The sequence below is a fragment of the Gallinula chloropus genome (genome assembly GCF_964237585.1).
Source record: "Gallinula chloropus genome assembly, chromosome: 5".
Lineage (NCBI taxonomy): Eukaryota > Metazoa > Chordata > Aves > Gruiformes > Rallidae > Gallinula > Gallinula chloropus.
Window position 1 is genome coordinate 32,949,985 of NC_140090.1, and position 71,480 is coordinate 33,021,464.

General features: G+C 48.1%; 2 protein-coding genes across 4 annotated transcripts; one reads left to right on the plus strand and one right to left on the minus strand.

Moving 5' to 3' along the window:
- Nucleotides 1–3,195: 3,195 nt before the first annotated feature.
- On the plus strand, nucleotides 3,196–39,939 carry LOC311192823 (UDP-glucuronosyltransferase 1A1-like; the record flags this gene model as incomplete). 3 transcript variants are annotated; one of them, XM_084265418.1, is made up of 5 exons in its annotated part: nucleotides 3,196–4,041; nucleotides 37,308–37,439; nucleotides 37,665–37,752; nucleotides 38,534–38,753; nucleotides 39,526–39,939. In XM_084265418.1, 5 exons carry the CDS (start codon nucleotides 3,196–3,198, stop codon nucleotides 39,821–39,823), a joined length of 1,584 nt encoding a protein of 527 aa, XP_084121544.1. In that variant the 3' UTR covers nucleotides 39,824–39,939. The 3 variants fall into 3 exon arrangements, with proteins under 3 accessions (XP_084121544.1, XP_084121543.1, XP_084121545.1); XM_084265417.1 differs by lacking the exon at nucleotides 3,196–4,041 and adding an exon at nucleotides 11,372–12,238; XM_084265419.1 differs by lacking the exon at nucleotides 3,196–4,041 and adding an exon at nucleotides 34,075–34,926.
- A 10,686-nt stretch (nucleotides 39,940–50,625) lies between these two features.
- On the minus strand, nucleotides 50,626–63,647 carry SH3BP4 (SH3 domain binding protein 4; the record flags this gene model as incomplete). Its single annotated transcript, XM_084264490.1, has 4 exons — nucleotides 50,626–51,424; nucleotides 51,666–51,854; nucleotides 58,932–61,294; nucleotides 63,530–63,647. The coding sequence occupies 4 exons, from the start codon at nucleotides 63,645–63,647 to the stop codon at nucleotides 51,200–51,202; spliced, it is 2,895 nt and encodes a 964-aa protein (XP_084120616.1). The 3' UTR covers nucleotides 50,626–51,199.
- Between the last annotated feature and the right edge of the window lie 7,833 nt (nucleotides 63,648–71,480).

Below are 71,480 nucleotides of genomic sequence, written 5' to 3' on the forward strand. Positions count from 1 at the left end.
TCACGGCATGAGAGGGGAGGCCCCAAACCCCCTCCAAGCCCCTGTCCTGTGTTCCTCATCTCAGAGGGGAACCTCTCACGGTGGGCCCCTCATCCCAACCCCAGCACACCGCCACACCTATCAGGCTGCCGTCCCCCCTCTCCTCCCCTCCAGGCCGAACTCACCCGGCTGCCCCCGACTCTCTCCGCCTCCCAATAGGCTCCCGTCCCGGGGCTCGCACAGAGCCGGGCCCAGCCTTCAGGCGCGACCTCACTACTACCCGAGGAAAGGGGCGAGGACCGATGTCCCGGGCCCGCCGCCCGCACCCCGGCCGGCCCGCGGCGCCGGGGCTGTGAGACGACGCACCCCTCCCGCCGCCCAGCCCGACTCACCGCTCGGCGGCAGCGCCCGGAGCCGGGCCGGCACCTACCGCCACGGCCCCGCGGCCGCCGCCATAGTTGTTGTGGCGCCGCGCAAAGCACGCTGGGACCGACAGACCGCACGCGGCACCCGGGCTTCGCGTACCTCGCCAAGCCTCGGAGAGAGAACAGCGGCGCCTCCTCGCTCCACCCGCTCCCCCGGGGCAGGGGCGCCTCCGGACAGCCAGGGAAAAAGCCGCCGCGCCCAGCAGCCGGTGCGAAGGGAAGACCGGCCGCCAACGCGGCCCCGGGGGGCGGGCACGCAAAGCCTGCTGGGCGTCGTAGTGCGGCGCCGCGGCGTCCTGGCGGGGGCGCACTGCCCGCTGGGAAGGGCCGGCTCCTCGCAAGGCGCTCTGGGAGCTGTAGTTCGCGGCCAGAGACGGGGAGGCAGCCCTCCGCCACCTCCCAGGCCGAGCACACTGCATGGAATCATCGAATGACACAATCTTACCTGCAAGGAGGACCGACTGAACTCCTGACTCCACACAGGGCCGGCCAAATCAGAGCGTGGCACTGAGCACATGGTCCAGATGCTTCTTGCCCTCAGCCCAGCTGGGTGCTGTGACCCCTTCCGTGGGGAGCCTGTGCCAGCACCCGACCCCCCCTCTCAGTACAGAACCTCTACCTGACATCCAGCCTGAACATCCCCTGGAACAGATTCATGCTGTTTCCTCGGATTCTGGCATCCCCAAAGCCTTCTAAAGAACATAGAATCACCTGGGTTGGAAGAGACCTTTAAGATCACCAAGTCCAACCACAGCCTAACCCTGCCTAGTCCACCTCTAGACCACGTCCCCAAGCACAACATCTACGCTTCTTTTAAATAGCTCCAGGGATGGTGACTTCACCACCTCCACTGTAGAGTGGCAAAGTATCCCCTCAGCCTCCTTTTCTCAAGATTAAAAAGCCCCAGCTCCCTTAGCTGCTCCTCATACCACTTGTGCTCCAGACCCTTCACCAGGTTCATTACCCTTCTCTCAACGCTCTCCAGCACCTCAACATCCTTCTTGAAGTGAGGTAGCTGGGGATGTGGGGATGGAGCCGGGCCACCCATGCTGGTCTGGTTTCCTCCTAGGACTTGCATGGCCCTGCCTGGTGCAGGCTAGGGCTTATACTGGCAATGGGAAGGCAAACACAGAGGAGCCTGCCTGATACTCAGAGGAGACCAGCTCCATCTCTGACACAAGCTAGGTGTTCACAGCTGCCTTCCACATGCTGCCAAGCCTAGACTGACCCAGCTGCCATCGCATCTGCTGCCAGGGCTGACTCTCATTGCAGTCTGCTCCGATCACGCTCGTCATGCCAAGAAGGCCATAGAGCCACAGGCAGCACTCGTGCTGACACAGGATCCCTCCATCCAGCACAGCCCCTCTCCTCCCTCCCCTGGCCTTTGGGTAAGAGCTTCTTACTTAGCTTCTTACCCAAATTCAAAGTTCTCACTCCTTGTATGGATGACTGTGTGTGAGAGGCAAGAAGCTCCTATCTTGCACTCCCTTGAACTTGGCAAAGTTTAACTCGTCAAGGGAGCCCAGCCAGATAACCAAGCCAATTGAGAGAGCTGCTGGCACACTCACAACCACTGATAAACGCATCTAAAGTACTGATTAACTTCACCCGTCCTGGGCTTGCCTTTGCACTCACTCTGTTAAAGGTGCTGAGAAGTTTGGATGCCAAATTCACCTTCCTGCAGAGGGGAGGGGAAAGCAGGACATTGCCCTACCAGCTCTCTTTTCACCTCTCTTCAGCAAAGGACGGGGTGCCATTGCAAAACATACTGCAAAAATTGGTATGAGCAAATGCTCTTTGTTAAACTGGCTATCTTTCCAATGATAATTTTAAATTGTGTCTTGTATACATCTGGAAATAACAGAGTTTAGTCACTATTTATCTTTTTTTTTTCCTTTTTTCTTTTCCTATAACAACATAGAAGACTCAGACTATTTTTTCCACTTATACCTCAAAGCTTCTCCCCTTACACTGAAGCGGAAATATTTTGTTTTCTGAAAAGTCATCCTCGAAGAAAACTGCCACTTTTCCAGTAGCTTCTCTGCACAGGAAAAAAGCTATAGGCATTGGTAAAATGGGAAAAAGAAATAAAAAGACTGATAGGAAAATGTGAAAAAAACAATATGCAATTAATTTCTTTGCATTGACCACTGTATGGAAGGGGCAGAAAGGAAGTTGTGTGTCTGAGGGACAGAGGCTGCCTGGCTCTCTAACTCAGCTGTCAGGTCAGCCCCTCTCAGCGTCTCCTGTCATTGCAGACTGTGAGATTCCTACTAGCTTGGAGGAATTGCTTCATCTGCCCTTACCCCTTATCTTGAAGGTCTGCTGTGCTGTCCTCGGAGAAGTTATCTGAACATCTGCATCTCCAACCACAATAAAATTCGTTGAAGCTGTTTTAATTTTTAACAGTGATGTTGGAGCTGTTCACAACAGATTTGCCCTCCTCAGTCCTGGCCAAGGCATAAGACAGGGCACATCAATATTATAGAGGGGAGTCCTAAGAAATCTGTTTAGCATGCTGTGAAGCTAGTTCTCCGTTGAACACCAAGGAACTCCAACAGGAACATCAGAGGAAAGGGTGGCTGCATTTGGCTTTATGAGTAAAGAAAAAAAAAAAAAAACCCAAACCAAAATCCAAACAAGTCACAAGTCAAAGCAATGAATCATTAACTAGAAGGTTGTGACAAAGTAACACAACTCAACAGATAAATCGCATTGGCTTCCTTTAAAAACATCTTCAAGCAACTGAAGGAGACAACTATTTCACAGTCCACATCGTGACCGTGGGAAGATGACTTTGAGGTTTTGTTGTGTCTGGATTTTTATCTTACTCCTTCCCAGCCTCACAGATGGAGGGAAACTCCTGGTGGTACCCATGGTGGGAAGCCACTGGCTCAGCATGCAGGCAGTGGTCGAAAAGCTCGCTGAGAGAGGACACGAAGTGGTGGTGCTTACACCAGAAATAAGCTGGCAGATGAAGATGACACAGGCATACACCGTGAAAACATACCCAGTGTCTTACACATTAGAAGAGCTGGATAATGCCTTTCGCGAGTACGTTGCCAGTCACCTGAAGGACCTGCCTTTCCCACTGAACACTCTTACACTGTACAACACCTCGGTGCACGTTTTCAACGCATTCTTCATGCAGTGTAAGGACCTGTTCAACAGCAAGGAGACCCTGCAGTACCTAAATCAAAGCAGATTCGATGCCATCCTAACAGATCCTGTTTTTATGTGCGGAGCGACACTCGCTAATTATTTTTCTCTTCCCTTTGTGTTCTTCATGAGAGGATTTCCTTGCAGCTTACACTACGAAGCACCACAGTGCCCGAACCCTCTCTCTTACATCCCGAGACTATTTACCTTCAACTCTGACCACATGACATTTTTCCAGAGAGTAGAAAATGCACTAGTTGCCCTCCTGGAGCTTGTGTACTGTAATGGCTTCTATGCGGACGCGTTAAAGCTTTCCTCTGAAGTTCTTCAGAGAGATGTATCCCTGCTAGACCTCCTGAACTCTGCTTCCATTTGGCTTCTGAGATTTGATTTTGTGTTTGAGTATGTCAGACCAGTGATGCCCAACATGGTCTTTATAGGCGGTATAAACTGTGCTCAGAGGAAACCACTGTCTAAGGTACGTTCTTTTTCATCCAGATTATACTTTTGCCAGTGAAATGCAACTATATTGTTTCTGGAATTTTAGTGGGTTTTATTTTTCATTTCACTTCTGGGAATGATTTAATTCAACCAGGTTTTGGTGGTTGTTTTTCAACAAGCTGAAATCAAGCAGAGGCAGACAACTTATTTGAATTAATGAGGATTTTCTTACCAGTCCAACAAAAAAATAAGACTTCATCCTCAGTGTGTGGATCCTATTTATCCCCCACACATGGTTTTGATTTAATTTTCAAGGAGCTCAACATCTCTTTCTTTCACCTGACCAAAAAAATTCCAAAGACCATGCTCCCAGAGTAGTCTTTTGCTTTTAACTCCAGGCTCAGCACAGTCAGTTAATTTGCTTTGGTTGCATTTTCCTGACATATGGTTCCCAAACCGGCCATATATAGATATATATAGATATATATATATATATATAAAAATATATTTTTTATATATATATATATAATATATTTTTTCAGTTATTTCTGTTTGTAGATCATGGTGAAGCATAAATATAATGTTGGAATGGGAAGAATTAATCTAAACTCATGTATTTAGACTGGTACAGAACTCAGCTAAGCCTTCACACCTATTTCTTGACATTTGCTGTTACTAGAATTGTTCTGCAGGTTGGGTTTTTTTTTTTAATGCTAATCTAGAAATTCAAAATCTATTTTGACAGTTACTGTATCATCTCTAAAACAATTAATAGCAGTAGACATTTTTTTCCAGGCTCAGAGCAGGACAGAAATCTCTTTCCTATGAAGTTACCCCCTCACTTCTGAATTGTGCTCACATAATATCACTGCACAGTTGCAATACGGTATCTTTCAGGTGAAGGGGTGTGTTTTTTCCTCTCTTCTTTTCAGATTTCTTTTATACTCTTTGACCTGACTATGCAGAGTTCACTGAACATAATAAAGAGTAAGGCAAATAAAGAATAACATTATCAATTAGCATGATATTATAAATAAGGCATTCTCATACATTAGGCTCAGGAGAGTGGTAGTTCCTACCTTGAGATTTAAGAGGCAAATTCTTGCTGGCTGTATGACCTATGCCTTTACTTCCTGCACCTTGAAGGTCTTAGAACTGCAAACAGTTTGTAGCTTGCTACAAGGATAGAGACATCCTGCCCCGATTTTATACACCTGGCCTCTACTGTCTTCATGCTAACATTTGTCATTTGGGGGAAATAACACATTCCAAACTTCATGTGCCTTCAGCCCGCCTTTTCTAACTACATTTTCTACAGAGAGCAGAAGAATTCCTCCTACTCCACTTTGAGCAGCGCCCAGCAACAAGGCAATCACATTGTAGAGTACAAACAAACGTGAAGCGAGTCATAGAGGAGGAAAAAACCCCTACCCTACCTATCCATACACCGTAGTAAACCCTGGGTTGATTATTACTGTTCAGAAATATAATCATCTGATAAGAATAGATAGCTCTGTGAAACCCAGTAGCCCATTACTCAACAGGAAACAAAACACAATAGGATCATTAGGAGAGGGAGAGATAACAAGAGATTCAAAATTATTTTATTTTTTTCACCTCAGATGAGTGTCTTAAGACACAAACCTTTCTGTTCAACCACTTGCCATGTTTTCCACAGGCAGAAAAATCAGCAGCTTCCTGCTGCATCTCGTGTGATGCCGTGAAGCGCCTGATGGCATCAGGGTGCTGAGGGGCTTCTGCAGAACTGGTCATGTGTCTGTGTCTTGTCCAGCACAAGAGCTGGGAATTAAATCCCATGTTCCCTGTCCCTCCTGAGCCGTAAGCATTGTCCACGGTCTGCATTCTTTCCCATGAGACAGCAGGACTGAGCCCGAGGGAACAAAACCCGCACTTATTAAGTAAGATAACTACACAAGCTGCCTCAGGCTGGGTTTCTCCTGTCCCTGCTTTGCACAGGCATCTGCCTCAGAGGCAATTACATATTCATTAACAGACACATAAATCCAGTTGCCAAGTCATAGAATCATTATGGTTGCAAAAGACCTTCAAGATCATCAAGTCCAACCATCAGCACTACACCACCGGAACCTCTAAAGCATCTTCTGAATCACCACATCTACCCACTTCTTGAACAGCTCCAGGGACAGTGACTCCACCACTTCAGTGGGCAGCCTGTTCCAATGCTTCACCACTCTTTTGGTGAAGTCCTGATGTGCCTGGAGATTTAATACAAGGCTCACTAGAAATCAGACCTAGTATCTTGGCTGAGCAGAGGTCCTGTGCCAGCTTGCCAGCTCATCCCCTGATGACACCAGAAGGACTCGAATGCTGGCACAGTAAGTGGTCCTTCATTAAGGGGAACATCCTCAATGAAATCAGACTTTGAGTCCTGATGCCCTTTGACGAACATCTTGTCTTTAGTCAAAGTTAATGCAAAGTTGTTTTTTTGGGCAGCTTGTAAAAACAAAGTTTGTACAATTTGATCAAAGTAAAGTACAGAGATGTAAGCTATAGCAACCGTTCAAAGGTGTTCCTGGTGAGCTTTGGGTGGGTTTTGTCTTGCTTTGGTTTTAACCTAAAACACCCATCACTTGTTTAAACAACTGGTTAACTTATTAACATTTAAGTTAAGTAGGATTTAAGTAGGTAGTTAAGTAAAGAAGTAGTATAACTGAATACAGACCCTATGATTTGTCCCTTCAGAACAAGGATTAAGAAAATAGGTCCTGTTCTGGAACTCTCTTGCCAGAACCAGCAACATCTGGGAGGCTCTGTTAAGGAGACTGTCTAATTGGTCCTTTCAATTCCACTTTAATTGCCTGTTTCAAAGACTTTGGTAAGAAGCCAGAGCATACAATAAGTGGTATCAAAGGGCATATACATACCTGGCACACAGCAACACACTCAGAAAGCCTGCACAATCACTTTGTGTAACCTCAGAAGGGATCCTGTCACATCTACCAGTACTGTTAATTTGCTAACATGGGTAGCTAAGATTAATATGGCTATAGGGGAGCTCATAGCTTTCAGTGCTGAAGCAGTAGTCATCACCATACATGAACCGACTGTTCAGCTGCCTCAAAGTGCAGTGATGAAATACACAACAGCAGGCAAGGAAAAGCAGGGCTGATTTTGGAAAAGAAAGTTGAAACGCCCTGCACTGTGCATCTGTTCATCTCACTGTCCTCTTCAAGTCTGCTCTTGTCCACATCCCTGTGCCTCCCAGATTTAGAAGAGGAAATACTGAAGGAGGCTGCAATACATGGTTCTTTTGACAAAATTTCCCTCAGATCAAATGGAACAGCTGCCTCAGTTTCCCTTTCCATGGGAAGCTTGCCTTCTCTTTAAATTACAACTACTTCTGTAACATGAGTCTGAAGACATTGTATGTGACAGAAGTCTATGCTCAAAAAGGGTGTAAGAGCATAACATTTACAAGTATCAAATATATATTGCCCTGCAAAAGTTTGGAAATGCTCCAATTACAGTTACCTGAGCAGCTCCAAGTGTCATTTCTCTTTCTGTTAGAAAGCAGTCATTAATTTCAGGATCATGTAAGATGATTTTCACATGATTTCTGTTCACTGCTTTGGAAAGAGCTCCCTCAGAAGTCACAGAATCACAAGGTTGGAAAAGACCTTAAAGATCCTTGAGTCCAACCATTCCTGTTCTATGCTAAACCATATCTCTGAGCACCTCATCTACCCATCTGTTAAACACATCCACGGCTAGGGACTCAGCGCCCTCCCTGGGCAGCCTGTGCCAGGCTCTGACAACTCTACCAGGGAAAAGAACCTTTCCTTCACATCTGATCTGACCCTGCCCTGGAGCAGCTTGAGCCCATTTCCCCTTGTCCCATCTCCTGTCCCCTGGCTGAAGACACCATCGCCCACCTCTCTGCACCCTCCTGGCAGGTCAGTGTAGGTCGTGAGAAGGTCTCTCCTCAGCCTCCTCTTCTCCAGGCTGAACACCCCCAGCTCCCTCAGCTGCTCCTCAGAGGATTTGCCCTCTATCCCATTTCCCAGCCTGGCTGCCCTTCTCTGGACGTGCTCCAGGACCTCCATGTCCTTCTTATGGTGAGGGGCCCAGAACTGGACCCAGCACTCGAGGTGCAGCCTCACCAATGCCGAGTACACGGGTACAATCACCTCCCTAGACCTATCGGCTGCCTCTAGCTACTGCAAAGACTCTGAGTGTTACTTTCCAACTTGCAGTCAACATATCATCAGTTTTACATGTTGTTTTTCATCTGAAGTCAGCTAGCCAAACTATCTACTGTCTTATCCTGGGTGGATGAATGCCAGTATGTCTCCATCAGTATGTACAATACATGGGGAGACTCAGGCAAGTTCACGTTGGCAGCTACCAACCTGCATTTTATTGTACGCTTTTTGCCTGACACTGTTTAGCATGAAAAGAGAAGGGGAAAAAAAAGTGGTTTCAGTTACAGAAGGATTCCTTCATGTATAAACCCAATCCATCATCCAAAAACCCAGGAAATCAAATGACATCACTATTCATGCATTTGAGCAACCTGTTTCTGCTTATAAGACCCCAGAGCATAAAGGGGTGAAGAATCTCATCCAACAAGAGGAAATCAAATCCAGGCTGCCTCAAATTTGGTTTTAGTTCTAGTTTTAGTGCTGCTCTTACAAGTAGTTGTGCGGTATTCTTTTGCTACCCTCTTCCGTCAGTGCCACTAAGTGTTTACTGCTCGGGTTAGAAGAAATCCACACATCACAGCAGTCCAACACGGAGATACATTGTTTGAGAGTTGTAGTACTTTTTACAGCTGAAGCAATCATAGGGTGAGGGGTATGGATACCTGCACCCAAACCCCTCAACACAGTCACAGCTCAAGGTCCAAGCAGTCTCAACCCTTCACCGCAGCACCCCTCACCAGCTTAAAGAGATACCCTGGAGTAACCCACACCAGCCTTATGGTGAGAGATACTCCTAGAAGGAAATCTGCAGTCACCCCAGCTTCAGCTTTGTTTAACGTAAAATTTCTGCCCTCTGGTATCAAGTGAGGATGGTTTTCCTCACAGATGCCAGGAGCTGGCATGAGATACTCACTCCTTGAGACCTCTGTTCCTCAAACTGCTCCACAAGGCTTCTCTGCACATGCAGGAGGATTGGTAAAGAGCACCACACCTTTCAAACCTGACAGGGGTCCAGGTGCCCTTTGCTACAGGAAAATGAATGACAAACACTTGCTAATGGGTGCAAGCTGGAGCACAGGAAGTTCCATGTAAATGTCAGGAGAAACTTTTTACCTGTGAGGGTGACGGAGCCTTAGAACAGGCTGTCCAGAGAAGCTGTGGAGTCTCCTTCTCTGGAGACATTCAAACCTGCCTGGATGCGTTCCTGTGTGATTTAGTCTGGGTGACCCTGCTCTGGCAGGGGGGTTGGACTAGATGATCTTTCAAGGTCCCTTCCAACTCCTAACGTTCTGTGATTCTGTAAACATACCACATCATTCTGAAAAATGAGCCAGTTTGTTAATTTTCTGAATAATAATTATCCCGCGGACACCTGACCTCAGCTGATTCTATGCTAACCTAAGAACTTTGACTGTTCTTTGTCTGTTTTCTGTTTACCTCTATTTATTTTGATATATTACATATACTTTTTAAACTCTGTCCTTCCTGTTGCTGCCCCTACTTTTCAACGATTTTTACTCCCATGGTCTGGTACAAAAAGTAGGGAGTCTTTTGAGTCTGGAAGAAAGTGTGGCCATACCAGCAGGAGATTTGTGGTCAAATAGAGACTGAAAGATGAACTTTGTATTGGCTGTTCTCCATGTCTAAAGGTGGTTCCTCCATGTCAGCATGACGGTGTGGAGTTATACAGTGGTGCTACCACATCTTGGGGGTTTGCTGAGGCACACCCCAGTACCTCAGACTGTAAGGGTTTGTTTCTTTGTACTGAAGATGCTGGAAATCGCCCCACTGCTTATAAAGGAAAAGAGCAAGCAAAACTGCTGATGAGTTTTGCATCAGCTCTTTCCTTCCTGAGGACCTCTCCCTTAGTACCACCTAAAAGACTTTGGTCTGGCATTGCTTTTACTTGCATAAAGAGAAAACTTTCCTCCAGCAAAGCTCCGAGCGACTCTGTTCACTGCAGGTTTCCAGGGAATAGCAGCACAATGCCAGCAAACAAAGGGTCACACCACCTGATTAGAGCTTTCTTTGGAAACCCAAGCTGGGGTGTTACTACCTCTCTAAGGAAACATGAACCCTAGGGCCAGCTTGTGCCCTCCTGTAGATTCAAACCCATAGGTTCAACTACCAAATTCCTGGCTAATTTAATTAAGCAAAGATCTCCTCATCAAAATGAGGCTGCTACTCAGAAGGAAACAGCAAAGAGGAAAGGCAAGTTTGCAGCTCTGTCAGGGCTTAGTAGCTGAAGAGGTCCAGGAGAAATCTATATGTGGTTGCTTATGTTACCACCTGTAACTCTGAAAGGAGAGCTCAGAAGACTAGTTTGCTTGTTGGGCTTTTCTCTGTGTGTGTTATCAGTGGGATCAGTAAAAGATACCATACCTCCTCCTAACTTTTGTCTTGCTTATAATATATAAAATGAACTTTCAGGACAGTAACCAAAGACCAAGGCTCCTTCTTTGTGTCCCAAAAGATCTACACTAGCCTCTTTTCATTTCATTTGCCTTGAACCCATCATTTAGATTTTTGTTGTGATTTGGTTTTGGGGTTTTTTTGGGTTTATTTTGCCTAGTACCATAAGGATAAAAATTATTGTTCTTCTCAGATTTGGGATTGCACATCCTGGTACATCCTGGTAGCTGTGATGTATTCATAGGACATGCATGTTTGACGCCTTCCATGATGTTGGAATTTACCATCAGCCTACTTTACCATCTGCGTACTCGCTAGGTCTTCTCAGTTAGGCTAGTCTATAAAACAAATGATGTTTCAATTTTCATTCATTCTGCTGGGTGTAAAGGTTGCCTTTTGAATGCAAAATGACGCTTAATTTCTCACTTGGTACTTAATAAGCCAATTGTATTAGCCACAATTATTATTACAAGATGACATCCCTGGTCTTCTTAGTTTCATGAAGAAAGGCATGTGCTGACCTACATCCAAGCTTAAAAATTAACAAAAAGTACAAAGGGGAAATCTTCTTTTCAAGAACAGTGTGCTCCCCTTCCCTGTTATACAAGCAATTGCAATACTGAAGGATAACAACAACCATATTGGGAAGTTAAACATTTCTTTCTGTGGTCAATAAGTTCCCTGCAGAAAGGTTAAAGTTTGTATGGACCTTCATGTAAAGGTATTGAGTGCCTCCTCCAGAGCAGAGCTCTTCACTTTAGTTCGACCGAAATGGCTCTTCCGTGTCAGTGTCTTTACCAACAGGCTTGGATATTTCTTCTTCTGTCATCATTAATTGTTGCTGAAGGTGGAAGGATCCTGGTGATACCTCAGGATGGAAGTCACTGGCTCAGCATGCGCCCAGTGGTGGAGAAACTCCAGCAAAATGGACATGAAGTTGTTGTGCTTGTACCGTCAACGAGTTTGCATATGAAGCCCAAGAAGCCTCAGAACTATACAGTGAAAGTATACCCAATACCTTACGCAGAGGACCACTTAGATGTTGTGCTCAAGTCATTCATTAACGCTCATTTTATTGAGCAATCTGTTTTGAATATTATTATTACAATGTATCAAAGCATGATAGAAATCATCAAGTTCTTTTTCACCAACTGTAAGAGCCTTCTGCACAACGAAGACCTAATGCAGTATCTGCAAGAGAGCAAGTTTGACGTGGTGTTCACGGATCCAATTCTGATGTGTGGACCAATAATTGCTGAGCATCTTTCAGTTCCTTCTGTCTACTTTTTGCGGGGATTTCCTTGTGGCATGGATTCTGAAGCTACCCAATGCCCAAACCCTCCTTCCTATGTCCCCAGACTCTTTCTTAACCATTCAGATAGCATGACATTTTCTCAACGCGTGAAGAACGTGCTGGTCCGTATGCTGGAGTTCATTTACTGTAAGCCTCTATTCGCCCAATTTGAAGAACTTGCATATGAGATTCTTCAGAAGAAAGTGACAGCTACAGACCTCCTAAGCCATGGATCTATTTGGCTAATGAGATATGACTTTGTGTTTGAGTTCCCGAGACCAGTGATGCCAAACATGGTTCTTATTGGAGGGATAAACTGTCATCAGAAGCAAAAACTGTCTCAGGTATAAAATTTTACTTTGTTTTTGATTGAAAATGAAAGAACATAAATATTCAAGCGTCCTTACATCAAAACCTAACTGACAACTACTTGGTGTTTAGAGATAGAAAGCTAAGCAGGTTAGGTTGGTGGTTGGGCTTGAGGATCTGAATGGTCCCTTCCAATCAAGATAATTCTGTGATTCTAATGAGAAATCCTGCATGATGCAGAAAATGTTATTTCCTAGTATCCGGCATTCAGATTGTAAGGTATCCTGGAAACCCTAAAGCCTGGACCACGATGATGATCAGAGGACTGGAGCACCTGCCCTACAAAGAGAGGCTGAGGGAGCTGGGCTTGTTCAGCCTGGAGAAGAGAAGGCTCCGGGGGGACCTCATTGCAGCCTTCCAGTCCCTGAAGGAAGCTTATAAGCAGGAGGGGATTCAACTTTTTAAAAGGATAGACAATGGCAGGACAAGGGGGAATGGATTAAAACTAAAGGAAGGAAGGTTTAGATTAGATATTAGGGGGAAGTTTTTTACAGAAAGAGTGGTGAGGTGCTGCAACAGGCTGCCCAGAGAAGTAGTGGATGCCCCGTCCCTGGAGGTGTTCAAGGCCAGGTTGGATGGGGCCCTGGACAACCTGGTGTAGATCCAGGCCTGAGGTTGGTGGCCCTGCCTGTGGCAGGGGGGTTGGAGCTCTGTGATCCTTGGGGTCCCTTCTAACCCAGACCAGTCTATGATTCTACAATTCTTATCAGATAGGAGAACTGAAGTGACACATACCTTTCATGTGAACAATAAGATCTTTTGTTCAACTGGAGCTCACCAGAATTTTGGTGACTTGCAAACTTTGCTTTTCAGTGGAAGCCAGACTTGTTAGCTTCCCTTAATCTAATTTTCTTATGCCATGGCCATCTCTGTATAAGCTGTTCCAGCAACCAAAGCCAGTCTCAGAGGACTCGGCAACGTTGCTCTGAAAGAGTAGCCTGCAGTCTGCTCTCTGTCAAGGTGTCAGAATCTATCTGCAAAAAGAAAGCCTTTATAAATTGTATCTTCCCATTCTTTTATAGGTTATTTAATTAGGTTTTAAGACTTTCTGAGCATAGATGACTTCTGTAAATTCACATTCAGGTTTTTGGGTCTCTGAATCAAGTGCAGCATGTTTTATAGCAGATCAGAAGCAGGAAAGGGATATTCAAGTATTGTAAATTGTGTGTACCCCTGAAACCATGTAGAAGACATAATATCCTCCCCTTAATATCCTCCCCTTTTGTCCAGATATGTATGTTCAGTGCTTGTGGTGGAAGTGGCAGAGCCAATCCTCTTACCACCACAGTGTGTAGCACCACTTGGTACACTTGAATTGGCTATGTGTGTTTGAAGGAAGGAAAAGGAGGTCAAAGCTTTCCCACCAGTCTTGAAAATCACTGCAATATCAATGTAGAGCCATGAATGCCTTGGAGGAGCAAGTATCCCAAAGGCACCTGCCCTGCCACCTACTTACCCACTTTTATGGTGAGACGTTATCACTGACATTTAAAACCCTGAGAGTTTACAACCAAGAAGGATCCAGATCCACAGAGTTCATGAACTGTTTCAATCATGAACTGAGCTGACATTGGCCAGGAACCCCCTGAGTTCATGAATTAGAAACATGTTGTTGGTTTGTTATCTGAGGTACAACGGTGAACTGCTGTTTCGCAACTTAGTTTTATACCCAAAAGGATAAGAGGTTAGATGAAGTTACATGTAGAAATTCTGAAAGATGTTCTGTTGGCTACTTATTATCAAAAAAATGCACGCTTGCATCAGTGAAAAAAAAAAAGACTTTGTTGTTTGCAGATGTACCAACTGGCTTTAGTTATTAAATTTAAAAAAAAAAAAAAGGAAAAAACAAAACTTGGATACTTTAACATTGGTTTATCATGTTTATAGAACTACAAACTGGTTTGGGTGGAGACAGGACTCAAAGTCCCCCCAGTGCCCCCTTGCCATAAGTAGGGATGCCCCCAACCAACCCAGGGTGCCCAAAGTCCCATCCAATCCGGCCTTGAACCCTGCTAGGGGCAGCCCCAGCTTCTCTGCGCACCCTGTGCCAGGGCCTCCTCCCTCCCCAGGAAGGATTTCTGCCTCCCAGCCCCTCTCCAGATGCCCTCCTGCAGCTGAAGGCTGTTCCCCTGGCCTGGCCCTCTCTGCCCTTGGCACCGGCCCCTCTCCAGCTCTCCTGGAGTCCCTGAAGGATCTGGAATAGGTTCAGAGATCTCCATAGAAGCAGACTTCTCTTCTCTGGGCTGAGCTAGCCTAGCTCTCCCAGCCTGTCTTTGTAATTATCTTTACTGTAAGTTGTGTTTCAGTCTACAGTTTGCCTCAGCTTCATTAGGAAAAAAAAAATTGTTTAAAAAATACCATTTTACTACACCTTGTGGCAACTCTGACAGCCTTCAGTGGCACGGGGAACTCCAATGCTAGGTGGAAAAGAGTCATTTTGGTGCACTCTTTGAAGACCCAGTACTACCAAGAGGGGTAATCCCAGCAGTGCTTTGTTCCTTCTGCTCTCCTGATTAATTTTTCATGGATTTCTAAATATCTTAGAGCATGCAGTCAGTAAATGTCTATAAACATTGCTGGGTTGCTGATGGTCAAAAGTGTCCTGTGGTCCTACTATGGGAAGAAGAGGAGAAGGCTGAGGCAGCGAGCTGGAGTTGCGTCACAAGAGACACGCTTTACTCATGTCAATGTTAGTACAAACCTCATCTCAACCTTTTATAATCATTAATCACCTACCATGACTCCATTGCATGCAAACATGAACCAGCAAAATGCGAAGCAAGTCAGAAGGGCAGCGGTATCGTTAGAAAGCATTGCCAAGCGCTGTGTTTGCGTAGGCGGAGTGTAGCTACAAAAGCACCCCAGCCTCTCTGGTGTGCGGGTTCTTGCCCGTCCAACTCACAACATGCTGGTGGCTGTGGTGCTGCTGCCCTTGGTGTGCTGCCTGAGTCCTGCCGCTGCCGGGAAGCTGCTGGTGATCCCCATGGAGGGCAGCCACTGGCTCAGCATGAAGGAAGTGCTGGCGGTGCTGAGCAAGAGGGGGCATGAAATAGTTGTTATCGCACCAGACAGCAAAATGATGATAGGTTCCTCAGTGACGTATGAGCTGAAAACGTATCCCGTGCCTTTCAAAAAGGAAGAGATGGAAGAGCTAATCCACTCGCTTAGTGCAAACTGTTTTAGCGAAGAGCCGTTCCTGACCAGATTTCTGAATACCTGGGATCATTTCAGGAAGAGCTCTGCCATGTTTCACGCTTCCTGCAGCTCCTTACTGTACAACAAAGAGATGATGAAATACATTGAGGAAAGTAAATTTGATGCGGTGTTCACAGATCCTCTGACGCCCTGTGGACAGATCATTGCTTTACACTTTTCAATCCCTACTGTTTTCTTCTTGCGGGGTGTCCCGTGCGCTATAGACAATCACGCCGCTCAGAGTCCGGACCCACTATCCTACGTCCCGCGAATGCTCTCACTCAATACAGATCGTATGACATTTCCTCAGAGAGTGAAGAACTTCCTGATTGCTCTCTCAGAGTCTTTCACCTGCACTATTGTCTTTTCACCATTTGAAAGCCTGGCATCAGACTTTCTCCAAAGGCCAATGACAATGACGCAGCTTTTAAGTCACGGATCCATTTGGCTGAAGAGACTTGACTTTGTCTTTGACTATCCCATGCCTGTAATGCCCAATATGATTTTCATTGGAGGCATAAACTGCAGAGAGAAGAAATCATTATCTCAGGTCAGTGACTGGCTGGGAAAGGTATAACAAGGGGAAAGTTCTGGCAGTTCTCGCACAATCTGGGTGGAGTCTGATAGTGTCACATGGGCATTTCTTACTTAAAGCTGGAATTTAGCTTAACACTTTCTGTGTAGTCAGTTCACATGAACAACAGAGTGGTATAGCAGACCAGGAGAGGAAGCTGTAATTCCACCTCCTTTCCTTGGGTCTGCCCAACACAGGATTTTGTTTGGTGGCGGGATCACATAGAATCAGAATCACAGAATTATCAAGGTTGGAAAAGACCTAAAAGATCATCTAGTCCAACCATTCACCTATTACTACTAGCTCCCACTAAACCATGTCCCTCAATACAACATCTAGTCTTTCCTTGAACACCCCCAGGGTCGGTGACTCCACCACCTCCCTGGGCAGTGCATTCCAGTGCCTGACTACCCCTTCAGAGAAGTAGTGCTTCCTAATGTCCAGCCTGAATCTCCCCTGGTGCAGCTTGATACCATTCCCTCTAGTTCTGTCGCTGTCTACACGGGAGAAGAGGCCGACCCCCAGCTCACTACAACCTCCCTTCAGGAAGTTATAGAGAGCTATAAGGTCTCCCCTGAGCCTCCTCTTCTCCAGGCTGAACAATCCCAGCTCCCTCAGCCGCTCCTCGTAAAGGCCTGTGTTCCAGACCCCTCACCAGCTTAGTAGCCCTCCTCTGAACGTGTTCCAGGGCCTCAATGTCTTTCCTGTAGTGAGGGGCCCAAAACTGAACACAGTACTCGAGATGCGGCCTCACAAGTGCTGAGTACAGGGGGACAATTACCTCCCTGTTCCTACTAGTAACACTATTTTTGATGCAAGCCAGGATGCTGTTGGCCTTCTTGGCCACCCGCGCACACTGTCGGCTCATGTTCAGCCGTGCATCAATCAGTACCCCCAGGTCCATTTCCTCCACACAGTCCTCCAGCCACTCCGCCCCAAGCCTATAGCGCTGCCTGGGGTTGTTGTGGCCAAAGTGCAGGACTCGGCATTTGCTCTTGTTGAACCTCATGCCATTGGCTTCAGCCCAGCTCTCCAGCCTGTCCAGATCCCTCTGTAGGGCCTCGCTACCCCCAGGCAGATCCACACTCCCAGCCAATTTAGTGTCATCTGCAAACATCTGCAAACATGCTGTGTTACATTTGATTCCAGCTCAAATCAGATACACAAACATCACCTCACCCAGGAATTAACGCAAGAAAGGCAAGCGAATTACAGCAGCTCTTCCAAAAAGCCTGTGCCCCATGTAAAAAAGGCAAAATATTTCTTCAAGAGCTGCTTATCCAGTCAGAAGAATAACTCACTGCATTATGTGCAGTAGCATCGCATGCTCTTTTCTGTAGCAGTGGTCTTCTGTTTGCGTCAAAGGCTGATGTTTTGTGGTGAAGATTTTGGTTTAGCAGCAGCTTCCATCACAAGAACAAGACAGCTGAATTCTCAACTGCGTCTTTAAGAGACAGCTGGTTTGGATAGGGAAATGCTGATGGGTGGTTGCCTGGGCATCTGTAGTCTAAATGTAGTTGATAAAAGCACTCACGTGATGTATGTTAGTTTGTCGGTGCTGCGGGTGATGCATGGTCCTGTTTGCTACTGCTGTAAGTAGAACGGCTTCACGTGAAGCCAGAGATTAAGTGGGAAAAGGAGAGATAGGAGACAGCTCTCCTCAACAGATGATGAATGTCATCCAGCCATTTCAGGAAGAAATCCCATTGTTTCCTAGAAGGGATTAAGTTTTATCCTTTGTGAACTTTACAGATTCTCCTCTATTCTTCCCTTGAACTTTTTTCCCTCGACAGCCTTTCCTGAGTCTTGGGGAATGGATTACTCCTGCCTATCACCGCTCTCACTCTTCCCCCAAATTCTTAGGCCTTTGTGAACAAAGAGCTGAAGCTTCCCGAGAAAACAGATTTGCATTATACAAGCTTCACACCTCTCCCCCAGAGCCAGCTTTAACTGCCCTCAGGCTTTACTTTCCTCCTCCCAGTACTTCTCCTGATGCTGCCCATTGAAAGTACTGCTTGTTTCTGTTGAGCTGCTAGTGTCCGTATCACAAAAGTGTCTTTCAGGTTGCTTGTGAACCTCCCACATGGCCACTTTTATCAGGGTAGTGCTTGTTCCTATCTCCTCCTTCCATCAGTGCTGCTTAATGGCTCCTCTGGGACAAACCCAGGCTGGTCCTCTGGAAAAGCGGCATCCTGCCTGCAGGAGAGGCCAAGGGGCAGCTCCAGCTTGAAATCAGACTTTCCTCCGAAGCCACTCTCTCTCTCATCTTGCTCAGGGGCTACAGATCATGGTCCATCAGCAATATTTGTTGCAGATGTACTGATTCTTCAGTCCTGATTTCTTCTTGTCTTCCCACTCTGCATCATGCAGTTACATCTAATGGCAAAAATCTAACGCCAAGGGTGGATAAGTTTATCCTAAGTACTTGTTAACCACTCAGACATGGTATCTTATTTCTAGCAGTTCACCTGAAGTAATAATACCACATCCTATGGTTTAAAATAAGTTCCTGCCCTGAAACCAGAGGTCACTGGCTACTTCTGCCCAGGCTCTACTATATTTAATCAGGCACAACGGGAACTGAGTGGCTGTTCTTCCTATTGCTCCTGGAAGAAGAAAATGATTGGAAGAGGCACAGAGAGGTATGTCAGGGTGATGACAAAGTTTTATTATGCGTGACAAATTGTATTTTTCCTTTGCTGGTGCCTCTATGTGCTGGTGGTGTACCTGGCGCCGGTGCTGAGCTCTGTAAAACAGAGCCTCAGAATTTGCAGATATCGCATTGTAGAGAGGTATAATTTTATACTTTTAAACATAAACTCAACCAACGTTTTGGAACAACTGTAAAAAGAAAGAAGAAAAGCAAGAGCACATTTTAAAGACCTGCTTTCAGTGAGCTCAGTCACTGGCAAGTGGCAGCACTATTCAAAAACCTTGGATTTTGTTTTTGCGAAGTCCGATTTCATTTCCATTCTAACATGAATCAGCACAGAGAGTCAATCAGAAAAGACTCAAGGGAGCCTCAGATATCAAGTTCTGCCTAACCCGAGCTGATTTGTCACTTAAATGATTCATCAGTGCCTTGAATGGTTTACTGGTTTTGCTGGAAAAGCCAGATCGTTAGGGGGGAATGTGAGAATCTGGTAGGAGCCTGTGGGTCTACTTAAAATCTCTTAGGTTGGGGCAGATGAGCAGACTTTGGGTTTGATGGAACATGGCTCATGTAAGTAAATACAGTTACTTAGTTTCTGCGGGGGTTTTGGTTTTCCTGTCTCTGTTTTGCTTGGCTGCTGGTGGAAAGCTGTTGGTGGTGCCAATGGATGGGAGTCACTGGCTCAGCATGCGCTCTGTGCTGGCGGCTCTCAGCCAGAAACAGCACGAAATCGTGGTCGTTGCACCTGAAGTGAACCTGAACGTGAAGGCATCTGAATATTACACTCTGAAAACCTACCCGGTGCCTCTGACCAGGGAAGAACTGGAGGCAAACATGCGCTCATTTGCGAACGACCTTTTTGAGAGAAGACCTTTTCTTCAAAGAATTACTGGGCTTTATGAAAAGGTCCGAGTCATCTCCAGCATCTACACCTCCTCCTGTACCAGGTTACTGCACAATAAGGATCTGATGCAGTACCTCGAAGGAAGTAAATTTGACGCTGTTCTCACCGATCCTGTTGTACCGTGTGGACAAATCCTGGCTCTGCAGCTCTCTATCCCATCCATATTCTTCTTACGGGGACTCCCTTGCAGTTTGGATTTGCAGGCTACCCAGTGTCCAGACCCCCCTTCCTACATCCCAAGAACATTCACAGACAACTCAGACCACATGACGTTTACCCAGCGCGTAGAGAACTTATTGCTGAAATCATCAGAATCCTTTCTTTGCCATTTTGCCTATTTGCCATTTGAACTTCTGGCCTCAGATGTCCTCCGCAGACCAGTAACAATGAAGGAGCTCTTAAGCCATGGATCTATTTGGCTTAAAAGAATGGATTTTGTTTTCGAGTATCCCATGCCAGTGATGCCTAACATCGTTTTCATTGGAGGTATAAACTGTGGAAAGAAAAAGCCATTGCCCCAGGTCAGTGATTTCCGTGATAGAATTTGTTAAGGTTTGAAGGGAAAAACGCCGTTTGCAAATGCTCTGCGGATTTATAATTGTGTACAGGAGTTTGTGGGGTTTATGAGTGCATAAACGCTGTAAAGACAAAATGGGTGAGAAAAACGAGTTTATTTTCATTCTCTCCCACTCCTGCAGGTACTCTTCTATAGCATTAGCAGGATCTAAGCGGTTTTGTTTTCTTTGGGCTATGTGTGGAAGTAGTTCATTGCTGTAGTCTCACTACGGGGTGCACTGAGGGGGATCCCCACCTTTCTTAGCAGGCAGTTCTGCCTCTTACCTTTGCCAGATCGGTATTATTGCTACTGAAACCATTTGTTTTACTGCCACAATCTGTCTTTCGAAACAATGGATCCTTTTCTGTTAATAGGACCATGCTTTCATAATTTAGAACTACAGCATCACAACGTGTTGGTTGGTGGGTAATGTTTTGGTTGCTTTGTCAGTCTGGGCTTATCCTTTCACCTCATGGATGTTCTGCAAAACTGCTAGAGGTTTTTGTAGCTGCTAGCATGCACTGAGCCATCTGCAGCAGCTTTTACTGCCTTCCAGAGATTTTCCTTACAAAGGGTGTACTTCAAGATGGGGTAGTTCAGTAAATGTCTTTGAAAAATAATCTACTACGGACTATCAACCTCCACAGTGAATCACCACAGGGGCAAAATTACTTCTATGTAATCATTTTCATAATTAGGGCTGATTGCCTGTAAATCCTGTCTATGCATTAAGTGCTGTTTGCTTTCACTGCCCTAAGGCATGCTCTTCCCAGACTGATCCAGGTATTTCTGAGTTGCTAATCCAGTTTTAAATATACCTGCCAAAAAAGCATGCCCTTGTTCTTCCTCCTCCCAGCCCCTATTTTATCCTTCAAAAAAAGACACCTCTCAGGGAAATGCACTTTGGGAGCTGATTTTCCATTTTCATTGCAGTCTCAAAATATAAAACTAATAAACCAAACCCTTTCCCACGTGAAACACTAATATTTTCCTAACCTGTTACAAATATGAAATGATTTGGATTGGCAGGAGGGCAGGAATTTTCTTATACTGAAAATTCTTGTTTGGAAAATTAACGTGCTTTTGAGCAGACCACTGGATGAGGGATCCCTCATTTCCTTAAATCCCAGAGTCCCTCTAATACAAGGAGGTGGGTGTTTCCCGGCCTAGCTACTGTATGATTACAGCCTGACAAATTGGCTGAACTTTAACACCTCTTATTCCGTTTCTGCCGTACCCACGATTATACATTTACCACACAGCAAATAAGTCTAAAGATCATCTGGAGAACTATAGCACAGATTGCTTAAAAACTTGGAGCTGGGGGATATTCCTTCTGGGGAGCACTCACCAGATTTCTGCAGAAAAACAGCCCTGGTGCTTAGTGCTTATCCATGAGTCCCGGTGATGCTAGTTCTGCTCTGCTCCATCCTCAGTTTGGCTGCTGGTGGGAAGCTACCAGTGGTGCCAGTGGGCAGGAGACAGGCAGGAGGAGTATAAAATAGTCATCATTACACCTAAAATAAACATACATATAAAAAAAATCAGAGAATTTTGTTATGAAAATGTATCCAATATCTCTCACAAAGGAAGAGGTGGATGGAAGCATCAAATCTTTGTCAAAGGATGTACTTGAAGAGGGATCTTTCCTGGAAAGATTTCTTCATGTATGTCAGAAACTGAAAAGTATCTTGGCCACTTATCTCTCTCTCTCTCTGCACACTTACTCTACAACAACGAGCTTGTCAATCATCTAGAGGAGCATTAAGTTTTATGCTGTCTTTACAGATCCTGTGGGCAAATATTGGCTGAGCATCTTTCAGTTCTTTTCCTGGGCTTTTTGTGTGTGGCTTAGATTTTTAAACCATTCAATGTCCCAACCCCCGCTTCTTATGTCCTCAGGGTATTTACAGAGCATACAGACTGTGTGAGCTTTCTTCAGCACATAAATAATTTAATCCCTGACATCCCAAGCTCTAAACTCTTCTACTGAAGATCTGTGATGGCACATTGTGACCACCAGCCAAAGGGACTGTCAGAATTTGCAGACAATAGGACAAAATGCTGGACTTGTCTTACAAGCAGTTCTCAGGAAACCCTAAAAGCTCTTTCTAGGCTCAAAACCCCGGCCCTGCTGAATGGAACCAAGGAACAGGTCTGCTTTGACATGTCCAGCACACTGTGACTCGCACTGAGGGGATGGATGAAAACATGGGGATATGCCAGTGACAGAGAAAGGAAGCCAGAATTAGGCCCTGAATTATTTCATGGAAAGTCCCCCTCAAAGAGTGTTCATACACCCCTGTCCTGCCCTCCCAGCTCACAAAGCCAACCCTTCCAACCTTGAGGCAAGTCTCAGGTACTAGAAGTAACACTTAGTGTCGGGGATATGTCCTGGAAACAAACCTAGCATCATGTTTCCATCTTCATCAGTCTTCCAATTTCAGAAACTATCCTAAATAGCTCTTCCACATCTCCTATAGAGGCCACAGGTCTCTGAGAGATGAGTCTTCAAAGAGAAAGAGAGGTAGGTCTGGTCTTGTCCAGGGGGAAGGCAGCAGCCTCTGCTAGGCTCAGTAGCGATGTGGCTGTGACATATCTTCTGCCCATGCAAAAGGGTCATCCAGGGGGAAGCTCTCAGAAGCACAGTCCCACCACAAACACCTGCTCCTTCTGGGTCACTCCTCTGTTCCTCTGATAGAAACAGAGAGGGGATATCCAGTGCATTGACCACACAGGACCAGCCTCTGGACTTGGCTGGAATGATGAGCTTATTAAGCAGCCTTTTATCAACTTGGTGATTACACATTTACCAGAAAATAAATACCTTGACAGATCAAAAGTTCTGCTGTGGCTTAAAAGCAGGGAGCTGGCGCTGTAGCGTCAGTGCCACCGGTGGTTTGCTTTCTGGGCAGCACTCACCAGATCTCTGCAGACATGGCCCTGCTGCCTTGTGCTCATCCACGAGTCAGGGTGACGCTGGTTCTGCTCCTATCCATGCTCACTTTGGCTGCTGGTGGGAAGCTGCTGGTGGTGCCAGTGGATGGGAGTCACTGGCTCAGCATGCGGGAAGTGTTGGACATCCTGAGGCAGAAGGGACATGAAATCGTCGTGGTTGCACCTGAAGCCAGTTTGTACATAAAGCCAGCAAAGACTTTTGTCCTGAAAACATACCCAGGCCCTTTATCGCAGGAAGAGTTGGAAGACGAATTCCTGATGTTTATAGATGGCGTGCTTGAAGAAGGATCTTCTCTGGAAAGGTTTCTTAATATATTCTATGGTATGAAAAGATTTTCTGATATGTCAATCTCCACCTGTACCTACTTACTGAACAACAAAGAGCTTGTCAGATACCTTGAGGAGAGCAAGTTTGATGCTGTCTTTACAGATCCAGTTCTACCCTGCGGGCAGATACTGGCTGAGCACCTGTCAGTCCCTTCTGTGTTTTTCTTACGTGGAATACCCTGTGGTTTAGAATTTGAAGCCACTCAGTGTCCCAATCCCCCTTCTTATGTCCCCAGGCTATTCACTGACCTTTCAGATCACATGAATTTTCTCCAGCGGGTGAAGAATCTAATGTTTGACATCCCAAATTATTTTCTCTGCAATTATTTCTTTCAACCATATTCAAAACTGGCTTCTGAGTTCCTGCAGCGGGATGTGACTGTGACAGAAATCTTAAGCCACGCTTCCGTTTGGCTCTTGAGGACAGATTTTGTGTTAGATTATCCAAGACCTTTGATGCCCAACATCATTGCAATTGGAGGAGTAAACTGTGCTCACAAGAAGCTTCCTCAGGTAGGCCATGCTCTGTTTTTAATTCTTGCTCTGCGCTCACAAGGTTGGAATTTCATGCTGCAGATAGGAATGAAGTTCCCCTTTAGGGGGAATGAAATCCCTTTAGGGGCATGAAATTGTCATCATTGCACCTGAAGTCAGTTTGTACATAAAGCCAGCAAAGACTTTGTGTTATGAAAATGTACCCAGTCCCTTTCACACAGGAAGAGATGGATGGAAATTTTCACAGGATGCATTTGAAGAATGATCTTTTCTGGAAAGACTTCTTAAAGAATCCTAAAGAATGACAAGAGTCTGTGTTATGGTGACCTCAGCTGTACCCACTTACTGTACAACAAAGAACTTGTCAGATATCTTGAGGAGAGCAAGTCTGATGCTGTCCTTACGGACCCTGTACTAGGAAGGGCCCTTGAGGGCATAAGGCCAAACTCCCTGCCCAAAACCAAGGCAAACTTGGCATTACAGCGGGTCGCTCCAAGCCTTTTTCATAACGTCTTCTGCAAGAGAGAGATTCATTTGAGGAGTGCCTTATCAGTCTCTTGTTCTGCCTTATGAATGAATCCATGCAGAATTTCCTCATGTTCTTCAGCCTTTCTTTTATTTATTTATTTATTTAGTTAGTTATTTATTTAGTTATTTATTTATTTTTCTTTCAAGAGGGTTTTCCCATGGTTTGGAATATGGTAGACCCCCCCCCCCCTATTAGTTTGTACTGTGCCGTTGATCACCATGGTGCTTGATTTGCAGTTGGATATAGTCATAGGTTAGCAGCGTACCTCATGAATTCTAGCAGATTTGGCAAAGTGCAGCTTTTCAATCATTCTTCTGTTGGCATATCCTAGGCCAGGAATGCTCCTTGGTGGAAGCATCAGCACTGCTGCGTCACTGTAATATAAATGCTCTTAACTTCTTGACAACAGGAACTGACAAGAGCTTGTCTGTGTGTTCCTCAGCGCAGGTTGGTGGAGAAAGTACCACTTTCTTCCCTGATCTCTAATCACTGCAGTGCTGATTCTGTCCAAGGCCCCCAGTGGCTCTATGTGGCTTGCAGAAGTGGTGTGACCCTGACCCCGGAAGAACAGGTCTCCTGCTAAACGTCAGGGAGAAAAGGAAGGGCATAGACCCAGCACTGGTCCTAAAATAAGACACTGATGGACATTTCCCATCTAGGAGGTCTCAAAGGAAAAGTGGTTTGAGAAGAAGTCTCAACAGGCAGAGCAGGGTACATTTCTACCTGCCAACTCTGCCAGCTGGGGGTGGGAACAGTCACTGTATAACAAGAGCATACCCTCTGCACCAGCCCTGTCAGGTTACTCTGAGTCCAGCTCTTCAGGCTGTCACACATCTCATGGGGGAACTTAATCAAAACCCTCAATCCTTTGCAGGAACCTATAGTACTTCCTAGGTGCTTAACATAAAATTTTTGTTGCACTTCCAACTCCATCACTCTTCTCACTCCAGAAACTATCCTAAACAGCTCTACCACATCTCTTGCAGAGGCCACAGGACTCTGAGAGATGAGTCCTGTGGCCTCTGCAAGAGAAAGAGAGGTAGGTCAGGCCTTGCCCAGAAGAAAGGGACAAGTCTCTGCTAGGTTCAGTAGTGATGTGGCTGTGACATATCTTCTGCCCATGCAAAAGGGTCATCCAGGGGGAAGCTCTCAGAAGCACAGTCCCACCCAGAGCCACCCATGCTCCTTCTGGGTCACTTCTAAGTTCCTCTGATAGAAACAGGGGATATCCACCATGCACCACCAACCTGAGCAATTAGATGAACTTAGTACTTGTTAAGCAGCCTTTTATCAACTTGGTGATTACACATTTACCAGAAAATAAATACCTTGACGGATCAAAAGTTCTGCTGTGGCTTAAAAGCAGGGAGCTGGCACTATAGCGTCAGTGCCACCGGTGGTTTGCTTTCTGGGCAGCACTCACCAGATCTCTGCAGACATGGCCCTGCTGCCTTGTGCTCATCCACGAGTCAGGGTGACGCTGGTTCTGCTCCTATCCATGCTCACTTTGGCTGCTGGTGGGAAGCTGCTGGTGGTGCCAGTGGATGGGAGTCACTGGCTCAGCATGCGGGAAGTGTTGGACATCCTGAGGCAGAAGGGACATGAAATCGTCGTGGTTGCACCTGAAGTCAGTTTGTACATAAAGCCAGCAAAGACTTTTGTCCTGAAAACGTACCCAGTCCCTTTCACGCAGGAAGAAATGCATCACATCTTCTGGAGAACTAGCCAGAATGCATTTGAAGAAGGATCTTTTCTGGAAAGAGTTTTTAAAACATATGAAGGCGTAAAAAATACTTCTGCCATGTTCTTGTCCACCTGTACCCACTTACTGAACAACAAAGAGCTTGTCAGATACCTTGAGGAGAGCAAGTTTGATGCTGTCTTTACAGATCCATTTCTACCCTGCGGGCAGATAGTGGCTGAGCATCTTTCAGTCCCTTCTGTGTTTTTTTTGCAGCAAATACCCTGTGGTTTAGAATTTGAAGCCACTCAGTGTCCCAATCCCCCTTCTTATGTCCCCAGGGTATTCACAGACCTTTCAGACCGCATGAACTTTCTCCAGCGGGTGAAGAATATGATTTTTGAGATCCCAAATTATTTTCTTTGTGATTTTGTTTATGAACCATATTCAAAACTGGCTTCTGAGTTCCTGCAGCGGGATGTGACTGTGCCAGACCTCTTACGCAAGGCTTCCATTTGGCTCGTGAAGTTAGACTTTGTTTTACACTATCCGAGACCTCTGATGCCCAACATGATTATGATTAGTGGAGTAAACTGTGCTTATAAGAAGTTAACAAAGGTGAGTTGAACTCTGTTTTTCCTTGTCATTCTTGGAGGCTCTTACATACTCCGAACAACAGTAACACAGGTTTTGTTAGAAGGATCTCTTTCTATGTGTGATAGGAGAACGATTTAAAACTCCTTTTGCTTTTCAAAAATGTGCCAGCATGTGCTTCAGTGAAGGCATCCAAATATCCCAGTAAAAAGATGGAGCGAGGGTTGTATATGGAATTATCTCTGGGGAACTCCCCACTGACCTTGGACCTCTGCTCAAAGTCAACTTTGATATTACAGTAGGTTGGTCAGCACTTCTTCTCTCTAAGCTATTGATGTGGTCTAAGGCACTTTCCTCTGAGAAGATCTTTGCTTATCCCACGGTCCAACTTGTCCCTATCAATTTCCTCTATGCTACTGTCTTTTGGGGTTTTTTTATTTCCCTTTAAATTGGGATCTTCTATGTTCTGAATTGTCAGAGACTCATAAAATACTTTTTTTTGGAAGGTCATTTGCAGGTCTCTCAGCAAATCTCCTGGTCAAAGCATGTCCAGTTGGTTCCATTCTACATCTTATCAAATTTTGAATATCTTCTCTGACCCTTATAGTGAAAAGAGTTTTGTATATCAAATTTATTATTCAAATTTGCCAAGTTCCAGCTTGTGCCTGTTGCCTCTCATCCCTTCCCTGCGAATATATGAGGAGAGTGTTGCTTTGTTTTCTTTATGCTCTCCTGCTAAGGGACTTGAACACAGCAGTAAAGTCTCCTTCTGAATAAGCCTTCTCTTCTGAATCCTGAGCAAGCTCATCTTTCTCAGCCTCTTTTTCTATGTCACGGTCCCCAGCTCCTAACCATCTTCTTGGCTTTTGCTGGACATCATCTGGCACATCAAAGTCAGTCTTCTATTGAAGAACCCCAAACTGGGTACACATCTTCAGATACTTCTCAAGTGCCGAACAGAAGAGAATCATAGAATATACTGAGTTGGAAGGGACCCATAAGGATCACCAAGTCCAACTCCAAGAGAAAGATCACCTCTTTCCATCTGCTGGCTTTTATAGCCCAGGATGCTATTGCCTCCATGGCTGCAAGTCATATTCAAAGTTTTGTCCATTCTTTGTAGAGCTGCCATATGTCCAGCTAGAGTGCAGCCTGTCATGTGGCACGGGCTTATCCCAACCCAGCAGCAGAACTTTGGTTTTGCCTTTGCTGACTTTCATGGGGCTCATCTTGGCCCATTTCTCCAGCTCGTTGCGTTCTTTGTATGTATCCCAGGCCAGTGATGCTCTGTATTTTAAGTATCAATGGCATAACAAAAATAAAAGTATAAGTTAGCTGGCTTTGTTCTTATAAAATTGATATTGGATTTATTTCATAATTGTTAATATATGTGCTCAAATACATTTTGTGGTTTGTAGAGTAACATCATAGCTTTGTTTTTTAGAAATAACTATTCCTGTTAAGTTTTTCAGATACAGACTTTGCAAACCAGAGCTTTTCAGAAAAAGCTGAAGCTCACACAGTAAAACTGAAGCATTTTAAAGAGCATTCAAACTTGGCATTCTCTAGAAAAAACAGAGTTTGAATAAACCACATAGATAAACCTATGAAAAGAACTATGACAGAGGTCTATAAAATCCTGAAAAGCATCACAAAAGTGAAAGGGGAACTGATAGGCAGTTTCTCCCAATACTTGACCTATGATTAACACTGAAATGAGGAGTCAGCAAGCTTAAAGGAGACAAAAGGAGTACTTTTTCACATCATGAACAAACTAAAATCACTATCTGCCTCTCAACACCAGCAGATGTTGGGGTTTTTTTGGTAGACAAACCCAGCATACAACAATGGCACTCAACTCTGTACTTCAAGCTTTATTTTCTCCTGACAGATACCTCATTTCACCCTTGCCTTTGGAATGGGCTGTTCAGCCAGTGGACTTCAGTCTCTAGACTCACATGTGAAATGGTGTTTGTGTACGATGCTCAAAACCCAGTGTCACAACTTTCACAATCTTACCAACACACCATTACCCCGAAGGTGGTTTGTTGCATTTTTGTTACCCCTTTAAGGTATATATCAAATACTACTACTATATATTAAATGTGAGGTTTGAGGGTGGATTACATGTTAGCATAGGCTAACAGTACATCAGCAACTCTGGAGCAACTACCTGAGGACATACTGCCACCTTAGGGCATACATAATGCCACATCGCCTAGTTACCGCCAGACTCTTGTGTCACTCAAGTGTGAAAATGCACACAGAGGTACTGCACATGAGCATCCCTTCTAGCCACCTCCTTTAGTTTTCGGTCTTTTAAGATCACCTCACTGACAGCTAGAAAGTTTTGCTTTAACAGGCTGCACAATGGGACCATAGTGATGGTGTTGGCACTCACCTGAATGTTAACCAGCAGTGTACCCCGGTGGTCAAGAAGCGCAACGGCATCCTGGCTTGCACCAGGCATAGCGTAGCCAGCAGGACCGGGGAGGTGATCATCCCCCCGTGATCAGCTCTGGGGAGGCTGCACCTTGAATACCGTGTTCAGGTTTGGGCCCCTCACTGCAAGAAAGACATTGAGGACCTGGAGTGTGTCCAGAGAAGGCAGATGAAGCTGGTGAGGGGTCTGGAACACAAGAGGAGCAGCTGAGGGACCTGGGACTGTTTAGCCTGGAGAAGGCTCAGGAGAGACCTTACTGCTCTCTACAACTACCTGAGAGGAGGTTGTGGACAGCTGGGGCTCAGCCTCTTCTCACAGATAACCAGTGACAGGACAAGAGGGAATGGCTGCAAGTGGCACCAGGGGAGATTCAGGTTAGAAATTAGGAGACATTTCTTCTCAGAAGGGGCAGTTGGGCATTGCAGCAGGTTGGCCAGGGAGGTGGTGGAGTCACTATCCCCTGGAGTGTTCAAGGAAAGGCTGGATGAGGTACTCAGGGACATGGATCAGTAAGTAATATAGGTGGTAGGGGGACAGTTGGACTAGATGATCTTGGAGGTCCTTTCCAAACTTAATGATTCTATACTTCTATGTCTAAAACTCATTCCTGCTACGTTACAGTCATTCTTGCTGGCTTATGAGAGTCACTTTTTTTTTTAGCATGCCACATACAGAACCACCTATCAAAATAAACCTTTTAGGACACAGTATTAGCCTTGCAATGTGCTTATCACACCCAGGTACATTTACCAAAGGTAGACATTTCACAAACCTGATTTCCCATTGCTGCTACCTGCTCCAAGACAATTTTCACAGCATGAAGAAAACATCCAGAGCTCTGTGATCAGGTGTGCTTTGGTGGCGATCTCAATTTCTCTTCCCTAGCCAGCAACTACTCTTCTTCAGCTGCCATTCCTGTATCTTGTTTTGACTTTGTAAACTTGCAAACATTTGACATTTACCTTTTCTCTTTCCTTATTGGCAGATAAAATCTCTAAAGTAAAAAAGCTTTTTTCCATATCTCAGAATGATATAATTGGGTTGGAATTGACCTTAAAGATCATCTAGTTCCACCCCCCTCTCATGGGCAGGGATATTCTCCACCAGCTGGGTTTCCCAAAGCCCCATATGTTCAGTCCAGAACTCTCAAGCTGTCATTTGTGGCCCTTATTATACTACTTACTGCTGCCCAGAAAAATTTGGCTCCATCATCATCATTACTCCCCGCTGAGTAGCTGTAGGCTGTGGTCAAGTGTTACAAAGAACAAGAGTTCCAACACAGTTTTGGAGGGTTTTTTGCCTTAAAAATTTTATCGTAACCCATGCAGAAGCATCTTAGAAACTGTTTTCCCCTTCTGGTAAGCACAGGACACAAGTGTGGACTTCTCTTGGCTTGTGCCACAGCCAAGCCTCATTAACTTCTTTTGAAAAACAGCTATTATTAAGAACTTCCAAACCCACTTGTCCTGTAGCCTCTCACCTATAAACTCTCCTGGCCTCTTGAGCAAAGACCACATATTCTGCTGTGTCATTGCTCTGGAAAAGACGTTTGGCCACCAGCCATGCACCTACAAACTCTTATGGCCCCTCTTGAGCAAGAGCTGCGTATTCTGCTGCATCATTGTTTATATAAAAAAAGGTGTTTGGTTAATATGTTACTCAAACTTTGGTGACCCCGCTGCTTGGTGTGCTAACTCCTGCTTGCTGTGTGGAATGTCCTGTGGGAACCCCAGGCACCTTTTGGAGCAAAGGCATAAAAGGGAAAGTTGGAAGTTAGGTCTTTCATGTCATTACTGCAACACACTCCTTGTCTTACAAGCTCTCTGGAGAAGCTCTGTGGCCATGAACGTTGGGAAGCAGTGCTCCTGACTTTAATCAGGCAGAGGACAGTCAAGTGCACAGTGAATTGCTTCAAACAACCCTGATCCAGAAAAATCTCTCTACAAACAACTGCTACCTCTGCTAACCAAAGACTCTACTGATTGTTCTCAATCATTTAAGATAATGTAAACACATGGAATGGCTTCCCTGTCTTTCTTATGAGCCCCCTTTAGGTATTGAAAGACCACAGTAGGTCTCCCCAGAGCTTCCTCTTCTTCAGGATGAACAAGCTCAACTCTCTCAGCCTGTCTTAATAGGAGAGGTGCTTCAGCCTTATCATCTTTGTGGCCCTCCACTGGACTTGCTCCAATAGGTCCATACCTGTCATATACTGGGGACCCCAGAGCTGGGTCCAGTACTCCAGGTAGAGTAGATGGGAACAATCACCACCCTTAATCTGCTGGTCATGCTGGTTTTGATTCAGCCCAGGCCATAGATGGCTTTCTGGTCTACAAGCATATATTGCCATCTCATGTCCAGCTTTCCCCCTACCAGATCCATTGATAGCACTTTTATCAATGCTTTTATGACGATTTAAAGCATTATCTTTGAACTCCAGTAACTTGTCTTAGTAAACATTTTGTAGAGATAAAGATTAGATACTGTCAAGTTATAAGTGAGGTGCAACTATTTTTGGCTTCCATATGCTGCTCGGAGGAAGTAAGAAGGAACAGTTCATTTCTTCTCCTGCCAACAGCCCCATGACAGTTATGTGGAGGTACCAGATATATGCTGGGCTTGTCCTTTTTCTTTCTTTCTGGAGTTCGGCAGAAGGTGGGAAGCTCTTGGTTGTGCCTCAGGATGGAAGTCACTGGCTGAGCATGCGCATTGTTCTGGAGAAACTCAGTGAGAGGGGGCATGAAATTGTAGTGGTGATTCCTGAAGCCACTCTTCTTATGAAAAGCTCGCAATCTTTCACCATCAAGACATACTCTGTGCCATACACACAGGAGTTTGTGGATAGACAATACCATTCCATTGGTGAAAAATCTTTTGATAACTCTCCCTTTCTAGAAAAGTTTGTAAATTTACTCATGAATATGTCAGAACTGACCAACATGTTCTCTTCCGCCTGTCGGCATCTTTTATATGATGAAGAACTAATGAAGTACCTCCAGGACAGCAAATTTGATGCTGTTATGATGGATCCTGTGTTGCCCTGTGGACCAATTATTGCTGAATATCTCTCCCTCCCTTCAGTGTACTTCATGCGCGGTCTTCCATGTACCTTAGACTACAAAGCCACCCAGTGTCCCAGTCCTTATTCTTACGTGCCGAGGACTTTTACGACCAATTCAGATCACATGACATTTACAGAACGTGTGAAGAACTTCCTGGTTGGGTCTTCAGAGCATTTGCTTTGCCACCGGTTTTACTTAAAATATGAGAGCCTAGCTTCTGAGTTTCTCCACAGAGAAGTAACAGTACTCGAACTGTTTAGCAAAGCGTCTGTTTGGCTGATGAGATATGACTTTGTTTTTGACTACCCACGCCCAATAATGCCAAATATGGTCTATATTGGAGGCATCAACTGCGAACAGAAGAAACCATTGTCAAAGGTTTGTCCTTGTTTATATGGAGGGTATTACAGCATTTATTAGTGACTCTAAGATTTTCTTGTTGTGCTTGAGCCAATATGTGATCGAATACCAGGTTGGCATGGTTTGGGAGTGGGAATCTTAGGCTCTGATAGACGGTTACAAGATCTGCCCTGCAAGCTGCTGAAGGGTTTTCTCTCCAGGAGAGCTTAGGTGAAGTTGTCTAAGCTACAGAGCTGCCTAGATATATGTTTGTTGTAAGCATAAGACCGTAATACTAGATGATCACAGATTCTCAGCCTGGAGAAAAGAAGGCTAAGGGGGGACCTTATTAATGTTTATAAATATCTTAAGTATGGGATGCAGGGGGAAATGGGCAACCTCTTTTCAGTGGTCTGTGCAGACAGTACAAGGGTCAACAGCCTCAAGTTGGAGCACAGGAAGTTCCACACCAACATGTGGAAGCACTTTTACCCAGTGAGGGTGAGGGAGCCCTGGGACAGGCTGCCCAGTGGGGTGTGGAGTCTCCTTCTCTGGAGATATCCCAGCCCTGTCTGGATGCTGACCTGTGCAATATGATCTAGGGAGCTGCTTTGGCTGGGGGTTGGACCCTATGAGCTCTGGAGGTCCCTTCCAAAACCTGTGATTCTGTGAATACCCAAGAACCAGCAGTATGCAGTCAGAGATGGCTGAGGGAGCTCTTTAGCCTCTGAGTTTGTGTAAAACAGCATATAAGATGATGATTAGGAAAAAGAAACCTCAGATTTTACCTGTCAACCTACCCTCCCTCCCTAGGTTGTTCAAATCTCCCAAATGGGCTATGTAAATAGTGCATTTATTTTATTTTTTCAGACAATGGTGCCATTGCAAACAGAAGTTATTGCTAAGCCTGTATCACGTTTACCACTGTAGACTCAGGGTTTTCACTTAGATAACAGCTATGCTACAGAAACAATTCTGAAGATAAACCTTATCAACCCATTGCATATCAAACCCTTGTCAATTATTGCTTCTTGCTTAGACTCCCGAGAGAGCAAGGTAATCCAAAGGGCAGACTTTTGTTCTGAGTTTTGTGCCCAGTCAGCTGAGCAAACTCAAGGTAGGGAGTTGTTCATTAACCAGGTGTTAATAAGAGAACGATTGCTGGGACAGGTGTTATGTCCCATTCATGACTCCGTTGAGTCTTTCAGTGTGACACACTACTGATCACTCCACTCTTGAGCATTTGAATCCTCTAATGTTAATTCAACCACTCAGCTTTACCTTTACCAGTTGTTTAAAGCCTTCACTGTGCACAGATGATAAACCCAATCTTTACCCACAGTTAAAAATTACCCTTATTTCTGCCCACAAACATACAGCCTGTTAAAAATTAAACACTTAACTTAGTTAGGATTAAACTGCAAAGTACCCCACGATTCAGCTCCTCAGCCCTGGCAGAAGTTTAGCAGCTGTTTGAAACTTTGCTGACAGCACAAGGGAAATGGCTTCTTCGAATCCAGGATTTAATTCTCTTGCTTCCTGGGTCACGTTTTTCTTGGTCCTGCGGACCTTTTCTGAAGGTGGAAAGCTTTTGGTTGTACCTATCGATGGCAGCCACTGGCTCAGCATGCGCCTGGTTGTGGAGCAGCTCAGGCAGAGAGGACATGAAATCGTGGTGGTTGCACCAGAGATAAGTTTGCGGATAGATTCATCGGTGCATTATACCATGAAAACATACTCCGTGCCTTACACCAGGGAGTATGTGGAGGCAGAATTTAAAAAGCTGGGTTATAGGAGTTTCACGCCTCAACCCTTCTTGGAAAAATTCTCAAAACTGGCAAATATCACAACCATGTTCTTTGATTCCTGCAAGCGCCTTCTGTCTAACAAAGAGCTGATCCGATACCTTGAAGAAAGAAATTTTGACGCTGCCTTTGTGGATCCTTTCTTCCCATGCGGACAGATAGTGGCTGAACATCTCTCCCTTCCTTCCGTGTATCTCGTCCGGGGACTGCCATGCAGCCTTGACTCCCATGCCACCCTCTGCCCAAACCCTCCTTCTTACATCCCTAGGTTCTTCACTCGCTACACGGACCGCATGGCGTTCCTCCAGCGCGCGGGCAATCTCCTAGCTAGCCTGAGCGGTTCCCTGGCTTGCAGCTTGCTTTATTCGCCCTACGATCCTTTGATCAAAGAATTCCTCCAGCAAGAGGCAACGGTGCTCAAGCTGTTCAGCCACGCGTCGATTTGGCTCATGAAATATGACTTTGTGTTTGAGTACCCCAGGCCTTTAATGCCTAACATGGTCTTGATCGGAGGCATAAACTGTGCTCGGGAAAAAGCGTTGTCACAGGTCAGTTATCTTTTTCGTCCCTTTGTGTAGCTGTGGCTGCACTGCTTGCTCTCACCGTGAGGTGGAGTTCTCCCCAGTAACAAATAGCAACAGGAGTGCAAGCGAGGTGGAAGTGGCTAGGAAAGCACTTTGCACCTCAGCACCCCATGAGCAACGCGGAGTGAGTTGTCTCATGGGAGACCTCCAGATTCCTTGCACGGGAACCTGGGGTTTTCCCCTCAGTATTTTCCTGCAGCCTATTACCAGTATAAAACCAGTATAAAACCAGTAACCGGGGTTTTATACCTGTTTACAAGACTCGGTGCTAACTGGGGTGATGTAGCAGGTCAGGTCACGCTGGCCTTCTGCCCTCGAGCAGAGGACCATTACAGCAGGAATTTCAGAGTGGCAGACCTGGTTGAAATTGCTGCTCCATCGAGTGAAGCAGCAAGAGATCAGCTTCATTTGTGTAAAATATTCTGTCCCAGAACATACAGACTGCAATTATATTTTACTTGACCTATGCCAAACTACCTAAATATGGGATACCTGCCACTTTTCCAGCAACCCCTAGCACTTTCTCTTACTTTTCAGTGAGTGTCCACTGAAAGTATTTCATAAAGGTCACCAGCACAGGCAGATGCTGCTTAAAGAGACTTCAGTAAAATAACCCATCTAACAGCAAAGCCAGGCTACGAAACATTTCCTAATGGTGGTGGCATTTCTGAGCAGAAGGTCAGACACAGGGAAACATTCAAAGGACAGAGGAAAACTGATGTGCCTGGTCCCATGGGAAATAAAGCTAAATAGTCCCTGGAATCACCGTATCTGTTCCACCACAACAGGAACTGCCAAGAAGTTTTGTACCGAAACCACATTTGTAATTTGGGGAGGGTTTTGTGGTTCCCAGATGTCTGTGAGTTTACACAGAGCTCCCAACCAGACACCTATGATGCTTTAATGGAGACCGTGTCATCAGAAGAATCCAGTAGGACAGAACCAAGCCCTGAAGTGAGGGTTACATTTCACCTTATTTGTCCCCAAGAGAGCATCAGGGTTGCTCTTTAGGGTGCAGCTATCATCAAACTTTCTGTGGCTCCTTCTCTTTAGGATCCAGTCTCAAACACAGGGCCACGGCACTCTGGTCAGCCAGAAAAATACATAGTGGAGCTTAAGCTAGGAGGGTCAATCTCAGTTATCTCCTCAGACTCTAGAGATACAATTTCAATTGTCAGACTTACAGGAATTGTAGAACCACAGAAAGCTTTGGGTTGGAAGGGACCTTGAAGATCACCTAGTTCCAACCCCCCTGCCATGGGCAGGAACACTCTCCACTAGACCAGGTTGCCCAAAGCTTCATCCAACCCTGCTTTGGACACCTTCACGGATGGGGTTTCCACAGGCTCTCTGGGCACCCTGTGCCAGGGCCTCACCACCCTCAGAGTAAAGAATTTCATGCTAAAGTCTAACCTAACCCTGCCATCTTCCAGCTTGAAGCCATTGCCTCTTGTCCCATCCCTGCACTCCCTGGTGAACAGCCCCTATCCCAATTTCCTGTAGGACCTCTATAAGTGTTGGTAGGCTGTAATTAGGTCTCCCCAGAGCCTTCTCTTCTCCAGGATGAACAAGCCCAACTGTCTCAGTCGCTCTTCATAGGAGAGGTACTCCAGCTCCCTGATCATTTTTGTGGCCTCCTCTAGACTCATTCCAACAGGAACATTTAGTTCATTTTATTCTACTAGTTTAACTTTGCCTGCAACAATTCCCTCCAGTTTTGTCTTCCCCTCCCAGGCTCTACCAAATATTTTTCTATGGCACAGGATTTTCGCTCTGTCCTTCAGCTGGTTTTAATGCTTCATCAGAATCCTTTTGTTCTTGGATCCCAGTGACAGATCTCCTCCCCCTTCATTTATTTAAATCAAACAAAGCAGATAAAAAAGAAACCCCAGCAACTGGCAGCATTTCAATATTATACTCAAAGCAGACCAAATAAAGCCAGATATTAGAAGTTTGCTGTCAGAAGACTTTTCAAAAATCTTAATTGTCTCTTGCAGCTGCATGGTCTGGAAAAGGAGAGCATCAACTCTAAAGCCAGAGCATCTGACTTGCAATAAATATGAAAAATAAAGCACAGTGGCTTCACCTGGGGGTCGGTACAGCATCTTTCCACTGCATGGAAACCGATGTCTTTGAGCAGGCAGGCTTTGCTGCATGGTTTTTCTCATGTCCACACTGAATCTTAGTTTGGGCTCCGATCCTGCAAACACTCATGCACCTCCACAACTTTGTTTTTCCACCTTTGCCCACTTTCACACCCTGCCCCGGCCCACCGGACTCATTTTCATACAGATACCTAATTTTCAGCATCTGACTCTGACTAAGGATGTGCTTTGTCTTGGCAGGAATTTGAAGCTATTGTGGATGCCTCTGGAGAACACGGCATCGTTGTCTTCTCACTGGGCTCCATGGTCTCTGAGATTCCTATGAAGAAAGCCATAGAAATTGCAGATGCCTTGGGATCTGTCCCTCAAACGGTATGGTTTCCCTCTCCCCCTTCCAGCACAGCAATTCAATGCTCTTTTCAACCACAGTACACCATTACCTTTGGCTTTCAGTGTGCTGGGTCCTCCCTTCTTTCTCCTGCTCCCTGATGGCAGGAGAAACCATGACCCCAGCTACTCTGCATGACAAAACAGGTTTTGTGTGCCTAAAAGAGGCTGATTCCTGAGAACTGACGTTCTACTTCTTTCTCTTGAAAGGTTTTGTGGCGGTACACAGGAGAGGCACCCCCCAACCTGCCAAAGAATGTAAAGCTTGTCAAATGGCTGCCACAGAATGATCTTCTAGGTAGGTCTGAGATACCTTAAGTGATACCAGCTTGTTTCTTTTTAATCTGCCACTGCTGTTGTAAGGCCCCATTAGCATCACCTGTGCTGATTGCCTGTATCACTGCAGGTCAGAGGATTTCCTTACAGACTTTGCTGTTTGAACCAGAGCTCATCTTTTAGAAACTTTACCTGATTGCAACTTCAAAATTGTGGAATTATGAAAGAGCCCTGTTTGGAAAGGTGTTCCAGCTACACTTCCTGTCAAAAATGGGGGTCTTTGTCTGTGGCTGGCCAGTCTCAACACCCACCCGTGGGTTTTTTACAAGGTTTTGTCTACTGGACTGAAAACTTAAGGTCTCTGAGTGAGCAGTTCCAGGCAGGTCGTTGGGCTTTTCACATAAAATTGTACACACTATTGCCAGGAGAGCATCTGTTGGTCAGAAAACAGGACTCAGCTGGGGGATATCTGTAAAAGGAAGACATGGTAAAAAAATAATGGTAACATCCTCTTTAACCTCACTTGGCTCCGTTTTCATCCTAAAATCTGAGAAGCTTTGGAGGATTATTCAAGGCTTTCCAGAGGTTACCCAAACCAAGACAGAGCTCTATAACCCAAACTTCATTCAATCCCCGGCTCTCTGCAGCTCTGAGGTAGTCTGTAAGTAACGATGCACATGACAGCCCAAAGTCCTTCATCTGTACCTACCAGTTCCATTTTTTGTGCAAGTTTTCCTCCAGCAATGTGTTCTTGTGACTTAACAAATCAAAAAATCTAAGCAAGCCTTTCCTTCCCTCCACAGCTCACCCTAAAACCCGTGCCTTTATTACCCACGGAGGCTCCCACGGTGTTTACGAGGGCATATGCAATGCGGTGCCGATGGTGCTGATGCCGTTATTTGGAGACCAGATGGACAACGCCAAGCGAGTAGAGTCACGGGGAGCAGGACTGACGCTGAACATACTTGAAATGACTTCAGAGGACATATCTGCTGCCCTGAAAGCAGTAATTAATGATAAAAAGTCAGTAATAGACACACAGCTTTTCTCCTTCTACTCTTGTGACACCAGCACTCTAGCTTCTTGTATGCCTCCTTAATCAAGGCTACATCACTGAGAACCTCTCCCTGTCCCCATAACAGCATTGTCCTCCTCACTGCCCAGGACCTTCCCCCACCCCCTTAGTGCTCAGAAGGAGCTGTATGGACTGCTGCCTGGCTCAGCAAGGCTGGACGATGCCAGCACAGAGCAGGAAGAACATGAGTGGATAGGTCAAGGTGCTACAGGGAACTGCGCTAGACATCGTACTGGTGCAGTCAGCCCAAGGTGCTGTGGGGCATCACAGAGAAAGGGAGCTTTAAAACATACCCTCCTCTTCCCCGCTCACTTTCCCTGCTGTCATTAGGGCCTCTCAGGCCTTGGCATCCTCCAGCCCATTGTGTTTCTGATCATTTCCTGACCATTGCTCTTACAGCAACACTTTGTTCTCCAGCTGGACAGCCTTTCTGCATCCCCTCTCATATTTCAGCCAGGCACTTCATCCTATGCCGTGGAGATTTTGCTGACAGCTCAAAAAATAAGCTTTTTCTTCTTTTTCTTCTATCTTTTCTCCTTTGACATTGACAACAACACTTTTCTTTGCCATTATCCTTCTCATGGGGTGGTAGCGTTGGGGAAAGGCCACCAGAGAAGGCCCTGATGGGCCATCAGACAACTGACACTGCATCCCTTTTTCCTGGGGGCTCAATCTCAGCAGCACAAGTCATTGAAAACGCCAAACCTCTTTTCTTTGCAGGTACAAAGAGAACATCAAGCGTCTCTCAGACCTTCACCTCGACAGGCCTGTCCACCCTCTGGACCTGGCTGTGCACTGGGTAGAGTTTGTAATGAGACACAAAGGGGCCCCACACCTGCGACCTGCCGCTCACGACCTCAACTGGATCCAGTACCACTCCTTGGATGTCATCGCCTTCCTCCTCGCTGTGGTGCTCCTCTCCCTCTTCATTTCTTTCAAGTGCTGCCTGTTCTGCTGCCGCAGGTGCTGCTTTAAGAAGGGGAGAACAAGAAAGGCAACCAAATCAAAGTCCCACTAGCAGATGAAAGCAGATGGAGGAGATAAGGCTCCAGACCAGAAGGCTCAGAGAACATCTCAAATTTCACGAGAATTAATTGCTGACTTCAGTCAAGAAATAATAGTGGTCCTTTAAACTAGCACCGGGGGGGTGGGGGTGGGGGGTTGTTTCACTGAAATAATTTTGCCTTTAATTAAGAATCAGTTCCTAGAAATAATTTGTATTATTAGGAGTGCTTCAGTCACTTGGGAAGACGTTAGCGTGTAAAGCAAAGCTCCTGGTTCCCATGTCTTGGTGTACAGAGGACTGTATGCAGTGGAGATGCATTGGGATTCCATAAGACTTTGCTTCAAGGGCTATTGAAGAACCATTTGCTCTGTGAGATGGTCAAGGTTTGTCAAGCACTTTGAAATCCTTGCGTCGCTGTTGTTACAGAAGAGGTAAACAATATACACCGACAATACACGCCATACAACCCAAGTCAGACACACGTTATTAAATGGGGTTTGCATGTGTTTACGATACCCTGAACAAAATTCAGGGTTATTTTTTTTGTCAGGGAAATGAGTCCAAAGCTGCTGGTGTTTCACCCAAGTTCCCCGTCAGCCAGAGAGCTGTATCTGGAGCTTACCTGTGGTGAGGCAAGACCTTTGTGAGCATCATTTGTAAAACCCAACTGATTCTTACTCTTTGTACGTGAGGTTCAGCTAAAGACCCAAACACCAGCCCTATAAATAAATCCCCAGTACTAACAGTAATGGCTCTGGTCTGTTTTCTGACAGGAGAGGTATAAGGCTGAATGCCTCAGGGCCCAAAACAGCCTGGGTCATAGAATCATAGAATAATAAAATGGTCTGGGTTGGAAGGGATCCCAGTGATCACAGAGTTCTAACCCCCCCTGCCACAGGTAGGGCCACCAGGCCTGGAGCTACACAAGGTTTCCCAGGGCCCCATCCAACTTGGCCTTGAACACCTCCAGGGATGGGGCATTGATCACCTCTCTGGGCACCTCACCACTCTCTCCATAAAAATCTTCCCCCTAATATCTAATTTAAACCTTCCTTCCTTTAGCTTTAATCCATCCCCCTTGTCCTGCCAGTCTCTGCTCTTTCACAAGCCAATTCCCCTCCTGTTTCTCTGCTCCCTTCAGGGACTGGAAGGCTGCAATGAGGTCTTCCTGCACCCTTCTCTTCTCCAGGCTGAACAAGCCCAGCTCCCTTAGCCTCTCTTCATAGGGGAGATGCTCCAGCCCTTTGATCACCTTCGTGGCCTCCTCTGAACCCTCTCCAACAGTTCTACATCTTTCTAGCATTGGGGGCCCCAGCTCTGGACACAGGACTCCAGCTGGGGCCTCAAGAGGGCAGAGCAGAGAGGGACAATCCTCTCCCTGTCCCTGCTGCCACCCCTCTCCTGATGGAGCCCAGGATCCCATCGCCCTTCCGAGCTGCAAGAGCACACTGCTGGCTCATGGGGAGTTTCTCACCCACCATGACACCCAGGGCTTTCTCAGCAGGGCAGGGTCATCTCTGCATGTCAGCGGGTGTCCTACTAAGTACCTGGTGTGGGTTTTTCCTATTGCTGTTTGAAAAAGCAAGTACTTCAGCAAAAACTGTTACATTCAAGAAGACTGTCCCTCTTCTCCTCACCCTGTGCCCGCTGCCGTGCCTGATACTCCCGTGGGCACACACGCTGCCTGCAAACCCTCCAGGAATCAATGCCGAATGTTACTTTTTATCCTCTGTCTTTCCTTTCCCTCCTCCTCTCCCGGTTAAACAGAAGGAAACCCATCTTTGGGCCACACACAGGAGCTGACCTGCTTTTAAAATGCAGCTTTTGCAGCTTCACCACGTTCCTGACATGACAGCTCTGGCTGGAGCCAGGTGACAGCAGCGCATCTGTGCGATGCCATGTGGTGCCTCTGGAGAGCTTGTGGTGCCCATCACACCAAGAGGCGCCGTGGTTTCAGGCACCTCCAAGCATGGGGCCGGCTTCCAGCAGCTGTCTGGTGCAAAAAGCACTTGAAAACATCCTTAATGGACGAGGTGTCTTAAGTAGCCTGATGCAAACAGGCTCTGGAGCGGCCCTGAGAGTCCCTCTGCGTGGACAAGAGAAAAAACTCCCAGTTTTAAATCAGATGAACAGATTTATAGGAGAAAAACCCCTGATTGCTGCTGTTTGATTTTTTTTTCCTTTTCCCAACTCAAACCCTCCTGTGTAAGTGGAGAAAAAGACAAGTGTGCAAAGCACTCATCTTTCACTTCAGCAAGATCTCTGAGAAACCCGAAGCAACAATCAGCAGCAGAAACCAGGTACCCACCTCCTCTCCTCTTCCCTTTGTTCTCAGTCTCTACTATGCTGTCCTGCTCTTTATTTGCACTTGGCTTACCGGAAAAATGAGACGAGAGGCCAGGACTGGAAAGCTGTCATGTCGTGTCCAGTTTTAGCTGTGCCCAGCAGAGGACACCCCAGTATCGCTAACAGGAGGGACCGAGGCAGAAGCCACCCTTCCCTGCCATGCCAGCACAGGTTGGGCGGTGCAAGGCAACAGCAACTCAGTTTTTTATCCGTCTCTGCTCCAGAAATACGGAACGTGCTGCACGGAGGTGATTTTCGGGGCGAATTAAGAGGCCAAACGGCACGGAACGAGTAGCTTCGGTGAAGAAGAGGGAGCCGGAGGGGCTGCAGCATCACTGCAACACAACCGTCTCACGGGAAGCGTTACACTGCAGGTGCCACCCCCTCTCATTGCCCCTTAGTTGGGTGCTGCAGAGACCCGTGCTGTGCTGCCCCTTCCTCAGGGCAGACAGCCCCACGTCCCTGCTGCCCTTACTAGGAGAAGGAGAAATCAACCACAAGGTATTTCAACAAAGCTGAGACGGGGGTTGCTTCCCAAGAGGGGAAACTGAGGCGGGGCAGCCATTGCTCCTCTCCCTGAGCTACACAGGCTCCACATCACCCCAGGGCTCCAGGCGCTGCAGCCTGAGCTGTTTCAGCAAACCCTTCAAAGCACCTTTTACACACCTGCCCAAATCCTTTCGCTGCTCTTAGAGAAAGGAGGTCCTCTTGCCTCCAGCAGCCTGTAGCACCCCTTGGGAGCTCAGGAAGGAGGGGCTGTTACTTTTTGCTCCACATGGGCACTATTTTTTAACGTTTATTTGATTTTTGCCTACATTTTAACATCCAGACTCGCAACAGTAAGGCTGGGAATAAAAAAGCAGTGCAAGCCAGCACTGCTCCTGGATCTTCTGGTGACCCACAGAGCCTCCAGGTTGCAAAACACAGGCAAGAGCCTCTTTGGCTTCAGGATGGGGGTGTCCTGGGGGACAGAGCAGCCCTGGCTCTGTTCAGAGGATGCAGTCAGCATCTCTCAGTGCTTCCCACCAGCCAGACAGCGGGAAATGACAGGAATTGCTGACATTTTTCTGCAGCCTCACCCCAGCCCTCCAGTCCCCTAGGGTAACACTGAGGTTTTTCCACTGCCACGGGAGCTCTGGCTGGCTCTCAGGGCTCCTCCACCTCCCTGGCATATTCTCACTTGGATGGTTGCACTTTGTTGGGTTTTGTTGGGCTATTTTTTTTTTTTAAACATCTTTTGGATGGCTTTGTGTAAAAAGTAAATACCGGTGCCAGCGCTCATTGGTTTGACTCCAGTTTGGGGGGAGGTTTCACAGGAGTTCCCAAACCCCTTTGCAGTCTTGTTTCTCACTGAAAGCTTGAGAGGAGCAAGTGCGATGCCTGCCTGCTACCCTGAGGGGATGAGGGATGCCGACCTGCTGGGGGCAGCGCCAGCCTCACTCACAAAAAAACCCCAGTTAACCCTCCCCACCTTCCCCAAACACACGCACATCCACAAACAAGGGTGCTTGGAGACTGTAGGTGTGATGGTTGTGATGGTCCAGAGCCCTGCTCTCCTCCGTGAGAGCCTGGGGAGCAGGGTAGGGGTAATGCTTGGGGGCAGACCCCCCCTTCACAGTCCCTGTGGGAAGGGGCTGAGGTTCCTGTGGGTAGGTGCCTTGGCCCCAGCATTATTCTCCAGAGCTGTGGACACCAGAGCAGCATCCCAGTGGTTCAGCCCTGGAGATGTCCCATCCCAGGACACTGTGCATGACAGCCAGCTCCGGCCCCTCACACGGTCTGGCTACGGCGAGAAGCTGACACCAGCAAGCCAGGTACTTCTGAGCTGGAGCAGCCCTGCAGCTCTCCAATTAATTATCAACCACAGAGGTGTTTTTAGGAGATATTTATAGGTGAGTGTAACAAAACCTAGGGAAAGCAATTGCTGCCAGGGACAAAAATGCAGGCCAGCCTATCCCTCCCCAGGAGGAACACACCCTGCTAAACCCTGAGAGGGAGCAAACTGCTCTGGGTTGAGCATTTAAGATCAGTGAGCCAGGTTAAGCCTGTGTGGCAGCTGGGCTCAGTCCACAGCTTGGTCTATAACCCCGGAGAGCTGCTGGGGCTGAACCCTGCTTACAAAGGAAAGAGCAGATGATGAAATCTCCATCCACAAATATTTCCTCGCTCTCTGAGGATGTTGGTATTTCTGGGAGAGGTGATGCTGTCTCTGAGCTCATCCTTCCCAGAGCAAGCTCCTGCCCTGCCTGGGGTGGGTGTCACAGCTCACACCATTCCAATCAAGAAGCTGCAGTCATGTAATTGTGCTTTGACGGGTACCAGCGAGCGCTCCCAGCATCAATCCCCTTTCCATTAAGGATGGGTGAAAGGTTTCATATGCCTGAGCTGATTGCTTCGGGTGATAAAAGCAAGGCATCAGCACAGGGTGTACAGGCATCAGCAAATCCTAAATCCCACCCCCCCACCCCAGCCAGATATTGCCTGGCTTATCTAACCACGTGACCTGTCTTCAGAAGCCAGCCTGAACAAACAGAGCAGATTTCTTCCCTGAAATGCTACCAGCCCAGATTATCCTGGGCGGGGGGGGGAAACACCCTCCCGTCCCCCCTTCGTTGGGGCAGATCCAAGCAAGCTGCATCTGTTACCAAGCATCCCTCTCCAGCTCATTGCCCTCTCCCAGCGAGGGAGCGGATCACATCCCACTGACTCGCTTTGTGCTGGAGGAGACTTTGCAAAGCATCTGCTGTGAGCTTTAATTAACATTCAGCGGGGGGTAATCAAAGCAGGGCAGGAACCCAAGGTTCATTATCTTCCAGAGGCTACTGAAGAGATAGCGGGCCAGAAGAGCTGAGTTTCAGCCACAAATGGTTGGTCTGAGCTCCTTGGGGGGTGGAGGCGTCCTTGATGATTTCAGCACATCACATGGGATGGACTCTGGTGATGGGCAGGGGAAGGAAGGGGAAACCACAACCAGAATCACTCCTGACGCTGGGTGAGTCTGTTAAACAGTAACAAAAAGTAACACGTTCATTGCCCATGCCAGAGGCTCCTTCCTTTTCACGTGGAACTTCAGGGTCCTTCCACTCCCTATCAAGCCCTCAGTCACCCCTTGCAGAACCAGCTGCTCAATGAGTGAAGCTCGTCTGGTTTTTGGCCAGGCAGAAAGTCCGATTGATGCACCGGGACTCCTGCTGGAGGCATTTCTTTCTAACCACAGCTCCCTGCAAAGCAACCCATTGTGTCTTCACATGGCATGGCAGATATGGCCAGAGGAGGACAGCCTGGGGAAGGATGGGGTTTTGGTGGCAAAAGAAACCTGCCATCAAGAGAAAGACCAACCAACTCCCCTCCTCCAAGCACTCGTGACCAGCTCCCCATATCCCAGGCCATGGGTGTCCCGACAGCAGATAATCCACGACGAGCGCTTAATTAAGAACCGGGAAGGAAGCAAAACAACTGATGTTCAGCAGGGATTTCTAGGGATGCAAACGGATGCCTTAGAGACCTCCAGGGTCTTTAATCATAGATTAGTTCTCATCACAAACTGCGCTGGGCATTCGGACAGAGAACATTGGTGAGGACAAAACAAAAATCACAGACACAGCAGCTTTTCCGAGGCAGCGATAACCCAGAGGTGACTCTTCTTTCTCTTCCCCATCTGACCTAGCTCCTTCAGTTATTTAGTGCTGAGCTGAGCTGATGCGAGATGATCATTCAATTCTGATGGCTGAAGCAGAGGTGTGAGAGCACTTCCAAGGTGACCTGTGCTGAAGCAGCTTGTTACCTCGATCGGCCCGAGGAAATGAAAAAACCCACCAAGCCCAAATTGTTTCCTTGAAGCTGAAATATTAGAGGGAGTCAGGCAGCTAAGGGGGAGCTGCTCAAATCAGATGGACCGTGCTGCTCCTGCCCATACCATGTAGGAGGTATGCAGCATCCACAGTGGGGTATCATCCCTACCCATCCCAGGCCTGAACCTGGGCCATCAGGAGAGGACTGACAGAAACCAAACCTTTCCCTAAATAATTCAGAAAACACCACAGGAGACCACCAATGGGGACATCACCTCACACATCTTTTTGGTTTTTCATCAGTACGTGAGGATGGGTTTTCACACCAGGTTCCCTTGTGGAAGCTCCCAACAGCAACAACTGCCCTGGCTACTGGCACTGGGTCCAGTTTCCCAAAGGAAAGGGAACAAATGTGGCCTGAGGCAAGGGATCTTCTTACTAGTGGCAGCTTGCTAGGAATTGGATGGGAGGGAGAAGCAGGCAGGCAAGGGGATACACAGCCATCTGTGGGGGTTATTGGACCAGCAGATCCACATGTCTGCTCTCACCCAGAATCGTTATTCCCATTTTTCTGCTCAGGCATCTCAAAGCACATGTAGGCACCCAAAGCAGGTGATGTTCTACCAAAGCATCTGTAGGAAACAGAGGGCTGAGAAGCAGCAGCAGTGAATGAAACAGTGGCTTAACTGCATCATCTTTGTCCCAAACGCACCACTTCAAAGCCCAAACATCGCCCTCGACACAGAGGCTCACCAGTAGCCACAGTCAAGCCTTGGGGCTGCTGCTGTGCTCACCCTGCTCTCTCCAGGGAGCCTCAACTATGGCTTCAGTCAACCCATCACCCCAAGAGCCCGGGGGTGTCTGAACCATAGCCCAAACCCCATGACAGCCACGGGTCTGGGCACTGAACCAAGCAGGGAGGATGCAGCAAGGTCTGAGTGAGCCTGGGCTGGAGGAGCACGCCAGTGCCATGTCCATCACACTGCTTTGGAGACCAGCAGCCTCCTGAGGGTATGGATGAAACATAAAATGGGTTAGATGGGAAAATATCTGCTTGGGAAACAATGGATTGCAGCGATCAGGAGACAAATGGAGGAGAGCCAACAGCTGGCTCCTGGAGTGTCATCCCCAGGAGTCTGCACCATCCTCAGCTCAAGACTTCCACACAAAAGTTACTTGTTGGTTTTTTTTCTCCACTCACCTCATCTCCTAGGCTGGACCTTGGTTTTGCTTTGGAAATCAAGTTATGTTACGCTGAGAAGGAAGTTTCCAGCCTCTTTCCATGAGTCAGCCAGCCTGGGATCAGCAGGTTCTGGTGCCCAGCTCATTGGCCACCAGCGTGCATCCTCCTGCAAGCTCATCCTCCTGCAAGCTCATCCTCCTTGGAAGGAGGGACCAAGGCTTTCAAGAGAGGACATGAAACACCCACCAAGGTATGGATGCAGCCAAGCAAGGTCCAAGCATGTCCTCATGCACAACACATCCTCCTTGGCACCCATGAGATGGGTCTACAAGGATGTGCCACAACACTAAGTGCTGTTACCAGGGATAAAATCATACCATCATGTCCTTCCTGCACCCTGGGCAAACTGAAGCCACAGCCAAGTATCTTGGCTATTTCACCTCCATGGCTTGAAATCTGAACTCTGTTTGTACCGGGAGCACCACAGCTGCCTTGGCTAAGTACAAGAATTCAGAGACCAAGCATTAAAAACTGCATCTCCTCCAAAACAAAACGTCCAAGCTGACCTTTTTCCCACTTCCCACAGCATCTCTTGCCTAGTGCTTGAGCAGAAGCAGCGGCTTGGGAGCTCACATCATTTCCAGGGACTTTCCCCCAGAGAGGGCAGGCCGGAAAGACACAGGGAAGGAGGCTCAGACTGAGATCAGACCCACAGGACTTCTGGTTCGAGGTGTGGAAACATGCTGCAAGAAACACAGTGTTCACATGGGGGGGGGAAACCCCACTAAATTAATCCCATGCTGCTTTGAGATGATGAGACGATGGTAGATGACATCTACTCAGGAGCACTGGAATAGTGTATCTGCTTTAATTGTGATATTTTAATTATTTTTTTCCCCCAAAATTGTTTTTTTTCTTAAAAAAAAGAAAAAAAAGGAACATTAAACAGAAAGTACAACTGGTTACTGTACAAAGGGCGATAATGCAAAGCCCGGGTGGAGCTTTTGGAGAAGGACTTGAGGTTAAGCAGGCTGAAGGCATTTGAAGGACACATGCCCAGCACTGGCACGCGAAGAGGAGGTGGGGGGTGAACTGGATTTCTGACCAAGAACAAATCAATGCAGCCGTCACCCCACAGGTCCCTGAAATGTGCCAGCCGTGCTTTGGTAGGTCTCAGGGAAACACTGTGGATGAGCTGAGCATGGCGTTAAGTTCAGGCTGCCAATGTTAAGCTGGGTATTATAGGGAGTACCTGAGGTAGACAAAAAAACAAGGGGAGGGTTTCCCCCCCAAAAAAGCTGGAATTACTCGGGGATGTCCGTGAAATACAGGAGGCTCGAGCTCCTGTCCTCATCTTGGGGCACCTGGACCTTGCTAGGACAGAGAAAGCCAAGGCTGGGGGTAAAACCCCAGAAGAAAGCCATGCCCGTGCCATGTGCCCGCTCCAGTGCGTAGCACGGGCACAGAAAAAATGTCTCTTGTGGAAAGAGAATGTAGTGTGTACTGATGGAACCCTCACTATGCTATGTTAAGTTGCATAGGAAACCCCTTAAAGCCCCTGAGGAGAAATTAAGGTGCAATTTTACTTCTTCTGGGGTCCAGCAAGAGTGACTGTCTCTGCGGATGTGATTTTTGGGAAGAGGAAAGGAATCACAGAGGTTGGAAGGGACCTCGTGATCTCAACAGGTCCAATCCCCCTGCCAAAGCAGGATCACCCAGACTAAATCACAGAAATCCAAGCAGGGTTTGAATCTCTTCAGAGAAGGAGACTCCACACCCCCTGGGCAGCCTGTCCCAGGGCTCCCTCACTGGGTAAAAGTTCTTCTGCATGTTGGTGTGGAACTTCTATGCTCCAATTTGCAGCCATTGCCCCTTGTCCTGTCTGCACAGACCACTGAAAAGGGGCTGGCCATTTCCCCCTGCATCCCATACTTCAGATATTGATAAACATTAATAAGGTCCCCCCTTAGTCTTCTTTTCTCCAGGCTGAACAGCCCCAGCTGACTCAGCCTTTTGTCACAGGGGAGGTGCTCCAGGCCCTTAATCATCTTGCCAGCATGACCTGCCAGGTGCCTTTCCCCTTCTTTTTATTTGGATTAACCTGAAAGAAAAACCCCTCCTGTAACAACTAACCCTCCTGTGGTAGCAGCGTTTCGCCACAAGGAGACTTTGCACTGAAAATAACCTTTCCGCACAAAAATAGTTCCTTTCCACACAAAACACTTGAAATCTGGGGAGGGGAAGGGGGACGGGAGGTTTGTTGGAAAGATTTGGCTAGAAAAAAAACGGGGCAAAAACTACAGGCGCTTGACACTGCAAAGATTTAGCTCGATGGCATCAGGTTTACAGCAAGGACTATTTACAAGTTAAGCTGGGCTTTAGGAGCCTTGATGAGCCCCACCTGAAGCCCTCTGATGTTAGGAGCAACAAGTGTTATGTCGCGTAGCATGTCTGGACCATCTCAAGTGAGCTCAGACTTTGCATTTTCTCTTTTCACTCCTTTTATATATTTTTTTGGGGGGGGAGAGGGGTAAAGGGATAGATGGATGCCAAAAATACCCTCCCCTTTTCTAGCCTCCTGCCCAGAGCTGGAGCATCTGGAGATGAGGAGGTGGAGCCGATGCTGCCAGGGCAGGGTAAGCTGCTCTCATCATCCTCCTGGTTTATTGCAGAATCACAAAGTTGGAAAAGACCTTTAAGATCATTGAGTCCAACTATTCCTGTCCTGTGCTGACCCATATCTCTAAGTACCTCATCTACCCATCTGTTAAACACACCCAGGGGTGGGGACTCAGCCCCCTCCCTGGGCAGCCTGTGCCAGGCCCTGACAACTCTTTCAGGGAAGAACTTTTCCCTCATATCTGAGCTGACCCTGCTCTGGTGCAGCTTAGTGCTATTTCCCCTTGTCCCACTTCCTGTCCCCTGGCTGAAGAGACCATCACCCACCTCTCTGCACCCTCCTGTCAGGTCAGTGTAGATGGGGATAAGGTCTCCTCTCAGCCTCCTCTTCTCCAGGCTGAACACCCCCAGCTCCCTCAGCTGCTCCTCAGAGGATTTGCCTTCTAGCCCCTTCCCCAGCCTGGCTGCCCTTCTCTGGACGTGCTCCAGGATCTCCATGTCCTTCTTATGGTGAGGGCCCCAAACCTGAATCCAGCACTCGAGGTGTGGCCCCACCAATGCCAAGCACAGGGATCCTGAGGAGATCTCCACCGAACCCCAATCCTTTGGCTTCTTTCAGAAACGCCCTTCCAAAATAAAAATCTCCCTGGGAAGGGATGAAGTGCAAGGCGCAGCAGCCACTTCTCCCCATTATAAAAAAATGGAACCCACCCACCGGTGAGCATCCCCCCTGTCCTCGAATGAGGAAACACGCCTTTGCAGAGACACGGAAAGAAAATAATCATCAAGACAGGAACACAGGGCCGGGGAAACAAAAAAAAAAGCAGCTCCCTCCTTTTTGGTGTAAGATGCTTGTTAGGCTGAGGACACCCCAAGTTCATCCAGCGCTTTACAATCACACCTGGGAGTCTGCCCAAAAAGCCTGACTGTGGCAGCAGGTGAGGGAATTTACTGTGCTTCCTCTTAAAAGACATTATGAACCCAACTCATGTTCATCTCTACACCCAGCAATTTAAAAGCAGTTTCTACAATATAAAAAAAATAAAAAAACCCAGCTAGTTTTGCCCCCAAATTGGTTACAACCTTTACTGCTCGTTACAAAAATTAGACTTTTATTTGTAAATGCCTACAAAAAAAAGCACGACCTCTTTTGTGATCCCACCCCCTCTAAAGTTTGGGGAGGGGGGTGGTGTCTCTTCAGTAAGAAATAGTTAAACTGGTATCGATGTCGTATGAAAAGCTGTGCCCCTCTGGATGCCCCGACCATCAAGGAGGGATGTCTCCTGCTGATTTCTAGTCCTGATGGAGAACTTGCAAACTTTGGCTTCTTAAAACCAACATCTGCTTCTTTCAAGAGTCAACAGCTTTAAAAAAAAGGGAGAGAGGGAAGCACAGGGGGAGGGGAAAAAAAAACCCCACCCCAGATGGAGAAAAACATTGTCCCAGGAGTTAGATGGCAAAATCCTCGTGGTCTTGAGGGCTGAAGGCAGCTGCCCGCAGCATGTCCAAGGAGTTGACGAGGATCAGGGTGCCAGTGAGATGCTTCCAACGTTTGGTGATGGGGTTCTTCATCTTGTCCAGCCCGGTGTGTAGCTCCTGGATCACGTCACGGTAGCTGTCGCCCATCTGGCTGCTCCAGGTGAGAAGAAAATCGTACGCTGGCTTCCACATGGCCTTAGAGGGCAGAGGGGAGGGGAGATCAGAGCTGAGCTTGACAGCCAGCAAGCCAAACAATGCCACTGCCAACAGCCCCACCACCATTCCAGAACAAGTGCATTCCCAGGGAAAAACACCCCCAATTTTCCCCAGTGTACCCAAATCCCTTGTCTTCCCCAAAGATGCTCCAGAAGAACATGCTCTGGAGGTATCTGCAACCTCAGGGGACCCATGGAGACCAAGACCCATCTGTTCTCACCTCGCTGTCCACTGTTCCTGTCTTGTCCCGGTGCGGGGCCTCATAAGCATCCATCTGCTGCTTGGAGACCTTGGCGAGCTTCTCCGCGAGCTCCCTCCAGCGCTGGGCCACCTCCACGGCTGTGGTCAGCAGCACGAAGTCCTGGATAAGCCGGACGACCAGCCCCTGGCAGTCCATTTTCAGCAGAGCCTGGAGGACGGTGGTAAAAACCAAAGGGGAAAGTCAAGGCAGGTGACCCAGGGGACCGTGCAGGGAATCGCCCCCTCAAGAAGCCATCCCAAAAACCCTCCCACCCTCTTTCTAGCAACAGCTGGTGAAATTAGGCCACCATGTTCGACTGGGGAGTAATCCCATTAATTGCACTAAGCACCCTACCCCTGTTAATGAAGCTTGCAGGCCGGCCTGGCCAATGCAGCCGTATTTTCCAGGCAACCCCTCAAGATGCTCAGGAGCCACCATAAGCAGGTTAAAGCACCCCAGGGGGTGAGAAGAACAGATGCCCTTAACCAAGGGAACTAATCCAGCACGGTCCTGTGCAGCTTGTCTCCCTGAGCCTGGAAGAGCATCATCCAGCCAGAATATTTTGGGATGAGATCTGGATGTGAGCCTTGGGAGGAGATGGGCTGGGGTGAGACCTGGGCGAATGACCATCGCTTGGCTTGGGATGTTCTCGATTCTCCCACAGCCCCCTCACCTTCCTGTGCCAGATCAAAGCCCACCTCTTTCTCTGGTGTTTATGGACCTAAAGGGTGGGTTTTTCTGCAAATGGTTTTGAAGAAGAAGAACTGCAGCAGTCACAGCTTTAAAGGTAGCAATAATTTAGGAAAAATAACTTTAAAAGGGACAGAGCAGGGCTGGCTCCTGTCTTTAGGTGCCAAAACACATTAACATCTGCTCCAAGTGGAAAGCAAGCTGCAATGGGGGAAAACCCCACAGTCCAAGTGCCCTCTTGTTTTCCTACATCTGGATCCAGAGTCATGGCACCAGGAGATTCAGGCTGGTGGTTCCAGGGTGGAGGAACACCAAGGGGTCAGGTTTTAACCAGGAGGTTCCCCACTTCAAACCAGGCAAACCCCAGCTCGGGGATGAAAGGGACAGCTTCCTAAGAGATGCACCAGCGAGCACCATGCTGGCACACGTGTCCCCATGGGGAGCATCACCCACAGCACGGAGCTGGCTATTACACAAGTCACAGTCTGTCCACACGCGGCCAGACCTTGCCTGCTGTGGGTCCTGACATCCTCTCCTGGGACAGGGGTCTGGGCAGACCCCAGCTTGCTTGACTCCTGAGCAGGAGGAGGGTTAAACCCTCACACAGGCGGTTTCACAGGGACAATGGAGGGGATGATGGGAACATCTGAAACCACTCCAGCAATCTGCAAAGCAAACGCGTGCTGATTTCTTCCCTTATCTGTCTCCAGCTTAAAGCTGGGCTCCAATCTCATTACAGCTACAGACCAGTGCTTGCTTGCTCCTCTAGCGCTTACACTGGTTTCCTGAGCCAGGAGAGAAGCAATAAACCCTCTTGTCAAGAGGGCAAGGGAAATACATTTAAAAGAGCACTGATTTATTTTCTTTTTCTTTTTTTTTTAAGGGTGTTGAGCAGTATTTACATCTACCACCCCATGCCATTGGCCCTCCCCTCCAGCAACCCAGCCTTGCCTCCCAGCCCCTAGGTCCATCACGCTCTCCTCTGCGGCCAGAGGACTTGGACAGTCCTAAGGAAGAGCAGATTTCACATCCCTGATATTTCATATCCCAGATATTTCCCCATCCCCGACATTATTTCCCATCCCCCATATTTTGCATCCCTGATATTTCATATACCTGTTATCTCCCATCCCCGATATTTTGTATCCCTGATATCTCCCATCCCTGATATTATTTCCCATCCTCGATATTATCTCCCAAGGCAAGCTAAACAAGCTGCTCTCATCTCTTGCCAGAGACCAAGCAGGTCTGAGGCAGGAGAGGAGGCCGGTGGGAATAAATGGTGCTGCGGGGGTTCAGAAGAACATAGCTGCAGGAGGCAGATTCTCCTGTTCCTTCTGCTGCTCCAAGGAAACAAGATAACAGCACCAAGTAAGGCAGCTGGGAGGCCATGCCACCCAGAACTGTATAATCACACACACACACACACCAGCTTTGGAAAAGATGGATTGCAGCCCACAGCATGTTAACTCTGGAACCTACTGACAGCCGGGGGCAGGAAGGACATATGACCACTGAGGTCAGAGCTGAGGGGGGAATATTAATGGTAACAGCAATGCCTGGTTTTGTTTTTTTGGCCTGGGGACAACTCAGTCCCTCTGTCACAGAGGACGTGGAACACATGCAGGCACAAGGAAGCCCCGTCTGCCCATCTGGGATTAGCAGGGCTCAGAACGGACTTAATCCCCCAGCAGGCACATCTAGGATTACGCTATGATTTCTTTCCATCCTTCTTCATCGCCCTGGATGAGCCTCCCCAGGTAGCTGCATACAGCCACCACGTCTCCATCCCTCTATACCCAGGCACGAGGTGTGACGGGGCTGTGTCTCACCAGCACGCACCGAAGTGTTTCTTAACCTCGGAGCAGCTGCCAGCCGGCTACACCAGACAGGTGAGGAAGAGGAGGCGGTTTGATATTCAAATCCCAGTTCAAAGAGGCACAGAAGTGCCTCTACTTAAAAGGCACCCAGGGGAGGCTGAATTTGCATCCCAGCTCTGAAAAGCAGCATCCCGCATCCCATAACCTGACAACATAATCCAGCATCTGGAAGAAAACAAGCCAAGCTAAAGGGAAGAGGTGGTCCCTGAAGGCCTCCTGTGGATGCACAGCCACACATGCCCATCACTGAAACCATCAGTCCACTCACAAGTCCACGAGCCTCCAGCCCTGACCCCAACACGTGCTCCAGAGGAGCCATCTGAGCAGGGGGAGGTGTGTGTGTGGGGTGCATCCTGCTTCTTCCCAACCTTCAGCCAAACTGGAAGGAGTAACATCCTTTTTCCCCTGCCCCAGAAGCAGAAAACATCTCCAAGTTTGCCTGTGCCCACCAAGCATGGTGCAAGATCCACAAGGAAGCCGTTACAGAAGTGGAATTTTAAAGTGAATAATAATTATTACTTTCTTTTAAAAAATACTATTTAAATCAGACCCCCCAGGGGTCCAAGCACTACCACGCATTAGTCACCCCCCAAAAGGTCTGTAGGGTGTCTGGCAGGAGAAGTGGAGATGCGGTTAACAAGATATTTAGTGTCCCACCAACCATGCAGGTGTGTGTGCTGGTGCAGGGATGCAACCCAAGCACAATGGGCACGGTGATGTGCCCGGGGTGGCACTATGCTGCAGCTCACGTCTAAGACCCCCTCTAACACAGGGGGAAAGGTCCTGCATCCCCAAGGGGACAGAGAGACCTGTGAGGTGAGAGGCTCCTGCCTCCATACTCCCTGCCAGGACACAGGTCAGGTTTTTAGCCTGAACAAGTTGGCTTGGTCCAAGTGCTCCAAAAAATAACGCTCACAGCTTCTAGCTGTCAACCCTGCCAAAATCACAAGTCACACAGAAAGCACCACGCTACGTGCTCACAATCATGAATACCTTGGGGTCTTTCTGTACCTAACATATGCAGGAGCGGTTCTGTGGGGCCACAGTGCCAGGCTGGGTGTCTGGCCCTTAAGGCATCGTTCCTGGAATGAATGACACCACGTGCCATCAGCCACGCCCCCAGGTTTCACCAGTGGAACCCCAGGTGGCTTTATTTTATTGGTTCTGAACACAGGGGTCTGTGACTGCTGCGCTGGGGGAGGCAAGGAAGATTTTATTAAGAAAAATTAAGGGTGGGTTGTCTTCTACTGCCTTCTACTGAAGCAGCTAGACCACTGAGTGGCATTGGTGGCACTTGCTTGACAGGGTGAGGGGGGAGACTTTCCAGTGTTGTGCATGAAAAGACTTCACTGGAAGCAACTCCTGCCTGTGCTGCAAAGAACATGGCTACGCAAGGAAGACAAGCCACATCCTCCAGAAAACATCCCCACCAACTTCAGCGTGGTTCTCTAGGGGAGCAATGCCCAAGATCTATACATGTTCCCATGAAGATGTGGGCAGGAGCTGGCTTTTTCCAGAGGAAAAAGTTCAGCAGAGGGACCACTATTAGCCAGCAGATTGCTTTGGGATGGAGAAGTGAGAGGTGCCTGACGTGAGCAACCTTGGGCTGGCACACTCCAGGTGCGCCAGCACAAGGTCCAAGTGATGGACACCCTGCTCTGCAGGACATCAAGGACCACTCGAGCCCATTAGCAGCTCTTTGGGCTCTCTGCACGCCCAGGAGAATAACTATCTTCTGGTAGGAGAAAGGCAGTGTGTGGATGCTGCAGAAAGAACGATAGAAACTAATGGGGGACACACACACACACATGACATGACACCAAACCCCCAGCATCATCCTCTGTATGATCTTTAGAAGTGGCCTGGAGAAGAAAAAGCTCACAGTTTCCACAGCTCTCTGCTGACATGCCCAGCAGCATCCCCAGAAGACCCATGTTTTTCCCAGCAGCAGCATCTGTTGGAAAGGATGATAAACGCGAGGCTCTAGAAAAACACAGCACTGAAAACCCCAAGAGACCAAAGCCACGTCACATCACAGGTCCAACTCCCAGGTCTCAAGGACCAGGTAGTAGAACACGGCCAAGAACCAGTGGCCCACCTGCAATGAGGTCTCTTCTTGCATCTCTGCCCAGGTTTGGTTTTAGCAAAGATATCTGCATGCCGCTGACTTGCAATGGGGAGAGAGGAGGGAAGGGAGAGGGAGGTTTCTGCTCCTGGTGTGACGACTAACTTCTGAGCAATGTTCCCCCAGTTACCTTCACCCACCGCTGCTAATGCTAGATTAGAAAAAATAATAATTAAGTGTAGATAAATTAACTAGCCATCATGACCAGGCTTCTTCCACACTTAGCTGCTGGTGCACGGCTCTGCCCTGGAGATTTTGTGTACTCGAACGCTGAAGTCAGATAAGCCTGCTTACTGCATCTCTTCTCCTAGTCCCTCTGAGATGAGACAATCAACTTCAAGATGAAACAGCCAGATGAGAGCTTAACCCAACCGGTTCTTCTTGCCAGCAGACTCCAGAAAGCAAGCCCATTTGTTAGAAATAAAAATCAGATTTCAGCACAATAAGATACATTACTGGTCAGCTGTCATCCCCTGAAACATCTATTTTATTTTTTTCTTCTTTTAAAAAGGCTCAATCTAATTTCTCTGCAAGCTAAGGAGGATTTGACAGCACCAATGGAGTTTAGAAGCAGCATCCACCGGGAAGGGAGCTCATCCTTTGTCCACAGGCTCAGACTCACAAAGAGCAGGAAACAGAGCCAAGGCTCAGGATTAGCCTCCAGTCAAACACAGAGAATAAAACTTGCCCCAGGACTCTGCGCTCCAGGCAGCCCTCGGGGAAACTATGTTTTTCTGCAACCTACAGTTCAAGTTAGGTGCCTTATCTTTCCTCTCATCTCCCTACTGAGGTATGGCATGGATTTTCCATGACCTACAGTCTGTCTGGGATCCCTGGAGACAAAGGGAATGGGTAAAAGAACTGCTTACAGGTTAACAAAGCAATACAGCAAACACATGAAATCCTCAGAAGCATCCAATCAGAGGACCCCAGGTTTCATCCCATCACTCCCCAGGCTAACAATTGAAGGAGAACACTCTCCCTTGGGAGAACCAGAGGACCAAGCGCCACCCCTGCCCACCACGGTGGGTATTTTTCCTTCCTGGGACCATCCAGGAAGGAAAAATACCTGGGGGACAATGGGCAGAGGAACCCCATCAACAAAAGCAGTGCTGATGGCATGACCAACGTGCACCAAAAGCCAGAGCTAAAACATTAACCCAAGGGCCACAAAGTGGTACCCGGGCACAGGGAACTCGCCGCCAAATATTTCCATGAGCAACAAAAGGATCCATAGTCTCTGTAACGTCTTACACCTTACGCTCCATCCTCAAATTTCCTTTTCTTATTAAAGGGAGTTTAAGAACTGGAAACACTTTGTTCAGCACCAGACCTCTTCACCCTGGCTGCCTGCTCCTGACTCGGTTTCACATGCTGCTGCCTGTGCCCATCACGGCCCAGAGATGCTCTCGCCGTTCCTTAACTCAATTGGCATTTTAAACCATATGATTGGCTGTAACTGGGTTATCGTGCTTCTGTGGGAGAGACTGCTAAGAGGTGAGAGCTGCAAATCTCTTCCAGATACTTCATCCCCTATTTTCTTTGGCTTGCTTCCCGTGACACCCTAGAAATTATCACAGAGATGATTTCTCAAAAGAGGAATCTCATCCCAGGGAGACTTGAAGGATGGAGCAAAACATAACCTGGTGTTATTATAAGGGAATTTGAGGTTTTCATGCAGGCAAAGGTGTAGCATCATTCTTCAGCACAGCTGTAAAACCCCTCTCCAGCATGCTCTGACACACCCAGCGATATGCAAGAGGGTGACCTGAGAGGTGGCTCACCTACCAGTCTCTGTACAGGGAAAGCTTTTGCATTTCTTGCCACCTTTTCCTTTTCCAGTTTTCCAATCATAGAATCATCACCTGGCTTGGAAGAGACCCTTTAGATCATAGAGTCCAACCACAGCCTAACCCTGCCTAGTCCACCTCTAGACCACGTCCTCAAGCACATCTACATGCCTTTTAAATCCCTCCGGGGATGGTGACTCCACCACTTCCCTGGGCAGCCTGTTCCAATGCCTGACAACCCTTTCAGTAAAGAAATTCTTCCTGATATCTCACCTAAATCTCCCCTGGTGCAATTTTAAGCAATTCAGTATTGCCTCCCATGATGCACACTTTGACACCAGGGCTGAGGAGACCAGCAGCCCTTGGGTAACTCCTCGAAGCATGCACCCAGCAACAAGGACCAGCTGAGTGCAGTGAAAACAAGATCACCTTGATCTTGAAGGGCTTCACACCAGCGACCTTCCAAAGCAAGCCTGTTGGCTGCCCTCCCATGTCTACCTACAGTATGCCAGCATATCCCTCATTTATGGCCACGATGGCATTAAACTAGGAGGCCACCAACTCATACAACTGCAGGGCTGAGCTGCACACCCAGCTGTGCTGAGCAGCCTGCAGAAGACCTTCAAGATGGACTTCATTTCCTACAGACCAAATTCGGAAACTTCCACCTCCCGTTCACCTTTAATCATGCCACTCGGCAAGGAATTAAGACACACACCCATACCCTGCCCTGCCCTTGTCAGACCTCAGGCAGACTCACCGTCATGAGCTCCTTCTGGAAAGATTTCCTCTCCTTGTTCTCAGTGTTGTTGCAATCTTCCTTCAGCTTCTCCAAGACAGAGGCCACTCGCTCTGGCTCGCTGTCCAACTCCGCTCGGCAGAAAAACGTGAGCGGCAAGTTCAAGTAGCCCAGCGCATCGGCGAAGGACCGCCAGCTGCTGAGGTTCTCCATGAGCAGAGTCCTCACAGAAGCATAGATGTAGGTCAAGAACTTGCAGGGCCTCAGGATCTGCTCGAGCAACAAGCTGGTGGTGAGATCTGGCCCAGAGAAGTAGCTGGACTTGACCTTCCCAACCACCAGCACATTTTTGGTGTGCACAAGGCCTATTTTTCCCTGGTAGTAACCAATATACCACTCCTTGGTCCACAGCTGCCCTTTTAACCTGATCTTCTCCTCACTGAGGAGGGCAATGATATCTCCCTTCTTGTACTCCAGCAAATAGTGGTTCTTACTTTGCCTCACCACTGTCTTAAGCAGTTTGCCGTACTTCAAGCTCAAGACTGGCCGGTCCTGAAAAACTGGATACTTGGTGGTGGCAGCCAGAGGTGAAAGGATGATTTTTCCAACCTCATTCTTCTTGAGGAACCGCCTCTGCCCTGTGAGTTTGATGGCACTTTTTGGAGGTGGCTGCGGTGTCTGGACGCAGAATTGGGTCAAAATTGCATCCTTGTCATCCTTGACCTGTATCCTCAGCGTGAAGTCCGAGAGCTCATTGGGGTCGTGGGACGCAATGGGGAAGATAAGGCGGCTGACTTTGCCCAGCTTCATCTGGAAGCCCCGCACAATTTTGGCTTGCTCGCTAGCTTTCACCTCATAGTTGGTCATGTTGGAGAACATGCAGAGCTTGAGGTCCTGAGGCCGGGACAGAGCAAACTGATGCTTACCCCAAAGCTGGAGGGCAACGGAGGCCGGGCCATGGGACTGTCTTGTGACCTCGTTCACCAGGAGAGTCTTGGGCGCGCAGTCGTGCCCGAACATTGCCACCACTGTTTTAAAGGAAGGGTGAATGTGTTTTGGGCCGTAGACACCAACCGTGATCTTCTTGCTGATGTAATCCCAAACGGTGTAAGGGTAGAGGATGTTCTGCCCCTGGGCTACAGCTGCAATGTACATGCAAGGCTCCAGGTTCTCCAGGTGCACCTGGATTGTGTCCCCATATGAATAGCTCAGCTGCATCGGCGTGTAGGGCCCCTCCTTCATGTCGCTCCGCAGGCACTGCAGTCCTACCAAACTCTTGCTCATGATGTCATTCTTGACCTCTGCTGACACTTTCATCTCCAGAATGATAAAGGTTTTCACCTCCATATTACTGAGCTTGATCTGCAGGACCGGACTGATGGTGCTGCACTTGTCACTGTTCAGCTCCAGTGGTGGATCCAGCATCGCTTTCATGGAGATCTGCTGCGTTTCCCCAGGGCACACGTGGCCCTCGGGCACATGGATGCTGATGTTGGTGTCTGGAAGCTGAACAGCTCCACCAGAGCTATCCAGCTTGCAGACAATGTTGGTCTCCACCGGTTGCGTCTGACCCCAGCCAGGATTTTGACCGAGCAAATCCAAGTCATGGCAAGACCGAGCCAGCTTCCTGTGGTTCAGCCACGCTGTCCTAAAATCTTCCCGGCTCTGGAACTCCTCAGGGGTGGGAGACTTCAAACCGCTGAAGAAACCTGATGATGCTGGAGCATCTGACTTGGCCTGAAGAACGGAGAGTTCAGACAAACTGTAGGAACGTTTGCTTCTGAAGAAGGGATTGTCCCTTCTCACAGGCTGTTCCAGATCCAATCTGTTTGTGGACGGAAACTCGTCAAAAATGTTCCCCAGGCTGCTATTAGCTGCCAAACTGGAAACAGCTGAAGTAGGAGCCCCTGTGTCAAAGAGCAGCAAGTCAACAGCAACGTTGGAGTCGGACTCTTTGTCTGAGCTGGGCACTGTTTGCAAATTCCCATTCAGAAACGGGTTTGTCTGGACTCCGTTCAGGAAGGGGTTGTTACTGTAGGTTTTCACAGAGTTTCTTTTCATGTCAGTCCATTCTCCAAGCAGGTCTAACTCTTTGACCCCCTCGTCAGGGCTCTCCAGTAGATTGTCTATCATCCCACTGTCCGTTAAGGAAGAGTTGCGGTGGTTTACAGGCTGGACATAGGAGGAAGGGATGTAACCCATTTCTGTGGTGTTGTGAGCATACCACCACTCGCCGCCCGACGTGTCCAAGACGTAAAGGTGGTCCCCCTTGGAGAACTTCAAAGTGGTGAAATTGGTCGGGCAGTAATCTTTGATTGCTATTACTTCCTTCGCGTTTCCAAAGGACATGGGATTGTCAACCAGCAAGGCACTAGGAGAAGGCACTGCAAAGCCAAGAAGAAAACAGCTCTGTAAGCAATCCACAGGTCACAGCTTACCCATGATCATTTATTTCAGGTCAGCAATCCACGCTACTTTAAGCAGGGCAAGTAAAGCAGTTCTACAGCTTCCCATAGCCAAAGGTATTTCCCCTATCCCTCAAACAAATTTTAAGCAGAACCCCCTCTGCTACTTGCAATAAATTCACATTCCTCTGCCCCACAGGGCTCATGATCTAAAGGGATGGTCATCGACACTGCTGGGAAGAGATGTGGGAGCTGTGACAAGAGAAGTAGCAACAAGAAGATGAGCTGGAGGGCGTTTTGAGAGTTGCTTCTTATCAGCTCTGCTTTTCACCCTGAGTGCTGGGATCTAAACTTCTACAGCCATGTGCTAGAACAGCCAGCACCCCCTCAAATGTTCACATTTAACGTAACAGAAGGTAGTTTCAGGGGGTGTTTGTGTGTGTCTCAAAAGATTGCTATGTGGGAAGAGCCATCATCCTACCAATTTACCCAGCGGTCTCAAGGTCTTTGGCCACCAGCTCTTCTGCTCTGCCACTGCACTCTCCATGCAAATAGTTACCTGTGCTGCTGCCGGTGACTGCCACCTCTTCAAAGATTACATGATACCCCAAGGTAATGTAAACCTAAGATAGCTTTTGGCACAGGGTAAAAGCACTCTGGCTGTGCCCTAACCCTGTCCAGCACATGTAAAACTTGTTTCAGTGTAAGAAACAACTACAGGCACAACATACTCCTACTTCTTCAGGTTGCACCAGCCAAAACAACCAGCACCTCACTCCTTTTGCATACCACCTATGTTAAAAAAGCTCCCTGACACAAGTCAACTCCAGTTCTAAAGGAGGTTGTGCTATCTGAACCCTCATATCCAACATCCCTTTTCATCAGTTGTGCCAGATGGAAGTCGTTTTGCCAGGGGATCCTGAACAAAACAGCTGGGTCGGGCCTCACTGTATTATTGGGTTTACTCTCACTTTTAGGAGCTATTTCTGTAAAAAGCACTAGAAACAAGGTGCAGATGACGTTATCTCAACATTCAAGTGTGTGTTATCTCGCCAGACAGCTCTCAGAAAACACGGAGTGATGGATTATCACCGATACGGAGCTGTAAGAGAACTAGGGCAGCGCCTGATTCAACAGGCTCCAGAGCTCTCCAGAGGGAAAAGGGGGATTTAAGGAACATGGGAAGCTCCTACCATCCTGGAGATGAAGGGACGGATGGCAGATCAAACTGTGCATCCCCATCAACACAAGCTGCAGGCTGGCAGCAAGTCTCTGACATGGGAATTACGAGGCAAGGGAAGACACAGGAAAGCCTTTAAATTTATGCCAGGGATCAAATATTAAGAAAGGAAGGGTTCATACACACCCTCAACCACTCATCATTAACCCACTTCCTCTGCCAGCAGATGTGCAAAGTCGTGAGGACATTTATTCAGCGTAAAACTATATATAAACCCTGCACTGAAAATATTTTACCACCCTGCTAGGAAGCTGCTGTTAACTCAGCCCTGGAGCCATCTGAGGGATGGGGCATTTTTGGTCTCCCCATCCCTTTGGATCAGCTGGGCAAAGTGGCTGTCCTCGTATTCCCCTGTCCCCATCCTTCACCCCAATCCCCTGAGCTGTGCAAGCAGCCAGCACAGCAGGAGGGTTAACAGGGAAGTGAGGAAAACAGCAATCCCCTCGGAGAATGAGAGCATCTCCTGTTTTTGCATTAAAAACAATCTAATTTGCAATGAGAGTGTTTGATGTTCAGGGTCTCTTCTCTCTATGCCTGCAAAAGCAATCAGTTTTGTGCATGTTTATTTTTAAAAGCCCCCAGTACATGCTACCTTCTACCTGGAATTATTTCTTGGGATCCATTTCTGCCCAGGGAACAGTAATTCCCCTCTCACCTGAATGCGGCTTTCATGTTTTTACAGCTGAAAAAAGTGATGAAAGGAAGAAAGAAAAAGATTATTCAAGCAACCTGCAAGCGCCCAGCTCCAGGGAAGGGGAAACCAAACCCTTTACCTCACCTCTCTTGGCTGCTGGATCTCTTCGTGCCAGATCCCTGCCTGTCCTTGCACCTTGGATGCGCTCATCAGTGCTCGCTGTTCTTCCCCATCAGCTGCCTTCTGCTAATTATTAACCACCCCCCCCTCCTGGACCCCAGGGGCGAGAGGATGCACCCGAATAGAGGAGAGGGCATCATCCCCGCCCATCTCACCGCACCTTTGACATCGCAGAGGCTGGTCTCAGCAAAGCCCTCGCTGAGGTCGATGAGTGTCCCTTCCGACTTGCACCGCGGCAGGCCGCCCGAGTTGGCCGCCCGGATCCTCTGTGCCGCCATCCCTGGCCCGCCAACCCCACCGGTCCCGGGGGGCACTAGGCAGCCATGGTCTCTTCGGGAGCAAAGCCAGCTACGGGGACCCTGGTGTCACCTTGGGGAACCAGCCTAGGAGAGAGAAATCAGCACGTTAGCAAAGGCTCCTGGTCCCACCATCGCACTCATGCACCTATGATGCTCACTGACCCTGTGGCACTGATTGAATTGTCATGACAGAGCACCTGGGTGTTCCCAATAAGCACGGCGCTGCTTACAAATCACCAAGGGGAGCAAAGACAGCCTGGTCTCGCATTATGCTAGTGCTGGCCACCACCCTATACAAAGCATCCCTCTTGCCTTTAAGAGTTATTTGGGGACACGTTGCTCCCAGGCTCATAAACTGGTCCTTTTCTCCTTTTCAGAAGAGCTTTCAGGATGTTTGCATGTTGCCATAACACAGGTTTCTAAACCTGCCAAGCACTCAGATGCTGCAGGAGTGTAGGGCAACTCCTACAGCTCAGATGCTGTAGGAGTGTAGTACGTATGGAGGGCCCACGGGACCAGGGTTTCTGCATGTTCAACTGGGTCATCAACATCTCCCAGCACAGCACTGGGATGTCCCAGGATGGGGACTGGCTCTTCCCAAACTGGTCCCTGCATCTCTCCCCTTGCCCAGCCAACTGGGAAGGAATCCGGCAGAAAAATCCCATCTTCTACCAATGTCCCAGCTTCACTTGAGCTGCTGCACAAAGACAGCACAGGGATGGTAACAGGGAGGGCAGAAGAGTTCCCAAAAGGAAAAAATAAAAAATAAAAGGTGGTTTGTTTTTTGTTTCCTTTGCCCCCAGCCAGAAACACTTGCAAAACCACTTCCAGAAACCCTGGGGAAGAGCAGCTACATCAACACACCGGAGCCAAGAGAAAAACTAACCCACTGCCCGCAGAACACGATGGCACTTTGGCTGCCAGTGTAGCAGCTGATGCAAGCACAGGTAAGACCTCCTCTGCTGTCACCCATGTCCCTCTGGAGCCTGGAGGCTGGCCAGCAAGGCCAGAAGCACACAGGAGAGCAGGCAAGCCCCAGCATCTCTCCATAAGCTGAAGGCAAGGCAGAGCCTGAGCCGCGCTTAGCTCCTCCATGTTTGCATCAGGGAGCAGGTATGTGGTCCAAGGTACCAGGCATCATCCCTGCCATCCAGCATCCCTACATCCTGCTCCCTACATACCTGCCACAAGCCTCCAACCCGGCAACAAATCACCCACCCACAGCTCTTAAAAATAAACTCCCATGCAATTAGAAGTTATATCTACCCCCCACCCCCACTCGAGCTTAGCACCCCAGAGGGCTTTTCACCCACTCTGAGTGCTGTTTCTCCCTTCTCCCTTTCCCATGCAATCCCCCCACCCCCACCTTGAAAAATCAGATCAAACAGAAAATAATCCCTCCAAACCCAAATTCCTTTGGTGAAAACACAGACCTGATGATGGAGAGGTGAAGAAGACAATCGCTGACTGCTCTGGCCGCAGCCGGCTGTTATTAAACCTTGGCTGGCACGGCAAGGAGGAGCAGCAAGCCCTGAAGGATTCGGTGCCCTTTTCTGGAATGCAGCAAGAGGAAATTTGCAAGGGAGAGCCTGAGCAGGAGATACTCCAGGCTGCTTGAAATGCTTCCCAAGCCATCCCCAGGGCCAGCAATGCCAGGAATGCGGTTCACTGGAAGGGATGCATCAGGCTGCAGCCAGAAAAGGGAAGGGAGAACTTGCACACCCCGACACTTTTGCCTTTGAGAAGAGCGGTGTTTGGGGTCCTGCTGGGAGCACTCCAAGGGGAGAGGGGCTTGGCAGGTGTTAAATACAGAGAAACCAGGCTTTGAGTCAACACTGGGCTTACCCAAGTCAGGATAAGGAAAAGCAGCCAGGAAAAGCACTAAGCAGTAATGGGGAAGGGAAGAAAGATGCTCTCTTGTTAGCTAGCATGGCTCACAGCTGGTCCAGCTCACACCTCTGCAAAGCACCACAACAGGCAGGGTGCTGTTTCCCATCAACATAGGGCACTGCTTGGGTTCTCATGTCTTCAAGACCGTGCAAAGACCCCCAAACCCTTACTGCCTCCCCCTGAACAGACCCTAGATAGGCTCTTGTAAGGGTTTTTTTTATAACCCCTCCCTAAATTAAAGCCCTTCACGGCTACACAGGCAAAAAACCAGCGCTCAGCACAAGGTGCACAGCATCATCCTTACAGGAAGCAGCCAGATTTCCCAACAATTTCAGCGACGCCTGCACACAATCCTGTTAAAAACCAAACCCGCTTTGACAGCCCAAAGGTCACCCCTGCTTGGTGAACACCGCCTAGAGCAAGAAGCAAACTGGGAACATGTAGGTGATTTTTCCTCCCACCCCACATGATTCGAAGCACAAACCACAAATATATTTTTAAACACCAGTCTGTCACCAAGTTATTTCTTTCCTATCAATCACTACAGCCATGCATGGACACCTCTCACAGCTGTGGGGATGCTCCCCCGTATGGGAAGCTTTATCCCACGACAGATGTGGTCGTGCAGAGAAACAGCTGGGAAAAAAATAATCCCCCCCCTCCCACATGCACCCTGGAGCTTCAAAAGGTGGCAAGAACATACATCAAAACAAGTGGATAGGAAAAGGTATTTCCTCTCCCAAAAGCAGCATCTCAGCTGCATCTCGGTCCCTTGGGTGTGTAGCAAGGCTCTCGCGCAGGAAAGGATGGGGGTGAGTGCCCCCCACGCCTGGACTTGGAGCTGCCTGTCCCAGAGGATGGACCCAAGGTGTTTCTGGTTGCAGAGGCAGAACAGAACAGCAGCAAACCCTCAAACTTGGGCTACATGAGAATAAAAGGGGCCAGTTTGGAACAGGGTTGGGGGAGACAAAGGTGGATGGAGCAAGATTTGTTTAGAGATCACTTCTGTAGCCACGGCTGAGACAATGGTCAGCAAACTCCCCTGAAAGGACTTTAAAAATAGACCGGGATTAAATATAGACTAGGAAAAACCCAGCCCCATCTGTTTACCCAGAGCCATAAACAGCAGCAAAATGAACGGGGAGGGGAAGGAAGCTGGTGAGCAACCAGAGCTTGCCTGGTGTGAGCGAGGAAGGCGACCACATCTCAGCCTGCAAACCAGCTCAGAGGCACCCGCACTCACTTTTCACACCGGGTGTTTTTTCCTTCCTCCCACGAGCGAAAGCCAATGCCAGGAGGTAAAATCTAACCATGCAAGCCAGGAGGACCTGCTACGTCCTTCCCCCACCCCAAGTAATCCAACAGGCAGCTTTGAAGGCAGCAGCTGCCCAGGTCAGGGTTCTGTGGTGGTAGAACTACAGTTCTATACCCCATGGTACCAGCCACATCACAGAATCACAAGGTTGAAAAAGACCTTTAAGATCATCAAGTGCAACCATTCCCGTCCTAAGCTAAGCCGTATCCCTAAGTACCTCATCTACCCATCTTTTAAACACATCCAGGGATGGTGACTCAATCCCCTCCCTGGGCAGCCTGTGCCAGGCCCTGACAGCTCTTTCATGGAATTTTTTTTCCTAACATCTAATACAAACCTGACCTGGTGCAGCTTCTTGCCATTTCCCCTTGTCTTGTCACCTGGCTGAAGAGACCATCTCCCACCTCACTACAACCTCCTTTCAGGTAGTTGTAGGCAGTGATAAAGTCTCCCCTCAGCCTCCTCTTCTCCAGGCTGAACACCCCCAGCTCCCTCAGCTGCTCCTCATATGATTTGTCCTCCAGCCCCTTCCCCAGCCTGGTTGCCCTTCTCTGGACTCACTCCAGGACCTCCATGTCCTTCTTGTAGTGGGAATCACTATACTCTCCAAAAATCCACAAGGGGCTTTGCTGAGGGTTGGGCAAAGCATTAGGGAAGCCCTGTTGAGCACAGTTCCACGGCTGCCAGGCTTCTCTCCGGACACCCTTTGCTTCTACGTGTATCGAGACAGCAGCTGTATTTCCTCCCCTCCCCATCCTTTGGGATTCTGCTCCTTGGGGGACATCATGGGACATGAATCCTGTGAGTCAACATGTAAGGGTGATGGGCTGTCAGAGCTGGCATCAGCATGGGCTTGCAGAGCAGAACCACCAGGCATGGAGCAGCAGCATGTCCAGGGAGGGTCTAGGGTGGATGACAGGGTAGCACCTATTAAGCAAACACCCTTTTTGCTGCAGCGCTTGAACATGCAGCGTTCGGCTTGTTTCCAACAGCAGCATTTCCCAGTGTGCAGCAGCACAGAAAGGGTTAAAAACAACTTCTGCAAACTCTCTGGCACAGATTAGGCCGGAAACCGAACCACAGGCTTTCTCCTCCCAGCCCTGCAAACCCAGGGACCCTCCCATCCCTCCTCAGAGATCCCCCAGCACAGGGTCCACGGTGGTACAGAGAGGGGGATGCTGGCAGGAAAGCCCCATCCTGCCCAACACCACCCATCACAGCAAGGTACAGGATAGGATTACAGTAGGGACCCACCTCTGCCCAGACACTCAGAGCTATAAATCAAAGACGGAGCTTAGGCATCTGGCCATGCTCAACAGGGTTAGGGGAGAAAAGCAGTCCCATGAAAAATACTGACAGCACAAGCCCTGTGTTTGTGAGCAAAGAAACACCATAGAAAATGTGAGAATACCTAACAGGCCAAACCTGGATCTGCTGCTTGCTGAGGGGAGGTCTTCTCCAGCAGGCATAGGCCAGCGTATGTGGGAGAGGACCCCTCCAAAAGCCTCAATGATGGAAAACCCCTGACTGCCAAGAATTTGGGCTGATAAGACCCAGGAGGGCTGACAGAACAGGGCTGGGCAGTACCAAGCACCATCAGGGCTGGAGATAGAGCCAAGTCCCTCCACAAGCAGCCAAAGGAAGGGCAGTGGTACCTGCTGCTGCCAGAAAAAGGAGGGAGGAAGTTATTTACAGAGAGAGTGGTGAGGGGCTGGAATGGGCTGCCCAGAGAGTGGGTGGGTGCCCCATCCTTGGAGGTGTTCAAGGCCAGGTTGGATGGGGCCCTGGGCAACCCTGTGTAGATCCAGGCCTGGAGGTTGGTGGCCCTGCTTGTGGCAGGGGGTTGGAGCTCTGTGATCCTTGGGGTCCCTTCCAACACAGACCAGTCGATGATTCTATGACCCAACGCACATCCCTTCCTGTCCCAGAGCTCAGCCAAGCCAGAAACTACAGGGTCCATCCACACCACCACACACGTGTTCATCAGAAGCACCAGGAACAGGAGACAACGTGACACAAGACTGGTCAACCTTGCAATAACCACCATAACTGCACAGCTGTTGTCCTCAGGTAAAGGATAAAAAAGCTCATCAAGCCCTAAGACTGTGCTGGAAGTTCAGGGGAAATCTTCTGCCTACCTTTGACCACAAACTGAAAGGCCGGAAGAGAAGAGTGAGCTTCTAATCAATCATCCTCTTCCCATGCCAAAACAAAGACCAACTTCAGGCACGTGCTGCTAATGGTTTTTAATTTGCCTTTTCCTTCTCCAAAGTCAAGCTCCCCAGGCTCTCTGACAAACAGAGAAGTGTTTTTGGAGGTTTCTTTTAAAAACAGTTGGATTTGCTTAAATGTGAGTGAATTTAACTCCTTCTAGCTAGAAATTCATTTCCCAGAACCACAGCACTGCCCACAGAGCGCATTCATCCCACACAATTAACTGAAAATACCAGTTTTATTGGTCACAAAACCTTAAGTACCTCAAGACCATGGAAGCAGGAACAGAAGAGATCCCTCTGGAAACCCAGGGGACTCCCCAACCCTGAAGGCGTTGATGACCACTCAGGGTGTGCCAGCAGACATGCTGAGAACACCAACATAAACCAGATTCTGTCACTGCAAGGCCATTTTGGGCCTCTCTCCTGGCTAAAATCGCAAAGTTCTAGCAAAGGGTCTCATTTCACAGAATCACAGAGCATTAGGAGTTGGAAGGGACCTCAAAGGATCATCTAGCCCACTCCCTGCCAGAGCAGGATCACTCAGACTAAATCCCACAGGAACGCATCCAGGAGGGTTTTGAATGTCTCCGGAGAACCTGGTTTTGCCCTTCAAGAACTTCCTCACGACCGTGCTATGACACAAGCTCAGCCTTTGGGCTTAAATTGCTCTCAACATGCTTCCACCCAGCAGAAAATGATCTGACTGTCTAGAGATTCACCTGCTTGTATTTACACATCTTGCAGCACGTGTGAAACACACAACATCCTCCAAAGTGGTAACATCAGCATGGACCCAGCCAGACCTTCCACAGCCTCCTACAAGACTGGGGTGGCTTCTGGAACTGCTGGTGCCCTTTTGCTGCCTGTGGCAAGAAAGTGGACAGACAGATGCTCTTGCAGCTCATCTCTGAGGTCAGTTCCAGATGGTGGCTGACTCCTCACTTCCACAAGAGGCCAGGTAGTGGCCTGTATGCAATCCTGAGGGAAGCACGGCCTGAGGTCCTCTCAGGCCATATGCAGCACTGGGAAAGACCATCCTGACTTGTGCAACCTCCTCACTCCCCACCAAGTGAACTCCTAGCACCTGCCCAATCCACCAGGTCTGCCCAGCCAAGCCACTGCAAACTCCATACCATGGAGACGCCCTGAAGCACAGGGAGATGTCTTCTGGGACACCGTGGAGACCTTACTGCTCTCTACACCTACCTGAGAGGAGGTTGTGGGGAGCTGGAGCTCAGCCTCTTCTCACAGATAACCAGTGACAGGACAAGAGGGAATGGCTGCAAGTGGTGCCAGGGGAGGTTCAAGTTAGAAATGAGGAGAAATTTCTTCTCTGAAAGAGTAGTTGGGCATTGGAACAGGTTGCCCAGGGAGGTGGTGGAGCCACCATCCCTCAGGGTGTTTAAGGAAAGGTTGGATGGGGTACTTAGAGACATGGGTTAGTGACTAATATAGGTGGTAGGAGGATGGTTGGATTCTATGCCCTGAAGCACTGGGAGATGTCTCCTGGCCATGGGATGCCTCCACGGGTCTCCAGACATCTCATAGTATTTGAGTCCCAGCAGAAAATGATGGGTTTTGGTTAGGAGGGAGAATGGGATGATTCTTCCTCCCTCTCCTTTGTCCAGGAGACAAAGCATCTCTCTCCCCAAGTTGGAGCCTTGCTGGTGAAGTTGGGTGGGAAGAGCCAGCTGCTCCTGGTTTTCTCCCCTGCCTCCAGAAGTCTGGGCCAAGCATTTTGCACATTCACTGCCAGCAACGCTGCACCCCCAAGTAATTCCCGACCTCATCACCTTTCTCTTATCTCCTCCTCCTATTTGGCCACTTGCATTTGCAAAGTCAATGCTTTAATCTTCAATTATAAAACCCCCAAACCAAACAACAAACCCACCCAACCAAATGCAAACCACTCCTTAAGACAACAGAAAACCCAAGCTCTTTGTACCAGAAAGAGCACATTGGCATCACCTCATACATCCCAGAACAAGCTTCGGAGCTCCCAACGCACCAGAAGACCTGTCATTTTAGCCCCTTTTCTAACAAACAAGAAGGAACTTAGGGAAATATTGGGAGCTCCCAACCCTCCTGCAAGTATCTTCACCTCTTTTGACCTGATCCCCATCACACGTGGCAAGCAGCAGGGATGCTCACACCCAGGGTCCCCGCTCGAGCATCATGATGGCAGCAGAGCTGGCTGGAGAGCACAGCCCTGTGCTATTCCCTCCCCTCCAGCCCATGCCAAACCTTACAGAAAAACCCTGCCTGCAAGCTTAGGCTTGGCTCTGCTCCTGCCAGCTCAGCCTGCTGCCAGGCGAGGGCAAGCTGAACTGGTTTGATGGGGCAGAGCTAAAAGGGAAGGGGAAAAAAAGAGGGATGGGGGTGTGGGTGATA